General features: G+C 40.0%; 1 protein-coding gene across 2 annotated transcripts; it reads left to right on the forward strand.

Moving 5' to 3' along the window:
- The first annotated feature begins 2,358 nt into the window (after positions 1-2,358).
- Positions 2,359-52,166, forward strand: PLOD2 (procollagen-lysine,2-oxoglutarate 5-dioxygenase 2). Of its 2 annotated transcripts, XM_079314702.1 has the most exons (20): positions 2,359-2,684; positions 17,156-17,247; positions 18,708-18,844; positions 24,335-24,498; positions 25,577-25,689; positions 27,578-27,641; positions 28,403-28,500; positions 30,227-30,328; positions 34,640-34,765; positions 36,294-36,415; positions 42,930-43,034; positions 43,297-43,422; positions 44,591-44,732; positions 45,925-45,987; positions 47,314-47,427; positions 47,823-47,888; positions 48,363-48,467; positions 49,412-49,558; positions 49,790-49,915; positions 50,975-52,166. In XM_079314702.1, exons 1-20 carry the CDS (start codon positions 2,588-2,590, stop codon positions 51,128-51,130), a joined length of 2,265 nt encoding a protein of 754 aa, XP_079170828.1. In that variant the 5' UTR covers positions 2,359-2,587; the 3' UTR covers positions 51,131-52,166. The 2 variants fall into 2 exon arrangements, with proteins under 2 accessions (XP_079170828.1, XP_079170827.1); XM_079314701.1 differs by lacking the exon at positions 45,925-45,987 and having other exon boundaries at positions 2,360-2,684.
- Positions 52,167-71,694: the final 19,528 nt, after the last annotated feature.

The raw sequence follows: 71,694 nt of genomic DNA on the forward strand, positions 1-71,694 counted from the left end.
TCCTTTCACTGTTGCATATTTACAGAGTTCTTTCACCAATTCTTTTCATTCTTCCCTGGTACTGTTTACTTGTACACTTTGATAACAAAATGCCTCTTAGGCATTTGTCCAAGAGTGTTCCTCTTGGACAGTCTCTTTATGCCCATTGGTTTCCACCTGACAGTGCTGTTTCAGGACCTGTTTATTTTCTCTGGTGAAAGCAGCTACTTATGACTGTGATTTCTCAAAGCACTGGGTATGTACGTGACCTTGAGCCACTGATTTTACTCTCAATTCTAGGGGCTGAGTCTTTGTCTGACTCCCATTCCATCTCTGGGAGCCATGACATCATCTCCATGGTATTCTGAAATTATACCCAATGGTCTTGTTTTTTCCTCTCAGACTTTATTGAAGAAATCTGTGATTCCTTCCAGGGCTGATGGTACTAAGTGTGTTCTGCATGTCTTTAGTGATTTATTCTCAATGAGGGTTTGGTGGATTTTTTTTTTCCAGCTTTGCAATTACACTTTCTATCTCAGTACAAGTGTTACTATTAGGCTGTTCTGGATCTGAGGTGAGGTTTGATCTGTTGAGGACCTCTTTTGAAATGCTTGTTTAAACTGTTTTCTACCTTAAAACTACAGCTGTGATATATTGACTATTTTTCCATCTTCATTTTCCATTAGCTTGTTTTCTTGAGCTTGTTTATTGAAAAACCAAACCTGGAGATGGATGTACTTGCAGGATCATCCCAGTCATGGCATTGCACACTTTCAGCTAATGTGGTGAGGTGACAGCAGCAGTGGTCTGTTCTTGTTCTTGGAGGAGGGAGCAGAGGCTGTTCATGGATCTGCAGTAACATGGTCATCCTGTCTGCATTCAAAACATTTTTGTTCTCTGGTGAATGCATGCCTGGGAGAGGTGGGAGGGAAAGCTACATCATGAATAATTGCCCAAGAACTGAAGGATCGTTTTTGTTTCTCCATCAGTTGCATGATTACATTTTTAGTTCCCAGCTGCTGCTTTCATGAGCCCCTACATTGCAGGAGCTCCTCCAGACCAAGGAGGAGCTTTTATTTGGTTTACTCTCCATTCCTATTGTCTGTACAGTCTGATCCAGAAAGAATGAGCTCTCCCAATTAACCATAAAGGTATTTGGGAGAATAATACAGACTCTAATTTCTGCTCTGGCTTCCAAATAACAGCATGCTCTTAGAGCTGTAGTAGCCCAGGTCAAGTTTTCCCATTCTTTCCCCCTTCTTCTTCTGTTCTCTATAGGTCCAAAAAAGAACATCTGTTAAGCCCATAGAGACATTTAGAATAAAAAATGAGGTGTCTATTTGATGGTTATATACATGGAACTCAAATACATGAATCTTACTTTCACCACTAATTTTTGTTTTGGATTGTGCCTTTGGTCTTCAAATAGTATTTCCAAGGTGTAAATCTACACTGATTCCAGTAGGTTGACATCTGCTTTTATAATTTTATGTCACTTTTAAACATTTATGGTAGTTTTTTTTTAATATGCTTTGCAAAGCAAAGAGTATGCTTTGTATGCCATCAGTGTGGTAAGAAAAAGAGTGAAGGTGGGCCAGTACACTTCCTTTATCATCACCGTGCTTGCCTGCAGTGATTTTTTTTTTTGTTGTTATTATTTAATGATAAAAATGTAGCAGTCTCGTGTGTTTTGATCAGACAATGAGCTGAATGCTGAGGGGATGGAGGTTTTGACAGACATGTCCTTCTCAAGCAGAGCGGATGGGCAGTGCGCTCCCGATGCCATCAGGGCACACAGCCGGAGGGGTCGCACCGTGCTCACACTCTCCCGAACAAAATCACATGTTCGGGAACACGTTTATCGGGACATAATGGCCAGTGAAAGCACGGAGCAAGTGTCCGGAGGGGCAGGCGAGTGCAGAGGCTGGCACAGTGCAGGCGGGAGCGCCCGCGGCTCCACCATCCTCCCCGCGGCTCCACCATCCTCCCCGCGGCTCCACCATCCTCCCCGCGGCTCCACCATCCTCCCCGCGGCTCCACCATCCTCCCCGTGGCTCCATCCTCCCCGCGGCTCGGCCACCCCCTAGGCTCCACCCTCCCCGCGGCTCCATCCTCCCCACGGCTCCATCATCCTCCCCGCGGCTCCACCATCCCCGCCGCTTCATCCTCTCCACGGCTCCACCATCCCCGCGGCTCCATCATCACCGCCACTCCATCATCAGCGCGGTTCCACCATCCCCGCCGCTCCATCCTCCCTGCGTCTCCACCATCCCCGCGTCTCCACCACCCCCGCGGCTCCATCCCCGCCCGTGCAGCGCCGCGCCCGCGGCGGCGGGGCCGAGGCGGGGCTTGGCCGCTCGCCCCTCCCCGGCGGCGGCGGCCCCGTGCGCCCACAGCGGCTCCTGTTGCGCCGCCGGTGCCCTCGCTGCCGGCCCTCCCAGCGCCGTATAAAGCCGGGCAAGGGGGGAGCGCCCGTGGCCGCAGCCCGCCGCGGAGCAGGAGCAGGAGCGGGAGCGGTGTGTACCCTCCGGCTCCCCAGCCTCCGCCTGCTCCCCTCTCCTTCCCACGCCCTCCCCTTTCCCCCGTGCCGGCGGTGCGGAGGGCGAAGATGGCGAGGAGCGGCTCCCGGTGGCCGCGGCTCCTGCTGCTGTCGCTGCTGGCCCTGGCGCTGCCGGCGGCGGCGGAGCGGGGACCCGGCCCCGCAGGTGAGCGGGTGCGGGGTTTGGTTGGGATGCGGTGCGGGGGTGGGCTGGGATGCGGTGCGGGGGTTGGGATGCCGTGCGGGGTTTGGGATGCAGTGCCGTGCCCGCGGGAGGTGTGTGCGTTCGGCGGGGTGCGGCTTTGTGCCCGCCGGCTCGGCAACATCCGCCGGGAAGGGAAGGCTGGGACCCGCCGCTCGGGCGGGTTATTTATTCATTTCCCGGCGGCCCGTCGCTGCCCCGCACCGTAACGCGCAGCGCTCGGCTCTGGGGGAAGGGGCCGCGGCAGCGCTCCCCAGGTTGCTGTCGAGACGAACCGCTCGGCTGAAAGTGACTTAACCCGCCCACGAGTTCATAAATGCCTAATTCCACTTAAGGAAAAAAAAAACAAAACAAAAAAAAACAAAAAAAAAAAAACAAACCAAAGAAAGAAAAGAAAAAGAATTCCTTAAGGGGAGTTGAGAATCCTAAACTTTCTCGTTGCCCGCTCCTCCTCCTTTTTCTCCCGTCTCCACGAGACAAGGTGTTGATGAACATATTTTTCCAGTGCTCGGAAAAGCAATAGCATCAGTCACTGCTTCTTTGAACTTGAGCAGCTGCTGAGGTTTCCTACTTCAGCCGGAGACTCCAGAGCCCCTTCCCGTCCTGAAGTCTTCCTTGCCTTTCACTTGTGTAGTGGTTTTTGTTTCAAGGAGCCAGGATGTAGAAAGAAATTTTATATTCAGCATGTTAAATAATGACATATATACAGAAAATTCCCTCAGAGAGAAAAGTGTCCAAACACATGTACGCCCAACAATATGCCAAAACATATTTTTTACTATTTAGAGTCTGTACTTCTGATTTCTGTTCTAGGTGTACAAGCATATTCCATCCCACTACATTATTACCACATGAAATCCAAAATAGTTTCATTTCTTGGCTTGTTTTCTCAAGAGCTATCAAGTTATTTTTAATATCTAGCTTAATTTCTTCTAGGGTGAACAAGGAGGCTTCTTTATTTGGGCAGCAAGTTTAGTCAGCAGGTTCTAACTTTGATATTAAAACCACTGATATGGTTAAGTAGTATAAAAAGTTAAAATAATTTAAAAAACCCAAACAACTGTTGAAGAATACCAGACCACTCAATAAAGTTCTGATTTCCAGTTTTTGTAATTCTTTGCTATTTTTGTTCAGAGTATTTCTAGAAGGCTATGTCTGTTTGCTGTTGAGGGGGGTGTGAGCATTACTCTTCAGCCTTTGCTGCCCCTCGGAATGCACCCCCTGGGGACAGGTTGGAGCAAAAAGCTGAGCTCCTCTCCCTGTTTTCAGGGCAGTGAGGTTGTAAGTTGAACTTCTTTGGAAATAATTTATGGTGAACAGTTATTTTCTCAAACTTATTTATTCAAATAATGTTTTAACTGTGCACTTGAAATGTGGGCTCTCAGGCTGGTGTAAACTAATAGTTGGCATGGTAAGAATTTTTCTTTAATCCTGCTGCTTTTCAAATGTGTGCAAAGCAGAGTCCCTATTCCAGACAGCACTGTATGATTCAGCAACCCAAAAATAGACTGCTTTGTCTATATCAGTAATAAGAATGATTCTACATAAGTTACTGTGCAAGAAAGCACTGATAGGTTTACATATAGGCGTTCATGCAGGAAGACCTTAATTCTTTTTAATTTAGACACGAGTAGCCTGAATTGTAGCAATCTGCTGAACTGAAAACACTCTGAGAGTAGTTTCTTGACCTCAGACACTGCCTGCTGTGTTACTTGTTTTTAATTCCAGTTTTAACCCTTAAATGTTTTCCCTGAGTCTGTGCTATATTACTTGAAGTGCAGATCTTATGGTGCCTCTATTTTTAGAATCTATTCTTTAATTTCTAGTCTCTTGATACTCCACACAATTCAGTGTAAAACAGCGGGCGAAGACACAATTTACGTGTCAGTTTTTACTGCAGTCCATTAGTGTTGCTTGCTTGCAACAGAAGCTCTAACAAGACTGTCTGGAACCAGCTGCCAAGCTGCATCTTTATTTCTTAATAAGACTTAGAAAGGCTTGGAACAGTAATTGCAGGAGAGCTGCCTGTTGCACAGCGCTGGTTACAGGGAGCAATCAGTGCAGCCCTGTGGCAAGCAGCGTTTGCAGAAATCCCTCTGCGCTCCTGCCTTGGCCGCAGGTTTGTGTTTCAGGCAGTCACAGAGAAGAGCACTGTTGAGCTCTGAAACACTGGCTCCTCTGTGCTGAAGATGCAAAAGTTTCTGTGTTAAAACATCAGAGCTGAAGTGTTTCCATTGCACCACGCTTGCTGCTCGCAGATTGCTTTTCGTGACACACAAAGTCAGGAAACAACACTGGTGATTGTGTGAGACAGACACTGTCTTGGCAGCAGATGTAAATGATGTTCTCACCTAGGCTGTTTTATCAATCAGCAGTTTGCATGGAAAATGACTTTCAGCCCTGGGTCTGTTCCCCAGAATGGCTGCAGTGACTCGGCCGGAGCGCGCCGAGCCGAGGGGGCCCAGCTGGGAGTGGTGGCCATAGGTGGGGTGTGAAGGGGGCCCCGTGGTTTGTTGCTGTCTGTGTGCCCTCCCGAAGCTGGAGGGGTGGCCTGGGGTGCTCCAGCAGCGTGGGTGGCTCCCAGAGCAGCTGGGCTGGAGGTGTGGCGGCTCAGCTGGCTCCTGAGGCTCTGAGCCACTGGGCTTTCCTCCACCCCATGTCCCTCCAGCGCTGGGCACGGATGATTCCAGCAGTGATTGCTGCCTGGTCTGGCTCTGCAGGGCTCACTTTGAGATACAGCATGTACTGCTGCCATTTGTGTTAATTTGGGCTCAGCCTGAGTGCTCTGAGTGACAGCAATCAATGGGCCTTTCCTTCTGGGTCATCTGCAGTGCCCAAACTAGAAAATTTAGTCATTCAACCTTCCTGACATGCTTATTAGAAGTCCTGACAGACTCAGCTTGCTGAAGGAGAGGCCATGAGCACAGCACTCTGTGCTTGCCTCTGTCTTTCTGCCCAATTTTCTGTCTCTTGCCTCTTCACTGGTGCTGCTTCTGTCTCCTCTTGTCACCACAGTACCTAAAGCTGCTCCATACACCTGTGCTGTGGAAAAACCTCCTCCAGATCTCTTAAGAATCTTGTGCACTTTTTGTGAGGACTGTATGAAAAAGCTGCTCCTTAGAGGAGAAGGGTGAAAGCAGAGGGAATGAAGCCAGGAGTAACTGCAGTGCTTGGGTTGCCTGTGTCTGGTAATGCAGGTGCCACCACTTAGGTAGGAATTACCTACTCATGGAGATATCTTTATCCTCCAGCTTTGAAATAAACAGTGAATGACAAATGAAACTGTGTGTAATGGGAGGTGTGGGTGTTTGGAAGTTAGTTAAAATAAGCAAACATTGCTGTAGAGGTGAAGAGCAGCAAAGCTGTCCTTTCACACAGTTGTATTTTTCTCTGGAAAATACTCATCCTTGAAGACACCAAGCTTTGTAGTCTGCTGCACTTGGATTAGAGGCTGCACAATGCCAGTCTCTTCAGAAAAAAAAAACAAAACCAAAAAAACCCAAAACAAACAAACAAAAAAACCAAGCAAACAAAAAAACTGTATATTTATTTGGTCAGGCTTTTCTTTCTTTTTTTTTTTTTCTTTTATCTTCTTCATAATGAAGGTAATATTTAAGCTGTGGAAGTACACCACAGGGTTGGATGTGACATTGCTTTGCTCTCTGATATACGGTGGGGTTACTGCAACTTTGACTGTAAAATGCTTTAACTTTGACAGTTAAAGCAAGGAGAAGTAAAACAGTTGTGACCTTTATCATCAACACTGGATGCTGTAAACTGTGCTGAAGGGACACAGTGGAATTACTGCTGTGTTTATCTGAGCCAGGGGTGGTTTGTGTGAAATGTATTTCTGTCAAGGATCTAAACTAACAGTATTTCTCAGGGTTTTCTTTAGGTTGGTGGAGAGTACTGGAGAGTCATCATTTATGGGCAAGATTTTAGCTTTTTTCCTCACTGCTGCTTACTTAAGGTTAAGTGACTTCATCTTTTCATGGGGAAGTGTTTAGTTTGTTGAATTAGCACTATTGCACTGTGCAATCAAAAGCAGTATCTTTCCATTTGTGTAGAGCTGCCAGTTTGAATTACAAATTAATTGACATGCTGCTCAAGTGAATTCCCTTGTCATGGGGAGTAAACATGGTCACAGTAAGGGCATTTTTGTTTTCATTTATAATGTTATTTTTTTATAATTTTTGAGGGACCAGTTGCAAACAGGTTGGAAAGAGAAGAATATTTTTGATGGCTCTTAATTTGAGCAGTAGCAGGTTTCTCTGCAGCACAAAATACAACTTGATCAAACAGATTAGCAGCAGGTATGTGTCTCACATGTGGTAATGTAGCTCTAGAGAATAAATGACACTTAACTCTCAAGGAATACATGCTTGCAAGCACAGCCTGATACTACAGGTAACTTTAAGATTAATAGAACTGCTAGTTTTTTTCCTTAAGGTGAATTTGATTTTAAAAATATGGATGATATTGATGATAAGGAGACTAAATGCATTAAGTTGCAGTTTTATCCCAGATATCTATTTTTGTAAGGAAAGAGCAAGTATGTTTTTAAAGCTGCAGTTATTGTAATTAATGGAAACACTGTAAAGGAAAAAAAGATTAAAAAAAAAATCCTAAACAAAAATAGGCATGTAATTTAAGTGCTGCTCCTTTGAAAATGAATTCTGTACCTGTGTTTCTGTGTTAGTGTGCTGAATGAGCCCATTCTTTATGAAATCAGTTGTGCAGAAATGAATCAACATCTGACAGCATTGCTCTTTTATTTTTTTTAACTTTTTTTCTAAGTAAAAGTAGACTGTTTAATTTTGTAATTCACGAGAAACTTTAATACAATCTTTGTAAGCATTTTACTTAATTCTGCTTTAGCTCACTGTAAAGCCATTGTGTTGGATTAGAACCAGGCCCATAACTTTAATACCTGAAGTTGCTGAGTGAAATGTATGATTTTAAAAACATATTTAAATATATATCACACATGGCATGTCGTGGTGTCTTGGGTCACAAGTAGGACAGAATTTTTTATCTAATGATTTAGAGGATTGTACAGGACAGGGCACATGTGTGGAGTTAAAATTTCTTGTTCCCACAGAAAAGGAAACTTTGAAAAACATGACATTTTTTTTTTCTGGGTTGTGTCACTTGTATGTGAAGAATTTTACATGTCCAGTGTTTGGACACAGGCCCAGATGTGAAGCTGTAGGGCAGCTTTTTCAGTGAACTGACTGATCTGGGTGGTAGCATCTGCTTACAACATGAACCACAGTGCAGGCACGAAGGACAGCTGTGGATCGTCAGGATGGCTCCACTTCCAGCTTCTTCCTTTTTTTTTTTCCTTTTTTTTTAAAGACTAGTGAAAGAAGAAACTATTATTGCAAATCTTATCTCCTGAGTTTCATTGATGGCTTGATTAGCTGTCAAAAGATTAACATCAGCAATGCCTGGTGCTGTGTGTGACCTTCTGTTTAAACAGCTGGGTTTGTTAAACAACAGCCCAAGAAGAAACATGCTCTTCTCCAGATACATATTTATGAGAGAGACAAGAGAGGGCAAGGCTACAAAAAGGCAAAAGCTGAGTAAACTTTCTCACTTAGGCAGCTGATGCTAATTGTGTCCTGCTCTCAGCTGCACAGCCCTGATGACAGTTCCTAGCAGGGCTGTCCAACCGGGCACAGCCAGTGCCACGATTCCCTATGCTCTGCTCTCAAGATTTTTGTGGTTTGATTTCTGTTTGGGCACCCATAAACAGCTGTGTCCTGATCTGTTCCCCATTTGTCAGGAAGTTAGGCAGTAACCAGGTCCTTCATGCATGGCAATGATGTCATTCACAAACAGGCAATTTTAATTTTTTTCTTAGTTTGGGAGCTAAGGAGCATGTCTTATCTTTGCTTTACTACAGAATAGCTGACTCAGTACATAGGGTCTCATCCAAGTCCTCCGAAGCTGATGGAAAAACACTTTACTGCTGCTTGTATTTGGCTTTGTTCAACGATCAAAACAAGGAAATCTTGCATTAGAGTGAGTGCAGGCCTGAGCCAGTGCTGCACTCAGGGCTGGCGTGCGTGATTGATGAGTGCACATACAGTTCTTAATGAGCTCTTGTTGACTATATATTCAATATTATTGAATTGGAAGAAAGTAAGTTAAGAGCTGAGACATAATCAGCTTTCAAATGCTTCCTAAAATCACTTGTGTATTGGGAGTTCCTGCTAGTCTTTGAAAATGTGTGTAGGTATGGATATATACAGAAAGAGCCATGATTTGTGTATCAAAAATTTTATTTAATTGGTTTGGAACTGGCTCTGTTCAACATTTGATCATTTTAATGTCACTGTTTTAGCTGCTGTGATATCAAAAACAATGTGATAGAAGACAGCAGTGAGCAGGAGCTCTGTTCACTTGTCATTTGAGTCAGTCTGCATGGAAGAGGAAAATGCCTGTTCACACCACTGCTGCCGGGAATTAAAGCCAGAGGAAAATTCAGTTTGTAGAAAAGAAAAAAATAAAAAAGAATTTAATGTCCTGTCCAGGGGCTGTGTATTAGCAAGTGCTAATCCAGCATAGATTCTCTACTGTGAGAAAATTCAGAGCAGCTCTTGCTTAGTGTAAGGATGTGTTTTTGCTAACTCAGCTTCTCTGTTCCTTTGGAACACCAGAGGAGAGGCAGAGCTCTGTAGCAGGCAGCTTGTCCTGTGGCTGAGGAAATTGCAACAGTACCAACTATTTGAAAGTAATTGACAGTGGGTAGTGATACTTTCTTTCCCCAGAGAGCTCCTGAAAGCTTCTGGCCTTTGTTATATGTATTCTCTGTCTTGGGACAGTGTCGGCAGCTTTGATAGCAGTAGCTATTGATTGCTCTGCAGCTTCAGCAAGGTTTAGAGATAACGTGAAGAGCACAGGAAGGATTATCCACAGACAGCCCATGCCTTGAGTGATCCTGATAACCATAATTGCCAATTCTTGTTATAAACTGTTTGCAACAGCTTAAAGACAAAAGTTTTGGTGGTGGTTTTTTTTTTTTTTTTTTTTTTTTTTTTTTTTTTTTTTTTTTTTTTTTTTTTTTTTTTTTCCTGCAGGTTAAACCCGTCTAAAGATCAGGTGGTGGGAGAGTTGGTACCTACCTCCATTAGTCCTGCAATAACTTTGGAAATTACAAAAGTAATGTTTGTGTTACTGTCTGTGTTTTGCAGTAAGATGTGGATGCATAGAAATGCAGAGATTAAATGGAGGTTTGTCATAGAGAGGAAAACAGATCAAACTGAGGTCTGTACAGTAAGGTCTGTTTCTTCAAATTCTGGCCTTTAAAAACACTGGTTCTTAGAAAACTTCCCTCACACAAGGATTGTATTGGTATAGAAAGTCAGTATGTACAATGTGTTTGGCAATCCATGACTGGTCTTAACTTGCTATATGCTAATTGTAATTTTATCTTCTATTTTAACTTGTACTGCTTTCTGATCTTTCATGAGCTTTTCAAGTGTATTTTCTCTCCCATCCAAGCACAGTTTTTAGCATCAATCCAGCCACACTACTGAGCTGCAGAGAATCCAGTATTATGTGTTCATGGCTCTGTTTAGTGGGACTTTAGAGCCAGTCTGGCTCTCAGGGAAGCAGTGAAGTGTGGGATGAGTGGAGGCATGCAGCAGGGTCTGTGCACAGTGGAAGACAACTGTACAGAACAAAGATCACCTTAAAAAAACTTCAGGACTCCCAAGTATGAAGTAGTATTGTTTTATGCCCCAGTCATCCTTCTCCCTCCTGCAGTGTAATGCACATTTATTTCCTGAGAAAAGAAGATGACCATGTTTGCTATTTCAGCACATTGTTGTGTTTCTAAAGAATCCTAGGGGGAAAATAAACAGCTGTCGGGTGGCTCTGTCTTTTCTCTCTTTATGCCAAAAATTTTATTTGACCAGAAACTCTTCTTTTGGCTGACTACTTCATGTGAGCATATGTATGTCATAAGCTCCACTGGATGTGTATGTACATATATACATATACATATAGTTTGTGTTTTTCTCATTGTGTACTTAAGTTCTTTGTTTGCTGCTGGATTACAGTAACCAAACATATGTCTGTAGGTATAACTTATAATCATGGTCACATTGCATATGATGGATTTTCCCCATCTCCAGCTGTCTGACATCTTTTCAGAGTATATGGCTTTTCAAATATTTTATTTAACACAGAATCTAAAGTTTAGGCAACAACTCCTGCTCACAGTGGAAAATTCAAATTCCTTTTTGAAAAGTCTAATATTGCCTTTGTGGATGATAAGTGTAAGAGTGTGTTGTGCAAAAATATCTGGATTTTGAAAGTGCTGTTTGGTATTTTAGTTATCTTAATGGTTCTTGGTATTTTGAACATACAGTCAGTCCATATAAATAGGGAAGTTGCTGCTGGCACCACTGGCAATTCTCTAGTTACCTGCAGAGCTTCAGCTTGTCTTGAAAGCATGTGGAAAGATTGGGTTTTGTGCTCTTTCAGTTTGACAAGAGGAATCCATGCTGAAAACAGTTTTTCAGTAGTGTAGAGCTTTAGTTCATTTCTCCAGTGACAGAGAAGCATTCTTCTGTGGGTGTCAAGGCATGCTGAATCAAGTCTGTGCTTTGCTTGGAGCTTGTTTAGGTTTTTTTTCTTTTTCTTTGTTTGTGGGAAACTGTATCCTGTTGGTTTCCTACATTACTAGAGATTCAGGAGACATAGTAGGTAATTATATAGCTTTATCAATGAACTTGGATGCATCCATGTGCTTCTTCCAGGTATCTGTCCAGCCTGTGCTTTAGTACCACCAGACCTTTCTTTTCCATTTTATGTGTTTTTTTTTCCTCCCTTAAATCCACAAAGGTATTCCAGTTTCAAAGCTTTTTTGGTGACATCTAACTGGTTTATTATCTTGCTGTTGATTTATTTTGCACATTGTTATAACTAACTTTGTGTATCAATCTTTCCATTAAATGACCAGTAATTCCTGTGTTGAACACCTCAGGATGGGATATAATCTGCAAACAGGAAAGTAGTCTGTTTTATGTAGACACTAGAATATGAATAAAAATGTATTACAAGTACCAAATATAATTTGTTTACCATTATAAGCCATTAGTTTTAAAGATATAGATTTTAATGTGGTACCATGAACAGATGTCCTTTGATCTTCCAGCTCACTTCTGCTCCAGAGAAGTCTGTAGTACTTGAATCCAAGTCAGCTTCTGTGTGGCTGTGAGCAATATGCTCAGTTTTGGCTGCTCTGAAGCTACTATACTAGTGCCCACAACCCCTGGTAGAAATTATGTAGTAATCTCTGAGAGTGTTCATTCAAGATAAATAAGAACCATGTGGGCGTGTGAGGAATGACTGTAGTTCTTTGCATGCTTCTTTGCCAGGATACAAGGAGAAAGGTCACTGCTGCTTAAAGCCATCCTACCACAGCAATTCCTGGCTTTTAGACCTTGCCAGGCAACTAATTCACTGAAGGCAAAGGCTCTGGTTTGTTGGTCTTCTTTCTGGAAATAAATATTTATGATGCAGAAGGTAGCAGAAAAAAAAGACTGATTTGTTTTGATAAACTTTCACTGGGTTTCCTAATGCGCTGCATGTGCTCCATGTGCAGTGTTGTCTTTCACAACTTGTGTGCTAGAGGGTTTCTAATTTGCATGTAAAAATGAATTCTGTTAGTCACTGGATATACTTTTCTTGGCTAAATGCGTGCCCTCTCGGGCTTGTTTTCAAAACAGAACAGCTGTGTTGTGGGCGTAACTGTCGGAAATCTGTCTGACACTATTTCATCCCAGTAACTCAGCACATACCTGGCATGGAGCTCTTGGGAGATTTTTTTCATGCCTTCCTGTTGAACTTCAGCATAGGGTTTACATTTCCTTTTTACACAAACTGACTTGTGGGAATAAATGCCAAGCTGAGCAATCCCCTTGGTGAGTGCCAGGGTGCCCCTGGCAGGCTGTGAGTGGGAGCCAGCAGCCCGAACCCCTGTGGCATCTCAGCACCTGCACGAGAGTGGGGAGCAGTGGGAGCCAAGCAGTGGCTTGGTCTCATGGAAGTTTGCACTTTGAGCACGCTGTTCCTGTTGAAGACACTCCCAAGATGGTATTTGTCCCTGTGTGGGGTGGACAGTCAGGCTGAGCTGCAGAGCTCAAGCTGATGTGTAAGATCACACAGCAGAGCTCCTTAGGGTGGACACCTCCATGCAGGGCAGGGGTTTGTGGAGGGGATGGTGAAGCAGGAATAGTGTCTAGCTGGAATTCCTTGTGGGGGTTTTGCAGTGCTCTGACTGGGGATACCAGGCCACAGTGGCAGATTGGGGTCTGGGTCTCTTGCTGTGCCTGTGCCTTCGTTGCACAGCTGGAGACAGGGATGCTGCTGGGGGCTCTGGACACTCTCAGCTCTGCAAGGAGAGCTGTGGTGCAGCCCTGAACCTCTGCACCCACAGGGTATCCTGGAGCCAAACCTACTCTCTGGACACTGTGGGTGGCAGCAGCTGAAATAGCATAGCTCATCCCAAAATGGAAATGACACTTGGATAAACTTACTGCCTTGGGAGGGCTGTGCTTCACACTGACACTCCTGTGAGATGATGAAAGTCACTTTGCATCCATGTTGCTGCTCAGAAGTGGAACAAGTGTTCCAAGAAGTTGTTGTACCTCAATGTAGTGAGCAAGGAATAGATTTTTCAGAGCGAATGAAGTTTAAAAGTTTAAAAAGGAATTAGCTGAAGTAGTTAGTAGTCAAAAGCTTGTTCTTCTCACTTCCACTGGAAGAAACAAACATCTCCCATGTTTAGTGGAAATCTGCCAGTGAAACTGTGCAAGTTATCACATCTAAATATAGTCACAGCAACGTACAGGAACTAGGTTAATATTTTTTATTAGCTGGAGAAGAATGGTTCTGCTTTCCTCATTTGGTCAGTAATACCCTCTATAATGTGCCAAGGTAACTATCATTTACTGCAGTTTGCATTCTCTCCATATATACTATATATAGAATAAAAGCATGTTTCTCTGCTCTTTGGTCAGACACAGCTTAAAAAAAAAAAAAAAAAAAAAGAAACCACCCTACAAACCAAACAAACCAAAACAAAAAAACGCCAAAAAACAGAGGCCCCAGTGAAGACTAAGTAATCTATAAGAAACTCTAATTCTAAAGGTCTAAAGGGACTTCAAATGCTATAATTACACTTCTGCTGCACTTAAAAGTTATTTAAGTACCACCTGCACTTAAAAGTCAGTGGTGCAACAAAGACATGAAATAAAGCCTTTTAAACTTCTTCAGCTCTAATTAAAAAAAAAGACAATGGGTAAGTATGTTAAAAAGAAAACATTTCCAATGTAAATAGTACCTTTAAAATAGCTTTCTTTTGTTCTGTTTGCAAATCCCACTCAGCCTATTTAGATTGCTTCATTGTCTGTTGGTGCAGTACAGGCTCTTTTGCTATTTCATATCAGTATAAACTGTATTATTTGCCTGCTCAACTTTCTTTCTTTTGTATAGCTCAGGTTGAGATCCCATATGATTTGGCACATTGTTCTCTTTCCTCCTGTTCCACAAGGGTCGAGTAACATACCAGACTCCAGAGTGAATCTTGAAATACATGAATAATGTGTATTCCATTAAGAGAGAGTAACAATATCCCATAAAGAACAGTAGATTATTTTTTGCTTGCCAAACTGTACTTGTATGTTAGTTTAAACTTTTTTTGACTTAGTAACTGTGGAAGGAATCTGTTGCAGCCCACATTTTGTCATTTACATCATGTTGTCAAGTACAGATTTTTGAGCTCTTTGCTGTTAGCATTTCTCAGCAATGTGTAGGTGTGAAATATGCCTACTTCAAACCAAATTCCATGGTTATAGTCAGTGATCTGGTCACCTAGGAAACTTTTAATAATGGATCCACTTGGGTTGATTATGCAATTCTGGTATGATCAGATTTTTCCAGTTCCCTGTAATTTGAAAATGTAGTGCTTGACCAAAAAAGTAGTCATAATTTCCTTCATAGAGGAAAACCTTCATCAGTCATCAGTTCTGTTTTAGTCACAGTCTAACATACAATGTTCTTTATTCATTTTGTGGTGATTTCAGTAGAACTACTTGAAATTGCATGATCTTTATAATAAACTGTTTGGAAGGTATTGAGCCATTATTGCTCTGTTTCTGTCTCATTGTGAGTCCATGTGAACTCAGTGCACTGAGCTCCTCCTGTCCTTTTGAGATGTACTTGGGGGATTTTCTTTTGATTCTCTGCTACAATAGTCTGCTGGCACTTAATGGGGGGGGGGGGGGAGGGGAGGGGGGGAGAGGGGAAGGTGGAGCAATTAATTTTCCAAATCTGACTTCCCCAGATTTTTGGATGTTCAAGTTGAGCTGATGGAAGAATTTACAATGTTTCCAGTTTCTTCTTTTTTGCATATTGTATTGCAGGAGTGTGAGTCTTGTTCTGTAAAACCAGCAGTGAAAATTGTCTCTAGGACCTTTGAGGAAAAGGATTGTGCATTGTCCCCCTGTTCCCCCATGCCTCCCAGACACCCTCAGTCAAAGGAAAAAAAAACAAACAAAACAATAGCAGGATTGAGAGAAATCCACAAAATTGTCTGTAGTGGGGAAGGCAGGTAGAAATGTTGTCTGTAGCTGAGGAACTTGGGCAGTGCCAGATAAAATTGCAGGAGCCCTGCTCAAGGCACAGATTGTTTTGGTGGTGTAGGTACTGGGCACAGGATGCTGTCACTGCTTAAAGGTTACATCTGTTCAGGGAGTGACTCAGGAAGAGCCAGGTCACAAAGCAGATCAAGTGTTCTGCAATTTGCAGAAACACCACCTGAGTCACCCTTAAACTGAGACCAGTAGAAAAGCAGAGAAAGTCTCAATGTTCTTGTCTTACCCCTGCTGTACCCCCTGTACACCAGTAGAGCTGCTGGTGAGGATGGAGCAGCCAGAGCACTGTCAGACCTGGCAGGATGCTCTGGAGGTGACCTGGTGAACATGAGCCATATTTCAGTGGAAACAGTGTGAGTGCCACCTGAGACTGCTCTGCAGAGCTTGTCTGCTGTGGCTGCTTCAGGCAGATTTGAATTTCATTAGAACAGGGGTTTTATGTTTCTTTACAAACTCTGTCTGTATTCTGACAGGTATTTCTGCCTGAGTTAATACACTTGAAGTATTGGCTGCAGAGTATTGCATGAGTAAGTTGCAAGGTGCAATTCTTCTACAGCGTGGGAACTGGGTCATCCTGTTTTGTGTTAACTCTTGCTGGTGTCACATAAAGCAAAATGGGAAGTGGTGAGTGGTTTGAACACACTCAGGGTGATGAATTGGGTGTCTGGGGGCTGCTAAGCCTGTGGTGGTGGACACAGCTGAAGAGTTAATAGGAATGTTTTCCACAGCAGACACTTCTGCACATGTTGCTGGATTGAGAAAGGTAAATCCAGAGGATGTTTCTTTGGCAAGTAATGCAGTAACAGGCACTCTGTCTGGAATATTCATTACAGGTGATTAATTTCATTTTATTGTAAGGATTGATCTCATTGGCAGCTGTTGCTTGAATTGGGGAAACTGCAATGTACTATGGCATCCAGGCTGGTCTGATTAAAAACTTGATTTCAGAGAGGGATAAAGCTTCAAATTATAGCTTCAAATTATTTGGTTTCATTATGCAGCATATTGCATAGGGTTCTAAATGTTGTTCAGTAGTTTAATTGGGAAGCTATTTAGTGGAAATTCATGACCCCATTCGAACTGTGTTAAAAGCTCTGGAATGTGAAGAGGAAATTTGATTGCATGGTCACTTGCCTGTGTGCAGGAAGAGGGCAAAATTAGCAGTGCTGTAATGTACATACACTCTGAATAAAAAAAAAAAAAAACAACCAAGGAAACTCCTTGCTTTTTTGTGTCTGCCCAAGGACTTAAAAGCACTAAATGCTGTTTGTTGGGGGATTGATTTCACTGTTCGTTTTGTTTTGTTTTGTTTTAATTAATTTTATTATGAAGAGTATGCACCATTAGCTTTCAGGGCAGCTACTGAGGTTGGATGAAATTCTCTTACCACCACTCAGTCCTGTGGTAAGAGGTAGCATGATTACCTCAGACTGAAAAGTAGAAGGTTATTTTTGTCTTGAAGATTTCTTCCTGTCCAGTAGTCATGCTGGCTTTGTTTTTTGTGTCTTAAACTAGTTGTTTACAGAGTAAATAGAGTCACTTTGTCATCCAGAGGATAATTTTAAATACAGCACCTTGCCCTTAGCAGTTGTTGTTTGGAAATGTCTCACACCTATACTGTGGCAGTCTATTTGCCTCCTCTCTTTGAATGAGATACAGAAAGTCATGAAGCCCCCTGAGCTAGTGCTGCTGTTCATTGCATTTTATGTTACAAACTGTGCCCTGAAAGCATATTAATACATGTTCTTTTCTTTTCTTCCTCAGATAAACTTCTGGTCTTTACTGTAGCAACTAAAGAAACGGATGGCTTTCACCGCTTCATGCGAACTGCAAAGCATTTCAACTACACAGTAAAGGTACTGTGGGGTTTGTACCAAATATTTGTGCTTTCCATGCTGTGAAACAGAACCAGTAAATGGTAGGTGGCCTTGCCTTAGCTTCACTGTGTGCTGGGACAGGGAAGCAGCAGCAGAGCAGGAGGGGCACTTGCTGCTCTCCCTGTTGCTTACCTGCTGATGCCTCTCTGAACAATTGTGGAAGTGCTTCCACTGCCTCAGGAGCTGATTTAGGGGTTTGTAGCTATCATGGTCAGCATCCTCATTCACAGGTTCTGTCACATTTTACCACAGAGCCTGTTTATTCAGTGTGGCTGATTTTGTTTGTGTGAACACTTCTGGGAGCTGTACTGCACTCAAAGACTTTGGGTCTCCTTCCTTGAGCAAGGCTGGAACACTGCTACAAGGAAAGAGGGAGGATCACAACTGGAAATTTCTCTGTTTCCCAGGAACCTGTAATTTCTGAGAGGACAATACATTTCTATCATTCTTGCCAGCCTTTTCTGCCTTGCTCCATGCCTTTGTATGTCACGTACTTAGGGTGGCCTCTACATGACCTTGGGAAAATGGGAGGGTGCTAAACTTCTAAACTTTCCCCACAAATTGGTTCTGCCAAGAAAAAATCCAGGAATTCAGATGCTATTATGAAATTTTTCTGCTTACTTACCACAGTGCCTGCACTATAAATAAGAAATTTTTTGGATCTTTGACTTCTACAACTGAATTTAGAGGACTGAGAGAACCTTTCTTAATATGATAAAGCTGTATTAGAGCACCTGAACAGAGCAGGCTGAGCTCTGGATACATCTTTTAGCCTTGCAGATCTGTCCAAAACATCATGCAATGTAATTTTTCCAGGCTTTATATGTTCCAAAAACATTATGTTCAAAACACATCAAGAGCTTTTTTTGGTGTTGGTTTTTTTTTTCTTTGTTTTTTTTTTTCCTTTTTGGCATGTAATCTGCTATAGTGCTTGACTGGGGAGGAGTTTTATGTTTAACCAAGTTTTAGTAGTGAGCTGTGTACTGGGAAACCATCCTTCCCTATTTGTAAAAAAAGCTTGCAATTTGAATTAGTTATACCCTGATCCATCAAGGTCTTTTGTGCCTCCTGTTCCTAAAGGGATGTTATTGAATTTCAAAGGTCTCATTCAGAATGTTTTTCTAATACAAATTTTGAAGCAATCCTTAGCTTTTCTATTTTTTTTTTCTGAAGGAGACACATTTGAGTAAATGGCAGTAGCAGGCAATTGCTTGAATCTTATTTGGTTAAAAAATGTCTCTCTCATGTTTTTGCAGTGATGTCATTGTGCTGAATGTTGCTTCAGACATGAAAAACTTATGATGCTGGAAATGCTGGCTTGCTATGCTTTAATGTGTTGCTTCTGCTTTAGCATCTGTTTTCAATAAGGGTCTGCTTAAAAAAGCCTCATGGGTTTGGGTACTAGCAAAAAGTGCTTTTTTTTTCCCCTCTTATTCCAGGTTCTTGGCAAAGGTGAAGAATGGAAAGGTGGTGAGCTGCCCAACTCAATTGGAGGAGGGCAGAAAGTTCGACTGCTGAAAGAAGGCATTGAAAGCTATGCTGACCAAGAGGACTTGGTTGTGCTGTTTGTTGAATGGTGAGCAAACCTGACTTCTTGTCTTTGTTTTAGTTTGGGTAGACATGCAAAAGCAGCTGCTGTGACATGCTGAAAGTTGCATGATGCTTTTGTTCTTCGCTGTGTTGAGAGAGTTTGTGTCTTTTTTTATTCATTCATAAAAATAGTAGATTACTTTTTAACAGATTTACAGATGTAAGACTTGTTCATAGTTCTGCTGCCTCAAGGGGGTAAAAAAATGTTGCTGGGAGCTGACAGGCTTTTAGGCAAGCATTTGTCCTCTCTGTTCACTGCAGTGAGAGCAGGATGTGGCTGCAGGCTGGGAGTGTGGATGGGAGGGGGAGCAAAAGCAGCTCCAGAAATAAAGTGTCCAGGAGGGACCAGAGGCATAATCTTGTTCCATGAAGTAACAGTGATATGGAGGAAGCTGGAAAATGGCTCCCTGAGGAAAGCATTTAGCAGGAGAAGTTCTCAGTGTAAGAGAGCTGAAATGAGAGTCTTGGTGTCAGATGTGGGCTGGTGCCTGTGCTATCTGTGGGATGGAGAGAGTGCTGCTGCAGGTGCCAGATTATAGCTCATAGCACAGCTATGCTTGAACATCCTCCTGGAGGCCAGATAGGCTGCTCCCTGTCACAGGAAGCACAGAGCTCAAGCATGTTCCAAACACACTTTCTCTCTTGCTTCCCTCTGCTTTTTCTCTTCCTCTTGTTTTTCTCCTGTGACTACAGCATGATCAGAGTGGCTCAGAATCCAGCTTGCAGCAGCCACCAGGCTGTTCCACGCTACTGTTACCCAGAGCAGGGTCACAGCTCTGAGATAATCACTGCAGGAAGGTGTGGGACCAGCTGTTGGATGAGGGACAGGATGCTGCAGTGCTGACAGGCAGCCTTGGAGAGAGGCAGCTGAGCTTGGAGACAGCCACCTATGAGTTCACCCATGCTGCTGCTGCCACGTCATGTTGGAGTGTCTGCTCCAGAATTCTCTTTCAGCTCCTAGCCTGCTTTATTTATTTAAAATTTGTCAGTTAAGAAATTTAGGGACACTTCTTCAAGGCAGGAGCTTGGCAGGATTTGCACAGCAGACATCATCACATCACAAAGTGGCTGGGCATTGACATTTTATGGAAAGTTAATTTGTTGTTTTGTATAAGTTAACACTTTGAGACAGTTGGAGTAGCCTATTAAACTGGTAGCAAATTCAATTTTCTGTTCCAATTTTACCTCTTGTGATAAGCGAAAGAAATACCTAGAAAGCAAAAAAGTCTAGATAATTTTCATTAATTTATCATTATAAGAGATACTTATTATGGGGATCATAATAAGAGATCATTAAGCATTATAAGAGATGCTTATTATGCTGAATTTTTTTTGTATGCTTAAGTCTGTAGAGGTTACCTAGTTTGGAGGTACATATCCAGTTTTTGAATTTCTTTTCTTATTGATTTGTTCAATTTTGCATTTGCTAAGTGGAAAAAGAATCTTTCTAAAAGTAAATACATTATATGTTTGTTCATAGTGTTGACCTACTAATCATAAAAAACTGAAACTTTTAAGAGTTAATTTCAAAGATTTTGTCTGTGCTAAAGCTCAGCTAAATCAAACATCCCCCCATGTTTTCTACTTGCATTGAATTTCTTTGTTTCTGAATTTATTATCCTAATTTATAATCATTTCTTCCTATGTGGTATAATATACAAATTGATTATCACGTCGGTACAAAGGTCTAGTTCAAACTTTCTCCATCATAGTTTACTCTCTGGAGGGATAGGCTGTCTGCTGGCATGGGTGAGAGTACAGAGGACCATGTGTGTCGAAGTGCAACAGCCATAATCTTTCTTCCCATGAAAAATCACAGGATTTAAGGCCTCCCAAGTTCCTGAAGTCTGAAATCCCAAGTACATATTTATTTAAAGCTGGTGGAACTGATCCCAGACAGGAGAGAAAAGACCAGTTTGCTGATTCTAGCATTATATTTTAATTCTAATGAGCTTTTTCATTTCCAGAAATCCTGGTTTGCAATTTAATGGCTGATCAATGTAGCAGTAAGTTGGGAAAAGACAAATGTCATGAACTTCCTTTCTTCTTCAAGTGTTTTTTATTGTATTCATTGTGAAGCATTTGGAATATTAATCTTGGGGGTGGGGAAAGGAAATGTCTGGTTTGCTTACTGTAACTAGGCAAGTAATTTCTAGGGAACTGTTTACTTAACAAACTTAGTTTCTTGGTTTGTTTTTTTTTCCAGCAGTTTGTTATATGGCTCAGAATTCTGGAAATAGTTTGAGCTTCTTCTGTGGACAGCTTGTGCCTATGTGTAGATAGCAAAATGCCTTCAGATGGAACACTATTTAAATTAGGCTTGCTTTTGCTTGAGCTAACTTCTGGTTTATTTTGGACCATTTCAGATTGAGCTGGCTAATGGGCAGTGTAGACTGGATAAATTGGTTGGTGTTGTGACTGTCCATCCAGAACTCCCACAAACATCTCTTTGTATCATGGGAGAATTTTGATGCCTCTCAGTTTGTTGTTGTTTTGTTGTATATTTTTTAACATTTTTCAGAAACTAAGGGATAATTATATTTCTATGTATCTCAAAATGGTTCAGGTGTGGTCCTGGTGGGGACACAGTCTAAGTGACAGAGTAGTTTTGTGTCTGTTGTGACATTGCTAGTCACTAGCAGGCACTATCTCTTGTATTTTGAGTCTTACCCTGCAGCTCCAATGGCAGCCAATTCTACTGTTAGTTGTGGATGTAAGAATTGCATGGTCAGTTCTGGAACACCTGAGTCCCTGCTGCTGTTTCCCTGTGTTGCTGGGAGTGCAGGGGGCATAGCAGGATGCTTTGCTGCTGCAAGAGAGGGAGGGAGGGGTGGATTCCAGTCCCAAGCATCTGCCATCTGGGAGCTTCAGGAAATGGGATTAGGTTGTGGAAACTTTCTGGGTTTTTTGTTTTTTTTTTTTTTTTTTTTTTTTTTTCTTTTCTTTTTTTTTTTCTTTTCTTTTTTTTCTTTCTTGCGTTCTACTTAATTGGAAGGATTTATGAAGAATAAATAAAAGAGTATCTGAGCTGTTTCAGGTTGCCAAGGAAGCCAGCTTTTTCCTGGATTTTCCCTGTCAGATTTTGAAGTCCTGTTTGAAGCAAGTCATTGTGTCATCCCTAATAACAGTTTGAACTATCAAGGATAGTCTTGGGACCTGTTTTGTGATGGTCCAAGTGGTGTACACTTGGACCCTTACAGCAGGAGGTGAGGTCTGAATAGGCTGAATGCAATCTGACAAAGCAGGTGAATAAAACAGATGATGCATTTACAGGTGTTAAAGAGTTTTCATTTTTTCATGGAGAGAAAAGTGGGAGCCTCACAGAGCAGCTGGTGAGGATCCTGTCAGCAAGGGTGGAAGGCTGGTGAAGGTCCTGCCCAGGAAGAGGTGTGGTGACAGGAAATCACCTCTTGATAAAACACAGCAACTTGGCCATTAATGGCCAGTGTAGGTTCCTGCTGGATTAATAGAGCTGCATGATATCCATTGCAGTTTAGCAGCTCAGCCCTGGGTTTAGGATTATAAACTGTGCTGTATTAAGTAGCATATCTCTTTCACAGGCAGAGCCTGTGGCTGGCCCAGCATGTTGCTCAACTTTGGCTTTCTTTCACAGAATGACAGTCCTTGGGAACAGAGTTCCAGGGTGCTTGGTTCCTTCCTGCAGCTGTAAGTCCTAGCAGCAGCAGCAGCACTACCCTGGCCACAGAGCAGAAGCACAGCCTGCCATGAGCTATTAAGCTAAAGCCTCAGACAAATCTCTTTCTGTCTGTCTTCGACGTGTCTCCTGTTTCTTGTGTGTTCTACAGGCTTGGTCTGGCATTGAGTCAGGCTACAGAAACTAAATGGAAAAGAGAGTGAAGTGTATTCCTGTACATTTGGGCAGAAACAGGCATTTTTTGTGAAACTGGGGAAGGTCCAAAATGTGCAACTTCTTTCATGAGTTCTTCTGCCAAAGTTGCAGAAAAACAGAGTTTTCAGAAAACCACTTACTTATATAGACTACATAACACACTTCCTCTCCAGGGTTCATACTTTGCTTTGTGGTGAAAATCTTTTTTTACATTTGTAAACCAGCTGTTGTTCAGTTCTCTTAGACCAATTTCATGAAATCCTCTTTGAAGAAAAGACATCTTGAATAATTTCAGAACTGTAATAAAGGGGTACCACAAGTCAGTAATGGTTGATCTGTTGGCACTATTGCTGGGTAATCCATTGCAGTGCAAAATGTTCTGTGTACTGCAGGTGGGGGTATTGTTGTCCTAGTTAGCCCAGCTAAAAGGCTTTGCAAGAAAAGTCTTGGTCAAGGTTAGACCTTGCTCTTTGCCTGTTATCAGGGCTGGTGATTTTTAATTTCTAAGGTACATGTGTAGAGTAAGAATATTGCTGCATTCAGATGAGGAAACTGCAAGGCTGAGATGCTGCCACTAAAATATTTTGCTGCTTCAACCAGAGATTCTGATGTGATTCCAATTTCATTGTGACATTCTTCATGCTGTGTAAACCTTGAAGTGGGAGGCATTGGCACAGGTCACCCAGAGTAGCTGTGGGTGCCCAATCCTTGGCAAATTCTGAGTTCCAGGCCAGGTTGGGTGGACTTTGGGCAGACTGGTCCAGTGTGTGGCATCCCTGCCCATGATGGGGGGAATTGGTTTGCTTGCTTGGCTTGCTTGGTTGTGTTCCCAACCTCCTGTGCCTGCCAGGCATTGATTTAGATTTGGTTCAGCCCAAGAAACCACCAGGCTTGGGATGACCATTTTTACAGGACCTTGGCCAAACCCAGGCAGGTTTTGTTCTGGTTTGGCACACTGCTGACCTTTGGCTGTGTGTAGCCAAAGAGGAGCCCTCCACCTTTAGGCCTTTATTCTCAACAGGAATTGCAGCTCAAAGACAGGTACATTTTTCATAAAAATATTATGTGATGCTTTGGGCCTTTTAAGTCTTCAGCACATTAAAGAGATTGAAGGAAAAATCTATGCCTTGTCAGGATACAATACACTTTTTATGGGCAACTAGACTTGATTGACATCTAAGTGCATTCCTGATAAGACTTTTTAGAAGAGTCAGTGCTGCTGTGTTTAGGGACAAGATCATCTAGATTTTACCAGTGAAAGTCATCTTTCTGTCCTACTTTTCATCTGTAAAAGTTTGATATTTTAAATTGTTGTTTTTAAAAACTTAAGCAAAATACCTGAAAAAGGGAAAATCAATTTCAGATAAACAAAATGTGAAGAAAAAAGAATGTCCAAAATGTGGAAGACTAAAAAGCAGAAAGGTAAGCTACTTTGGATAAGTGGTAATGATTGAAGTTTCTCTCCTAGAAGGGTATTGAATTTTTACATGGTTAAAGATGATTTGAGAAATTTTTGAGAATGAAGGGCTGTTTGATTTTTAAATTTGAGTAGTCCAATGACTTGTTCTGAACACAGAAACATTAAAATGAAGCTAACCTAACAGATGTATTTTCTTTCCTTTTAAGCTATGATGTTATCTTTGCTGGAGGTCCTGAAGAACTGCTAAAGAAATTTCAGGAAACTAATCACAGAGTGGTGTTTGCAGCAGATGGGCTGATTTGGCCAGATAAAAGGTTGGCTGACAAGTATCCCGTGGTCCGGAGTGGAAAGCGATTCCTGAACTCAGGAGGCAAGTGTGGTCCTCAAACACTTGAACTTGAACATGACCCATCTGTTACCTGCTCTATGTACTTGTGTGTGGAGATGCTCCTGAAATACCCAAGTGTAAAACTGATGACTGGACATGCTGTCATCTTCCTCCCCTCCCCACTTGAATAGCTCCTCTGCTGTGCTCGGTTTTCATTCAAATTTGCAGTGTGAGTTTGGCAATAACTTGTAAAAAGCAGGTAAATGTAGTCAGGGTGTAGCAAGCAGCTGTGCAAGGATGGCCCCCTGATTCAGAAACAAGGCAGAGCACAGGCCCAGGCAAAGCAGCACGAGCTGTTTGTAGGCACAGTTCATAGAATTCAGCTCACAGAATTCCTGAGCTCGGCTGCCTGCTCCTGGAGATCTCTGCACACAGGGTGGATGTGCTGCCAGCCCTGCCTGGCCTGTCAGCATGGCTTACACAGCTCCTTCTAAAAGAGTGGGAGCTACTCCCTGTAACCTCAATGATGGATGATTTCTGGAATCCTCCTTTAAATGCCAGCGTTGCTAATAATTTTGCACTTGATTAATGCATGCACTGATACAAATACTGTGCTGTGTAGAAGCTGTTGAGTGTGTCATTTCTGGGGCACCCTTCTTCAGTGTCCCTGTTTCTTTCCCTCACCTATCTGTCCTATCTTTTTTTTTTTTTTTTGGTGTGTATTTGTTTTGAGTTGAATTGTCATTGTATTTCTGGCAGTATTAGATTGAGGCATTTCTGCCAGTAAGAAGTGATTGATGAAAATCAAACCTTTTCCACAGATGGGCTTCTTGGGAAAGTGATAGTCTGATATCATGCTTTGGCATTCTCAGAACTATCTTGGGAAGGTCTGATTTATTTTTTAACTTAAAATACCATTAGTATAAAAATAGCCATTAATTATTAACTTTTTTGAAACAGACCTGTTACATCTTCTCAGGAAGATTAGATTTTGAGCCAAGTTTAATAAATTTCATACTTTTTCTTTACTGGCACCAGTCAGAGTGAAGTCCCTGGTTGGTGGACAGTGTTGGCAGGGTAGTGCTTTTGATGGAAATAACCTGTGTGTGTGCTGTTGCAGGATTTATTGGTTATGCTCCATACATAAATCGTATTGTGCAGCAATGGAATCTGCAGGATAATGATGATGACCAGCTGTTTTACACCAAAATCTATGTTGACCCATTGGCAAGGGTAGGTAGTAACTTGCTTTCTCTTTTCTTCCCGCTTGAAATAACATGCTGCTCCTCATAAAACACTGGGAGATGAAAAGACAAGAATGCTGTCTCTATACTGGAGTGCCATGTTGACAGTTGTTTGTTCTCCTGAGGTTCCTACTGCTGGAATGATGAACAGCTTCCCAAATGCTCATGACTTGATATATTATTTCAGGCTGTCTTCAGACCCAGGCAGGTTCTGCTTCACTGTTAGAAATAACAGCTCTGAGGTATATGATCAGACACATTTATCTCAATGAGGGTCCCATGTACTTGGCAGTTTGACAGCCAGAGAATGTGGCATTTTTCCAGGATGTCACTGAACTACTTGCTGATCCAGTCTTTTATATTTTGGCTTGCTGCCATTTCAGATCCTGCCTTCAGCTTTCTGTGCAAATATGTTCAATAAAGCTGCATTGTAAATTTTTGGTGAAGACCTCTCTGTGTCCTCACTTGAAGTTTTCTGCTGAGTTGCAGAGTTAAAGCAGGATAAATGTTAGAGGCATGTCCATGATGCTGGAAAAAGAGGGATAAGGGAAGTTAACAATCTATTGATGCAAAAAGACTTTAGAGTCTGATTTAGCAGAAGTTTGAGAAAGATTTTGGTAACTTGTATGTTTAAGGCAGATGCAAAGTTTTTGAAATACATGCTGTTTCTGGCATAATTTAAAGGCAAATCAGCTCTGATTGGATACAGGTTCATAAAGAGAATAGAATATTTCTGTTGGAAGGGACCTACAGTGATTATCTAGTCTGACTGGCTGACCAATATGGGCCTGACTTAATGACTAAGGTCATTGCCCAAATGCTTTTTAAGCATATGACAGGCTGGAGGTATTGACAACCTCTCTAGGGGCTGATCCAGGATTTGATCACCCTGTTCATAAAGAAATGGTTCCTAATGTCCAGTCTGAACCTGCCTGGTGCAGCTTTGAACCATTCCCAGCAGCTCAGCACCTCCCTCTGCCCTTCCCCTCCTCAGGCAGCTGTAGGGAGCAGGAGTGGCCCCCCTGCTCCTCTGAACCAGACAAACCTCAGCTGCTCCTCACAGGAAATTCCTTCCAGCCTTTATTGTTTCAATTGCTTGTATGCAAGTTAAGTCAGAAGCCAGGTATGCAAGTGAAGAGACAGGGTGTAGAGATATTAAAGCTGATTCTGCGTCCAATAAGAAGTAACATAATTAGTTTTCCAAATGGATTGTCTACTAGACCAAAACTGTATCTGTGCAGAGCACTGCTGTACCACGATCCAAAACACTTCTGTGGTGTTTACTGTACATCAGCACTGATTCCTTGTGCAGTAATGATACACCCAGTGCTCTAGAATGTGTAGGAAAGTCTTGGAAGACCAAAACAAAGGATGTCATCTGTATAGGAGTTTTTAAGTGTGTTTTAAATGTTAAATACTTGAATCAGCACTTCAAAGATGTGTAAAACATGGCATTTAAAATAAGCTAAGATTAGTAATGCAACATGAACAGGAACATGTTATAAAACCACCAGTGTTTTCTATTCTGACATGATACTTAAATTTGGCTTTTATATTTTTGTGACTCTGAAACACAGCATGTTTTGTTTCTTGGCCAAGACTTTTTAATTCTTTTTTTTTTTAAGACACAAATTTTCCTTGGCTTATGCTGCTAAATTGCAGTTCTTGGGGAGAGTTATGACCTTTATCCTTCAAGTTTAAAGTTTCTGTGTATGCTGTAGAACTGCACAACTTGGGAATACAGAAAAATGCAGCAATGTAAAGAACACATAGAGTCATTTCCCTGATTCCTTGCTGCCACTGTGGAATAATTGCAATGTTACTGTAAAAACATTGGTTTTTAGAATGCCTCAACAGCTTTGGTGCTTTGATTTCAGGAGCGCATTAACATTACTTTGGACCACAAATGTACAATTTTCCAGACCCTAAATGGAGCTGTTGGTGAGTGCATGATTTGCACATTGTGTGTTTCATTAACTGTTATTAATATTTATTTTTTGGCTTAACTATGAATGTAGGTCTTTACATGTGCTTATTTTAAGGAAGTGTTTGGATGGGTAAACCTGATCCTCAGATTAGTTACAGGTATTTTGGGTTGATTATTGATTGAATTCTCTCATGGATAAATTATTTTATTTAAAATAGAAAAAATAGTTTTAAATTAATTAAGTTGGCAGCAAATACAGAGTTAAGGATATTTTTTCCATCTGCCTTTCCAAAACTTAATTACAGGAATAAAATTAGTAATTAAAATTGCATTTTAGATATTCTCAAGCCAATAACTATGCATAATGAAGTGGAATGTAGAATAATGTGGAATTTCCTTTATTTAACAGTCATGAATTTTAATGGAAACTTTCTTTCTTGCATCTGCCCTCCAATTTTGGAACAACATTTTGTACTCAGATCATATCTGAAATAACTGATTTCTCTATAAATAGTATTTGCATTACATTAGAATTATTTTAAAGCAGACTTTATCTCAATGCGTAAGCTGCTGATGAGAAAATATGAAATTTGATGTTGCCTTATTTATGATAAGGAGCTTAGAATTCAAAGTCTAGTTAAAAAAATGAACAAAAGCTTCTAAACAAATAATACCAGCAATGATAGCAACAGCAAGATATATTAGATTAGCAAGGACTTAAAAACTCTGAAATTTTAGCCTTTATTGATGAACTTACTGCTTTGTTGATTTGCAGATGAAGTCCTTTTGAAATTTGAAGAAGGAAAAGTAAGAGCAAGGAATTCAGTGTATGACACCCTGCCAGTCACCATTCATGGAAATGGTCCAACTAAAGTGAGTGACAGTTTGGTTTGATTTTCATGTAAAACCAAAACATAAATGAAAGCAAAAAATACAATGGTAGAAGAGTGTAAGACACTCATAGCACACCACCAGTGCACATTTCCATTTACTGTTATTAGGAATTGAGAGGATAAAAAACCCCTTTGAATTAATGTTGCTCTGCTGTCACTGTAAATTGATATTGTTGCTGAAACAACTCATTCTGCTCCCAAATTCATTGTAGCATGGGATATTAGAAGCAAGTAAGCCTTTGTTAATTTCTTGACTAGCAGAGAGCTGTTCTTGGAGCTACTGAAGAATGTCCATCTGGTTATTAAATGGCAATCAGAATAGTGGGGGGCAGGATAATCTAGCCAAGAGTGATGAGCTGGGATACAAAACAACACATCTGTTCCTGCCCTGGACTCAGGAGTGTGCATACACAGATATAAAAAATACATTTCATTTAGGCCAGAGAAGAAGCCCCAGTGTAAGTGTGGTACACGTGTGGCTGGCTTTGCCATGGCTGTCACTGTCACTGCTGTCACTGTGCCCATGGCTTGTCAGCTTTGGGCACGTGGTGGAGCACTGGCTGCCCTGTGAAATAGCTGTTTTGACAGGTTCTGTTCATGTGTAAGGCTTCAGGGGTTCAGAGGCCCCTGCACAGTTTCTCTGAGAGGAATGGCTGTGTTTTGGTCATGTGGCAGCTGCATCTCTTTGTTCTGTGCCAAAGAAGTGTAAAGGTGTTATTTACAGTAGTGTCTGTTGGATGAAGGATTGGGCATGGTTACTTTCTGATTTCTTCTGAATAAGTGCTCCTTACTGTAGCTCCTTATTTTCAGAAAAATGCCTTTCAGGAGAATGAAGTAAAGTTTGGAACTCACTAATATGTCAGGAACTGCTGCTTCTTTGTGCACTTGTGTTTTTTTAGAATTAGTGAATATAATGATGCCTTTATCTGTTTGACTTATAACTACTCAGTAGGGGTGAAATATATATATTCCAATTCCTTCAATTTTTGCCTGAATTACAACCTAAGATTCTGTCATCACTAGCTTTGTTGACATGCTGTCCATGAAAGAAAAGGTTCTGTATTTTACACTTGGGCAAACAGTTTAGAATGGAACTTCTTATACTAATCCAAGAGCTATGCTACATTAAAAAAAACCAGCTCCACCTCTGCCTGTAGTGATGTTTTAAAAACAAAGAGGAAACTCTAACTATGCATCACTTTGTCAGTGTGGTTAAATTCTTCTGTTTTATACCCAGGATAATAATATATTAGGCAAAAAGTTTTGTCTAATTAGTAAATAAACTAGCATAAAAATAATTCCCAGAATCAACTCCCAATAGCTAAATTTTTTTATTCATAAAATGATTCTGCTTTGTACTTAATATCTCCAATCTGCAGTTTAGTAAATTGCATTGGTTAGCTACACTTCTCGAAATAAATACCAAATAATTTTTATGTTCTGATGTGTAATACTTTTATTTTTCATCCCAAGTGCATGCCATTTTTATGAAATACTCATTTTTGTAGACTTTATGGTACATATATAATCTCTGCTTTGTCAATGAAAAGAATAAGATAGTTTTCACCTGCTATTTTTTATGTTTGTTTCTTGTCAGTTGCCTTTAGTTACAAGTGATTAAATGAGTAAACCTGAATTGTTTGAAGGGTACAGATCATCCTTTGTGCATGTCTTTCATTAATTTGAATTGTTCATTTATGTACCAGATTCACCTGAATTATTTGGGAAATTATATTCCTAATGCTTGGACACGGGAAACTGGTTGCACTGTTTGTGATTTGGACTTGCTGGACCTGTCAGCAGTAAAGGTAAGAATACTCTGCACTGGAACAAGGCCCATTTGGGGACAGTTAAGGGAGTGTTTAGGGATTTCTCAGGCCAAGTGGCTTCTTCATGCAATATTATATTTTACTGCTTTCAGAAATATTTTTATCTACCTATTTTAATATAGGTTTGCACATAGATGATGCCATCCCCAAAAGCCCTCCAGATCTTCACCTCTGTTCAGTGAGGGTGAATGAACAATTTTTGGAATTGTGCAAGATCCTAGAGAATAATTAGAATTTTGGAAGAGGTAGAAAGACTCCAGATATTTCAGATTTCTTTACCTACAAAACAGTCAATAGGCATCATTTGAACAACTTCTGTTGCAAATAGAGTTTAATAGTTATCTAATTATTATTTTCTGAGATTAAACAATCCAAAACTGCTTTGCCTTGTAGAAGAACATTTGCATTGTTTAAGCAAATATGTTTCTGTAGAAAAAGATCTGATTAATTGAGACTGGATTTCAGTGCAGTTTTCAGAACTCTTGTAGGACAAATACACACACACACACATGGTATGTGTGTATATCCAGTACTTGGCAGCTTTGGCTCTTCCACCCCAAGCATGATGTCTTTTATGTCTCTGTAAATATTTCAGCTTGTACACAGTCAATTTGAGGCAGAGTAAATACTAAGCTCCACCATGTGGAATTGTAAGTCTTGGATGAAAAAGTAAATTCTGATTATTCCTAACAGGCTATTTTCCAGCAGATGTTTCATTTCTGTTCTGTAGTGAAGGTTTGAATGAGAACAGGTCTTAGAAGATCATGTTGAGGATAGCATGAAAGAACTAGTGGCTTGTTATCTTTGTAATGAAAGGAAAAAGTGAGACAATTTATGAACAATAAGTAGCTAATGGACTGGAATATAAACAAAAAAAAGTTATTGCTGGAATTTTAATAACTTTCAGATTCTTTCTATGTTTTTAAATTTTAGTTTTGCTTTTAAGAGAAACATTCTGATGGTGTTCTAATTAGATAGTGTTTGCACTCCCATCATAAGGTTTACCTGAGGAAAAGATGTTGTCAAAGATTTTTTCCCAATGGTGTTGGTAATTAAGACATGGTTTTGGAGCAGTTAAATCTTAGAGCCAGTAAAGGGGATGCAATGATTTACTGGATAGCTTCCTATAGTTTATGTACATCTATTTGGAATGTGTCTTCTTCACTGTAATGCATTCTTTGGACTTCATGCCTCACTCACTCTGCCTGGAGAAATAACAATGTTTTTCCTTGGCCTCAGTGGAAGTGTTTGCTCCAGGCATTTCTAAGTACCAGCAGTATTTCATTTTCTGAACGTGCTCTCTGTTCAGGCCAGTCTGGTTGCTACTTAAAAAGAAATTTTCAGTGGAAAGAGCATTTCCTGTTCTGTGCCTCTCATAATTTTCTCCATATTGTTTTATTTAACTGCCTTCATTTATACATTCATATCTTATTTTAGTTGTTTTTTGGCATTGCTCTAGAAGGAGCTCAGAGGTACATGTGCAAGTTCTTTTGCTCAGTCCTTGACCTTTTGACAGAAACAGGATCTCCTGGGCTGCAGTCATGGCTGGGGTGTGGGAAAACTCAGGAGCTGCTCTCTTCTGCTAATGTCAGCAGCCCTAAATTAGCCACCTGTTCAGGTAGAAGCTGCATAATGGGGCATAAATTAAAGAGGGCACATGGACTCAATAAATACACATTTTTGCTACTTTCTTAAGAGTTCTTTGTTTTGTTTTTTTTCTGAAACCTAATTTAAGTTTGTTGCCCAATTTAACCTCCCTAGAAATGCTTTTAAATTCTAAAGCTTCTTACTGGTGTGGAGATTTTCCAGTGTGGCTGAAAAGGATGACCTCAGTCCTCTTCTCAGTTCACTGGCAACTCTTGTGGCAAGAGATCTTGGACTTTGCTCTGTGCAATTGTACTGAGAAATTGTCCTGTACTTCTTCCAAAAATTGTTTTACACTCAACTACTGTTTATTAAAAAGTAAAGTTTAAAACTCAAATACATGACTTCACTGAAGATGAGAAAATCTGCCAGAGAAAATGTAACATCTGGGTGCAGACTGGGTATTCCCAAAGTGGTTTTGTTGAGAGGCAACTTCTGATTTCATATACTCAAAATGCTCATGGTGACCTAGATTCAGATTATGCAGTGACAACTCTTTGTGGTAAACCAAAGTCTGAATTGATGAACTCTGTGCTTTGAGGAGATGCAGTTTACCAGAACTTTTATTCCTAATTTTTTAAACACCATTTTGCTTTGGTCATGTTGAGATTTCAGTGTAGAGCCAAGTGGTTCATGTTTCAGTGTAATGAAGGAGTGTCAGTAATTCCTCATCGTCCCCATAGCCTTTGCACATCCAGCCTGCACCTCTTTCTCTTCCCTCTGGAGAATAAGGGGAGAATGACTCTGAATTAGAAAAATGTACAAAGTACAATCACTGCAGCAGTTGTAGCACATATGTGTGGTCCCAGCTTAGCCTGGGCAGCTTTCCTTGTCCCTGGCACCAGTGGGACCAGTTCCTGTGGCAGTCTCAGCAGTGGATGCCAGAGAAGGGCAGGTGATTGCCTGGAGAATCAGTGCATTCCCCATCAGCTGTTCTGGAGTTGGTGGGGTCTCTGTGTGGCTGTGTGTAATGGTTTTGAAAGCAGTGAGAGACTCCAAGTCAGAAATACAATTTAATAGGAAAAAAGAGAAAAATAAAATACATGCAATAGTACAAAAGAAAAAAAACACTGACAGAGTCAGAATACAACCTGACATCCCACTAGTGAGGGTGGTGGTAGCATCCAGCTGAAGTGGTCTTGTTGAAGCAGTGATCCTGTGGAAAGGTCTGATAGCTCTTGTTCTCTGGAAACCAGTGGATAAGGGCTGCTTTGGTGTTCCAAATCTCAGTTTTTATCTAGGTAGGAAAGGCTTGGCTCCTCCCCTGTCTGGAGCATCTCCCAGTGGGATGATGTAATTTTATCAGTCATGCACTGGGACTCAATGGCCCATTAACAGGAGATATCTCTTGGTGGGAGGATGGGCTGTGGGAAGATAAAGATCAGTGCCCCATCTGGTTTTAACAGCTGGCCCATTAGCAGAGGATATCTCCCACAGAGATAAGGATCACGGCCCCACCTGGTTTCAGCAGATGGGGATAGAATACACACCTTGGGCACATCTTTACCCTGTAACCTGGGACACTGTGCTTTCACAGCAGCACTTATGAGGTTTGCAGATGCAGCTGTGGATGGATGGGAGGGGCTCAGGGCCAGCTCTGGATGTTTCCTTGCTGGGGCACTGGCCAGGATGTTCCTGGGTTCCGATGTAGACAGTGACACTGTGAAACCTCAGCATGTGTTGATGGTTTATCCAGACACTTCTCAAGTGGGTGTTGGCCTGCTTAAAAAACTAGCTGGCAGCCTTCTGTGCTCATATAAGGTTTCTCTCTGAGCCTTGTAATGGATTAGATTTTTATGGTAATTGTCTGGTTTAGAGATGGAAATAAATTTTAGTCAGTGTATTTCTTTGTGTAGGAGTTGAGGCCTTTGAAGGTTAATTTTTTTTTTTTTTGTCTTGTGTAGTGCAGTAATACTCTTCAGGACTACAGAAAATGCTGTCTGTGTTTCCTTTAGTGATCATGATCTCTATCAAGCACATACAAAGCAGCCAAATACCATCAAAAGATGTGAATTCACTTTAAAATAAGGTCCATGAAAGTTCATTATTCTTGGATGTAAGGAGAGAAGCTGTTAGTTTATTAAAGATATGTCTAAAATCAGTGAGTAGGGAAGGAATGCAGACCCCAGTCAAAATGAATGGGGAGAAATAGTGCATGTACATTTACAGAGGGGTACTGCAGTCTTTGGTTTAAAGTACAGTTGAATAGAGTATTTTGTGGTATTTATTCTTTAACTATTTTTAAAAAACTGGTCTTCCCTATATTTTCTTGTAAATGTAATCTGTGTCTTGTACCTTGTTAAAAAAAATTGCCATTCTGTTCTAGGTGTATTTCTTTAAATGATTCTTTTGTTGTTTTAGTGGGTTTTTCTAAAGCAAGAATTTTCAAAACCATATTACATTATTTTCTATTTCTAGTGTGTGTTATTAAATTCAAATAGTTTCATATCAATATTGAATCCATTATCTTTGCTTATTTTGTGAAGCTGGTAAAAATAAATGGGGTGCATAGCACTTTTGAGCACACTGATTGTTTGAAAGCTGTGTGGACTGAGTTTACTACATGACATTAGTTGCTCTTTACTATAAGTAATCTTAGAAAAGAGGCAAGTCTTATTGGTTGTGTCAAAATATCATTTTTTTTAGGAATATCCAAGAGTAAAAATTGGTGTTTTCATTGAACAACCCACTCCTTTCCTAACTAAATTTTTAGACAGACTGTTGACTCTGGACTATCCACGGGAGGCACTCAGTATCTTCATTCATAATAATGTAAGTATGACTTTATCATTGCACAAAGCTTCAATTTTGGAAATTATGTGATGAATCAAAGTGTGGAGTATGTGGATTTGATATAAGAACACAGTTAAAATGCACAGGAAGAGATAATCCTTCAGAGTTTAGTATTCAGAGCTGGAAAAATTAAATTAATTGTGTCAGGACTTACTGAAGTCTATTTAAAGAAACTCCTTAGATTCTTTTACTAATGAAAAAATGTATTTTGAAGTGTGTGCTTCTGGAGGAAGTACTGACTGGCATAAAACAACAGAGTAGAATAAGAACAGAGCAGTTCCAGTTGGAAGGAGCCTACAGTGGCCGTCTGGGCCAGCTGCTGACCAGCAGTGACAGCAATAATTAACAGCCTGAGAGCTGACAGGGCATTTTCTTTTCTTCTTGCTGATACCCCAGTGCATTTTTGTTTCTCTTGCTGGGTCCATGGAAAGATTGGTGTGTTCAGATATATTTTGACTGGCACTACAGATAAGTTACTTTTGAATGCTCTCTGCTAATTAGCTAATGACTTGACATGACTGGTGCTTCCCCAGTGACTTCAGTAAGTATTGCTATTTTAGGCAGCTTGGTCTAATGGAAACTGTCCCTGCTCATGGCAGGGAGGGTTGGAAGGAGATGATCTTTAAAGTCCCTTCCAGCCCAAATCATTCTGTGATTCTGTGATTTCAGTGAGTGAGGTGTCAAATGTGTGTAATAATTATTTTGGAAAAAAAAATTGAGGCTGGAAGAGAAATAGGAGTAAAATTTCTTTTTACCCCTTTTCAGTGTGCATGCATTGCTGTTGATTTGATAGCAAAAAAGGGATCAGTAATAGATGTAGAGATTATCTCTAAAGTATTAATTTTGGTTTTGTAAGGGGATTTTGAAGGTATAAATGTGATGTGCACATGGGAATTGTGGGCTGTGGGTGTTTTGTAGCTTCAGCCAAAAGATTTATGGTATTTGAAATGGAATGTAAAAACTGAACAGCTTTTTATTACAGAGGGGGAAAGCCCCTACCCAGTATTTCAATTATTCTAATGTCAGCCATAACAGGGAAAAGCTACAGTGAGGGCACTGGTTTGGAAGTATTGTGTGCAGTTGAGACCTCTTAAGTAGAGAGGAAAGGAAAGTAAGGAGGAGGACAAATAGAGATTAAAGGAACAGTCAATGGGACTACATTTTTAAGAAACAAGTGATTCTGGAAAGAAAGAAAAAACTGCATAGCACTGAGGCTCTAGGATGAGTTTAAGGACTGTAACATAAATATCCTGAAAAATACTGCATAGATTGTGAATCTTCAATTCTTGTACAGCTCTGATCAATATTGCTGAAGTGTTGCATAATTTTCCTAAAGTTTTGGACAGAGGAGGTTCATTTTAATGACAGATATACTGGAATGTCTTAAAACACTGTTTGGCATCTGTTTCTTTAAGACAGAATACAGTGTGTTCTTGGACACTGTGGTTTATGATTCATAGTAATTTGTGCCTTACATTTGCTATAAAAAATGTTTACATGATTACAGGAGGTTTACCATGAAAAGCACATCAAGAAATTCTGGGAAAAAGCCAAGAACATTATCAGAAATATTAAGATTGTTGGACCTGAAGAAAACTTGAGTCAAGCAGAAGCTCGGAACATGGGAATGTAAGTACTAATTTATAAATCTGTTATTTTGATGCATACACTCACATTGTTTCATTTCACATCTGTATTATTTTTCATCGTTAATATTTACAACTTCACCTGTGAAAATGGGAGCTTTTGTGGTAGAAAAGATCTAGACATAAGGTATGAATTGTTGAGTGTTTTATGGTTTCTGTCTATTATAAAAAGCTGTTGGTCATTGTGAAAAAATCTGGTTTGGGCTGCTTCAATAGTCTGTGATGATGGCATAGATAATGCACAGTATTTGTTTTATTTTCCAGCTACCTTACTCCAGAATATTTTTCATTTTTGCATTGGGTGTGCTTTTAACAATTGCACTTTAGCTGTCCTGGTGCTTGCTATTCTTTCTTTTTTCTTAAGTGACATTATATTTAAGTAAACATATGGTTGAAGCTTGACCTGGATGTTCAGGTGACTGAATTATATTTCTTCCTTCCATTCAAAGAGGCAGGAATATACTTTAGAAGTGCTCTAGCAGAAGTTTCTCACAAAGGCAACTGACTTTATCTTACGTTTGGTCTTGCTTTTTGCTTTTGTTTTCTGTACAGTATCCAAAACTTTAGCTTTTAAACCTGGAATTTTCCATGCCTGAAGTTGAGCCTTGGAGTTTTTATTCCCTGTCAGGCCTGCCTGTGTCAGGGTCTCTCTGGTGGCTCCTGCAGAGTGGCCTGTGGCTGCCCCAGAACATCAGTCACTGATGGAGTTTCTCAGCCCAGGATCCCACCAAGGTCCCACCTTGCTGTGGCCCTGGAGCAGGATTCATTCCATCACAATTCTTTGACTCACTCCTCTACCAAATCTTCCCTGGGTATCAGAGCAGAAAAATTAATTTCATAAGGCCATTTTCTGTTCAGAGGTTGAGCATAGGCTCAACTGAAAGAATGAAGGTCTTGAGTCTCTGGGGTGTTCTTGGAAATTTGTTTGAATGGGGCTTTGTTGTGCTGAAGCCACTGGAAAACTGATCTCAGGCTGAGATCCAAACCTCTCCCCTTGCCTTTCTAGGAATGCTGCAGATGTCCAGTGTTAGTCTAAGCACCCATTCACATGTTTATAAGTCATTATTTCTTTATTTCTAATAATCTCTGAAGCAGATGTACCATATTGGCAGACTTTTTTTAGTGTATGTTATGTGTAACTGAGGTGGAGTTTCTGGAGTTGCCTTTCCCTCTTTGTTGTTATATAGACAACAGAAGGCAGAATCCTCAGTGTAATCAGTATCTATAGTCATACTAAATCTCACCCAAAGACCTTGAAACCTGTCATCTCTTGGTAGAACTTACTGACTTATAATGCCACAGAGCTTTTGATATATAGTCCCTGATTGATTAAAAAATAGTAATTTTCATGTATATTTGCACAAAGTCATTTCGAATCCTGTTGCAAAGGCAGGTGATAATCATGTGTGTGAAATGTTATCTGTGTTATGGATGCAATTTGACCCATGTTGTTCCAGTTTTGAAAGGTTCCTTTGGTAAAGATTCTGTCCTAAGAGATGCATAGAGAAAACCTGAAGTACAATGTGCCAGTACCATGTCAAAACACTGAATCATCCAGAAATTATGAACCTTAGTAGGAAGATTTTCCAAGTAAACAGTGTAGCTGTAATTCCATGGCTCCTTTCAGTTTGTTTGAAGCAGATTCAGTTAATCTGCTGCTTGCTTTGCTCACCTGGTGTGCTTGGCTGCCCTTGTGAACATCACTGACTTCACTGCAACAAACAGATTTTACATTCCTTTAAAAAGTCTAGCTTGGAAGTCTGGGATGTTCAAGGTAAAGGCAGTTATTATAAAAACATATTTGCTTTCAGCCCTGCTTCTGGCTTTGATCATCATAACCTCATTTATTTCTCACTAATACTGCAATGGGAATAACTTTAAAAGAGTGTTTCTTCAGACTTGTTTATTGTTCTGATTTAGAGATTGATATTCAGTCTTCTGATTCATCTTCTCCTGCCTATATCTGTGCTATTGACAGATAGAACAAAATTATCTGCCTCAAATACTTGCTTTATTTTCTTTTCCAAATCTGCTCTTAATGTCTCTCTTTTAGTTTCCAGTGGATTTAGAATTAATTTGATCTTCTCACTTGCACATTTCACACAGAGTCTATTTAGTTGAAGAAGCCTAAAAGGGTTCAGTTAATGCAAAGAAGGGGCACTTAAACATTGAAGGTCTAGTTTGTTTTCAGCAGAATACTTTGGAGTATATAATTCAGCTTGATCAATTTTCTCCTCGCCTCTCTTCTTCTTGGCTTTTGGCTCAGTAAAAGTGGTGATAAATCATCATGATATTCTCAGTAAATGACACTCTAATGTCGGTATAAATGTGAGAAAATAACCTTTATTCAGTTTCACCCATAGCCATGCAGCAAACTTTGGTCAGCTTTTCTAGTTCACATAATAAGAAATAATTGAAGCATTTAATTTCTTGCTTCTTCCTGATATGGAAAGCCCTCTCATGAAAGTTGGACAGATGTTGGAAAGGATCCAAAGTTGTGTAGTCTACAAAACAATACTGGGAAACAGGAGTGCACAGCTTTCCTTCTAGTGTGCTGAGTTGAGGTAAAAAGAAAGGAAAACTAAGTAGAAGAAAGAGAAGAAAGCTTTAGCTGCTTGTTGTCTGAATATTCTTCTCTGCATTTTCATCTCTTGAAACGCTTGAGTGGAATTTCCATATCTTTCTTTTCTTTTAGCTTTTGTTTATAAGGTATGAGTTGTAACAGTTCTTTTTTACTTTAAGGAAGAATTATCTTTGATTTTGCCTTGGTTGCAGATGAAATTCCAGACAGCTGTTACAGAATTTGTTATGACAGAAAGCATAAAAAGCAATTAAATATGTTCAAATAATAACAGAAACTTGGGAAATACTCGCTTCTGAGGTTTTATTTATAAAAATCATATTTTCCATAATATTTTTTATCCTGGTACTTACAGCCTTCATGGTTTCTCATTTGGAGGAGCTGGTTCTTTTTTGTTCCTCCCTCAAAAGTATTAGTAACAGAACAGGGTAGGAATTTCCCAAAACATTATAAAAATGTCATTTATTTCAGCTTTTAAGTGGAAATATGCACATTTTAATGACAGTTTACATTGAAAACTTTCAAATGAATCAGGAAAAATAGCAAAGAGAGAAGAGTCAGAGTTCATTGAGGGCTCTGTTGAATTTTGAGCTGTGTTGGGGGTCTGCTATGTGTTTCTTGAAGGAGGATATGAAATCATTGTCTCTGTGTTCTCATTTGGTATTGATAAATGATGGCATGGACACAGGAGGGAGTGGGACACAGCCTCTGAGTAGGGCAAGAATCTTGGCTGTGGGGAAGGAAGAGCAGGTTTAAATCTTTGTCTCCCACATGTCAAGTGCTTTCTTTTAGAGACTTGGATTTTCTGGTGCTGCTTCTCCTGAACCCTTCAGTAGTTTTGGGTTTCAGTCTCAGATGGAGGAGGGACACTGAACTTTGGGTGCTGATGAAAAACCCCTGTAGCTGATTTCAGTAGTTTCCAGGTGTGATAACTGTGGTAGCAATGCTTTAACCTGAGATGCAAAACTGAGCATTAGTGCTCTATCTGTTTGTTTTTAGTGATGGTTGATGTGGATGTGTTTATGTTGTTGTGGCTGTCTGGAGAGAGGCAAAATGTAACCCTAAATGGCAGGAGATGTCACCCAGGCTTTTGGTTGCAGACTTGTATCTGGAACATCTTTCTGAGGTCTGTCAAGTGGTTCAAGTGCTCTGCCTCTGGGCTTGCAGTCCACATTTGGAATTGTATTTCCAAACTGAGAGGTCTAAAAATGATAACTTGATTAATTGAAAGTTCCAACTATGTCTAAAAAGAAAAAAAAAAAAAAAAAAAAAAAAAAGATGTCTCAATGGTAGAGAAATTGGGTAGACAATATGTCTGTGTTACAACCGAGTAGACCCTTGGATATCTCAGTGGAAAGTGTGATGAAGGGAAGAGCTGTGACATTCTTCCATTTTCAGATGAGGTCACTGCTCCAGATGGACTTGTGGTTTGTAAAAGCAGTCAAACATCACTCTGATTGCAAAACCCTTTAAACTGATCTGCTGAGCTTCATGCTGCCAACTAAAAAATCTTGGCATTCTTCTAAATGGTTGTTAATCGCTACACTGAAATTGCTCTAGAGCTTGCTTTTCAATATTTGGTCTTAGTTTAGAGCATGGGGAGTGTAAAGCAAGTAGATTGAAGGTTTTGGCCATTGAATTTAGATAAGGAAGCATTTTACACATGAGCTTTGCCAGCAAGCACTTTCCACATGTTCCTTGGAGTGCCCTGGATATGCATGCAAAGAGTTTCACATATAATCTGAGATTTCTGCATCTGGAGAGGTTAGCATAGAGTGCAAGAATGTAATACTCTAAAGCATGGGAATATAAAGGGTTACATTTATTTCCTTGGGCAAAGCTGCTGGGCAACACTGAAAGCCTAAAGAGAAGATGCATCAGTTTCTTGAGAGTGTGCTTGCTTTTCTAATTTTGACTGAAACTTTTATCACTTTACTACATTTTTATAATTAAAAACATTAATTCTATTCATGTTTTTGTTAGCAGCAGAAGGTTTACTTGCTTTTGGGGCAGTGCTGGCAAGTGTTGTGGCTGGAACCCTGGACTGGGATCAAATCTGGTCTCAGGTTTATTTTCCTCACTAGAATAAGGATAAAGGAGCTGAATGTTTTTGGAAGAAATATAACATCTAATGCCAAGTGCAGTATAAAAGTCAGCTTGCTATTAATAATTGTAATTAAGCCAATGATAAGGCTACATGTGACTTGTGTTCAGTGGTTGTAAAGCTTTGAAGAGAATGGATTAGCAATGGAAAATACCATAAATAGTGAATTGCAGGACTATGTTATGGCCAAAATAAAACCTGCTGGTTTCAGTTTGGGCAATTATGTGAGAAAGTGCTGATTAAGGAATTTCTGTCATAAAAATGTGTCTATAAGATGTCAGTTAAGCCAAGCCCAGAGACTGACCAGAGTTCTAGACTGGGTGTGTGTTCAAACACAGTGGTTTTAGCAGCAGTGGGAGGACCATTTTTGGCATATGAGTATTTAAATTTTTTTTTTTTTTAATTATTGCTAGATCTTTAGTGATGAAGCTTGAAGAGGAAGGAGTGCTTAATGTCATGGAATAACTTCTACTGTGTTTCTAACAAAGTCATATCTCTTTTTATTCCTTTGAGCAGAAGAAATTAGAACACAAAGACCCAAAAGCTGTTGATAAGTAGTAATTCTGATGGAAGATTTAGTGCTAGGTTTGGAGAGATGGAAGAAGAGCAGGCAGGAAGCCATGGCAGCTGTTACCTTGACTTTTATGTAAAATGTCACATCCACCCTTTATCAGATCTTTTGAAGTGACAGAGATCTTTGCCTTTGCAGAAAAACTCACAGTCAATCAAATCAAGTGGAGCTTGAACTAAAGCACTGATTATAGATATTTTGAAGATATTTTGAAACAAGAAAGAAGATAATGTTTCAAGCTGTTACAGTGGAATTAAAATAGGAAAAATAGACAAATTCAGTAATATCACCTGCATGATAGGAAGCTATTGCTGTGGTATTGACTTGAGGAAATTGTTCTACCTTCTCTAAAAGTATATTTGATTTCCTATAATCTATTATTCTGATGGCATAGTAAAGCTGAATTCACTATATGAAGTTTTGGCCTAGAAGTCCATCCTACTAGAAACATACAAACATAGTCTGTGTATCTTTTATTTATTTACTGTAGAATGTGTTTTCTTTGTCTTTCTATTGAAGGTGTGGGAATTTGTGCAAACAGTTAGTTCTTCTGAGGTCAAAATCACAACTGATAGAAATAATGTATGGACACAATTCAGTTACCTTCTCCAGTATAAATTCAAACCTTTGCAATTGGTTTACATTGTTCTTTACCAACTTTGCTGTTCTTGTAGGTCAAAAAGACAAATAAAAGGTCTTTAAATATGTATTTCTTTTAGTTTTTGTCTTGCACTCTCCATAATGTTTCAATTACCATTCAGATTAGCAGATTGCATCTGTAGAATCTTTTACCAAAGACAGCATTACAGCCACATGCAGTTACTTGCTAGAGGAGCTTAGTAAATAAGGTCATACTTCACTATTAAGTTATTGTACTGATGCTCAGCTATACAAGTTAATGTTCCCCCTGCCCCATTTTCCATTAGGACACTGTAGAAGGTATTACTGAACTTGGTAAAGGCTGGAGGCCACTTAATTAACTAAAAGAAAAATACAAGGTGTCTAATCCATGTATTTTAATAATTTAGTTAATCACACTACTGTGATCTAAAGATACTTTTCTTTACAATGCTGTGATGCAGAGGACTTTTAATGCAGTGAATCAGTTCAGTACTTATTTGTGATTTGGGAGTTTTTAAAAATATTTTTGTTTGTTTTGTTGTTTATGAGTTTTTTCTGGACACGTGTCCATGTGGACATTATTATTAACATGAGTTAATAATTCTTTTTTGTCATTTTAGGGACCTTTGTCGCCAGGATAAAACATGTGAATATTATTTAAGCATAGATGCAGATGTGGTGCTGACAAACCCAAAAACTTTAAGAATATTGATAGAACAGAACAGGTATAGTAAATCTCTTATTTTGTAGAATTTCCTCTAAATTGAAAGGATTCCCTGGGGTCTGTCCAGAGAAAATAAGATGCCATTTGTTTTTGCAGAGTTAAATCCTCTTTGTTTACTTGTGGTATTTCATTGCCATAGTTCATAACAGCCTTGGGGGCCAACAATTCACAAAGCATTTTGTTCCTGTCAAGCAGCAATTCCTGATGTGAATTCCAAGTGCTTCAGATTTTCATATTTTCTTATTCAATATGTCACTTCACAGAAAGATAATTGCTCCTCTTGTAACTCGCCATGGGAAGCTTTGGTCCAATTTCTGGGGGGCTCTGAGCCCTGATGGTTATTATGCTCGATCAGAAGATTATGTGGACATTGTCCAAGGGAACAGAGTGTAAGTAACTGCAAAATAATTGTTAAAGTCAGGGTACCACTATGGTTATTAGCAACATTTTGCATGCAAATGCAAGAATATGGTATTATTCCTGGAGAGGTGAAGTTAGGTATATTGCTTTGTGTTTTCTATTTAATAGAAATACATTTTATTTCCACTTACAGCTTGGAAAAAAAAGCCAAGTGTTTAACATGATGAGCTGGTGTTGGAACTGGACACAGTCATTACTGGTGTCTGTCTGATGGTGTCTGGTTGCTCTAGCAGTGCACAGTACAGAAAAAGGCAGGGTAAACAAACAGCAAACCCAAAACTCTGCATCCCTGGAACCTTAGCCAAAAGGAATGGTTGTTGTATTCATCAAATGACTTTGTCATCTCTTTGGGGCAAATGGAACAGCTGCAATGTATTTGTTTCATCCTGTATGTGATGTCAAGTATATCTTAAGGAGCTCTTCAGCAGCTTTTATCAAGGATAAACTTTTGATTTTATCCCTCCCCTAAATTAATGTGATGTAAGTTGTTCTAAGCTTGACTCTTCCATATGGTGATGCCTTTTCTTTGCCCTGGGAGAACAAAAAGGTCTGAATCAGGCTGCTTGATGAATAGGACTGCCTTGCTTTCAGTCCTGCTGTACTAAAAGATGTGCTTGTGATGCTGTGAGGGGGGAAATCTGCAGAGAGTGTTTTGAAAGCAATGCTTTTGTGTTGATATTGGCCCAACTCATAAATACATGGCCTGCTGTGGGTATTTGTGTGAGGAGGTCAGCTCAGCTGTGTGAAGTCTCAGTGAAGTCTTTAAACTCATTTAAAAATCTGATTTGGAGTTACTTCTCCATCTGGTAATGTAGAATACTATTATAAGAGAGTTTAACTGATTGCCTTAGCTATGGAGACATGAGGTACATGTGTAGTTAAAACTCTATAGAAAATTTGACCTGGCTATATTTTTATAGCAGTATTTCATAAAAATTGAATTACTGCCTACGCCTACGTTTGAGATGTCCAGATGTAGTTTTCCAAGTGTCTTGGGAACCTTTCAGCTTCTTCTGCTTGCAACTTGCTTAGTCTTGTCAGCAAATACAGAGATGCTGATTTAACAGAATAGGCAACAAACTAGTTTTCATAGCTTTAAACTATTTTTGGGTTTTTTTATTTTCTGATTTTCAACAGAGGAGTGTGGAATATCCCTTATATGGCTAATATATACTTAATAAAGGGACAAACTCTCAGATCTGAGATGAAAGAAAAGAACTACTTCATGCGTGATAAGCTGGATCCTGATATGGCACTCTGCAGGAATGCCAGGGAGATGGTAAGGTGTCCATGCAACAGCCTGCTTCCAAATACACACATTTCTTTGTGTCCTGCTCTACTCATGGGCTGCTTTAATTGATTGATCCTGGATATTATATTTTACTTCTAATTCAAAGTACTGGCCAATTTTTGTGTGATAAAAGCCTTAAGGTGTATTTCTTTAAATTGTTGAGAACAGTTTTTTTCAAGGCCAGTGCACAGATGCACTGACAGCATGGTGATTTCTAGTTAAATTCCCTGAAAGTTTCTGTGTGGTTAAAATACCTTTCTCCTTGGCACAGCCTCAAGAGATGAAGGAGGGCTCAACTGCTCTGCTGTGTATGAGAAAACTCAAAACTTACCAATGCATTTGGATCACCTCTATAATGCACATTTTTATACAGTGTGAAACTTCCAGCAAACTAAGTTGGAATATTTTGCAATTTTTTATTAAGTAGATATATATTGAAACTAATGATGGGCAGTGTTATATGAAAAGCCTAGGTGGTTTAAGAAATGGTAGAAATCTTAGGAAGCATGAATTACTCATTAATTTTTCTAGATAGATTAAAACTGTATCAGATAAATGTTACTTGCATTAATCTGGAAGTAATGAGAGAACTTATTTGTACTGTAAAGTTATGAATCTGTAAATCCATATTTCTACTGACATTTACACTAGTTTCAGCACAGAGACAAATAAGACCTAAACCAGACCTATTTCCAGACACTATAGCATTGAAAAGTATTTTTGCTGAATTGAACAAGAAAAGTTGGCAAGTATTAATTTTTTTATTCCCTCATAACAAGGCATGATCTCCTCTGTACTGATTCTTCAGAACATCCCTGTCCAGTCCTGTTGTATTCAAACCTCCCCAGCATCAGTTCCTGCAAAACCTGTGCTTTCCATGTGCTCATTGAACTAATCTGACTGGCTCAGGAAATTGCTTCCTCTTTCCCTGTTTCTCAGTCTGGGCTGTAGGAGGGTTTGGTGCTTGTTTTTGTATTGCAGCAGATAAGAAGGGGCTGGTGGAAACAGCTTTGACATGTGTATGAAGAGCTTTGCTTGGAGATGCATGTTGTCTGTAAAGGCATTTCAGCTTTTATCAAAGGCTGCTCTTTCCCTGATGTAACTGTGGAAACCTAAAAGTAGTCGGAAAAAGAGAGAGATTGTGTCAGAAAACTGATGTGATGATTCTCCTTCATTTTAGACTTTACAAAGGGAAAAAGACTCCCCTTCTTCGGAAACATTCCATATGCTCAGAGCCCCAAAGGTGTTGCTTTATTTTTTTTTTATTGGTTAGTTATTATTACATGCAGTATCATTCTACCACAGGAAGATACTTCTCCTCTGTCCACTTCCTCTGATGAAATGCTGCTCTGGCTTTCTCTTCAGTCTTCTAAGGGGCAGGTTTTTCCAGGGACAGGTTTTCCATGCCCAGCTGAAAGCATCTCAGAGAGGCTCTTTGTTTGCTCAGGGGGGTTTCTCAGTGTTGCTGAGGTGTGCTGACACTGCTTCTGGAGCTGATGGATGGAGCAGTGCTGGGCAGGAGTAAAGCTCAGATCACTGCTAGGTCTGCCAGGCCCCCTCAGTGACCACATTGTCACTTTAAGCTGTTTTTCTTGACCCAGGCCCTCCTTATTCTCCCTGCTGCAGATATTTTATGATTTGGTAAGTGCCCAGAACCTGGGCATGCTTAACCTAATCATTATCTTTCTAACAGTTTAACTCTTTTTCAGACAAAAACATAGAGAGAAGTACCAAAGTACTCAAATGGTAATGTCTTCATCTGCTGCAAATTCAAAAGTCACAAACATTTCAGAAATAAAGTTTTAGTCTGAAAAACTTTAAACTAAAAAAAAAAAAAAATCCCATAAAACCTAAGTTTCTTTTTAAAAATACTATTTTCTGCTACTACTTCTAATCAAGAGAGTTCTGTTAATACCTTCTGTTAATAGCCTGATAATAAATCTGTATCTTACCACACTTGAAATCTTGCATATAATTACATGAACAGACTTGAGAGTGCTCAGCTGTTTTGGACGCTGATCTGAATATTCTGTGTGCAATATTTGCCAATATCTTTTTATTTCAGGCCAATTCACCAGATGGATCATGTAGTGAATACTCTGAAATAAGTTTCTTGTTCTGACTTTCATGAACCCTTTGATTGTTAGCATATTCTTTCAGTTTTTAATTTGAAACTAAGCCCTAGATGTTGGTTTTCTTGTGTGTGACCATTTTCAGTTTGAGATCAGTTGCTTTCAGTGTGTCTGCTTAAGTTTTCTGGAAAGTAAATCAACCAATCACTCCTCTGCTTTTTCCTTTCTATAACTCTACATATGTTCTCAACAATATTTGTTTGGTTTAATGTGTTTAGAAAATAAATGCAGGCATGTGCTTGTAAACAAGTTATGAAGAGTAGCTGGTGATTAGAGTCAACCATTTGAAAATTAAAATGCTAAATTAACAGCACCTTTACTATATATATGTACAAATGTGTGATTACATTTTATGAAAGCACAATAATGAACAGACCTATTTAAAACTTTGCTAAGATGGACAGTTTTGCTAATGATGCTTTCTCTGATTGCTATAGGGTGTTTTCATGTACATTACCAACAGACATGAATTTGGAAGACTTCTTTCTACAGCCAATTACAATACCTCCCACTACAACAATGACCTCTGGCAGATATTTGAGAATCCTGTGGTATGCAACTAATTATTGCTAAAATGTTATTTAATTTTTAAAAAGTATAAATTTATATATTATAAAGAACTTTAAATTTAAAGACTTTATGTGGAGAACTTTTTTTTACTGTGTGCTAGATATATATTATGTGCTAAGAGGTGTTCTCACCCATCTAAGCAAATGACAATCTATGATATCAGTAAGCCAGCTGGTGATCAAGCATGAAATTGGAGATATGGTCCTGAGATAACAGGTTTCATGATTTTTGACATGAACCAATTTTTTTATGAGAATAAATTTTTTTTAAATTGTTTTTGGTGCTTTCAGTAGAGCAAATGAAGAGTATAAATTATTTTTTCTCACTTACAAATGTTGTTGTTCTGTTGTAATGTTTTTAAATCATGGTTTTTTAGGACTGGAAGGAAACTTACATAAATCCAAACTACTCAAAGATCTTCACTGATAATATAGTAGAGCAGGTGAGTATAAGCAGTTTTTTAAGAATTTGTGGGACTGACTGATAATAAATATGCATACAGTAAATATTTCTGTGCAAATACTGTTTTGGTCTGTGACTAAACAGTTTCTTGATGTTTTGGATCAGAACTGAATTTTTGCCATTTGAAATAGACTGCTTACTTTTATGCAGCTTATCTGGACAGAGCACTTGTGGTGGATGATCTGCTGTGACAATTAGGGACAGTGATTTAATGAACATTGCCTCTCTAAACAGCTGGGATAAATTGTTTGTGTGTAAAGCAGTGTTAAGTTTAATTTTTTCCATATTAACCCATAAGACCAGGGTTGTTAGAGCCATAAGGCACAGAAGGTGTGGGTGCCCTGACACGTTCTTAGTGCTGGATCAGGGCTTGGAATGTAGCTCATAGTTTTTGCTTGTGTGAGAATGTGCTTGAGAATCAAGTTTTTTTTTTTTTTTTTTTTTTTTTTTGTAGCCATGTCCAGATGTGTTTTGGTTTCCCATATTTTCTGACACTGCCTGTGATGAATTAGTCGAAGAAATGGAACATTTTGGGCAATGGTCTGGTGGAAAACACCAAGTAAGTGTCAGCCTATACAAACATAATCTTAATGAGTGATCTTAACTATTGCAATAAAAAGTCACAGTGTACTGCAACAAACAATTGCCAAGGGTCTGAAACATCTGCTTTGTGGAATGAAGTGCTTAGTTTAGTCTACCATGTAGCTGCTTCTTCAGTGGATTTAGAGCCATTCTTCACTTCATGTTGTGGTGTGCTGACCCTGGCTGGATGCCAGGTACCCACTAAGTCACTCTGTCACTGCCCTCATCTGGACAGGAGAGAGAAAGGAAAATATAAAGTTTGACTTGAAAGATAAGGATATAGTGGTGCAGCTCTGTAGCAGGCACCTGACAGTTACCCAAGGCTGATTTTGGATAGTTGCTAACTGTTCAGACAAGTTTTACTTACTTACCTCTTAAGTACTAATTTGTCAGACTTGTCCCCCTAAGGAGTTACCTGAAAATGTTATGAGCTATTGTGTCAACATTCTCAGAGAATTCAGGGTATGTGGTACAATGAGAAATTATTGTCATAATTGTAGTAGCTAGGTAGCAGGTAGAAGCCTCTGGAAAGAATTTTAACATACTTTTATCTTCAGATTATTTCAACATTTATTACCCTGTCAAGTTGAGGCCTGCAGTCTCTTGATCTGATAGAATTTCTGTTGCATCTGCAGCTCAGTAAATAAATCTTATTATCACAAGAAGCCCTTATATTTACAGGCAACACATCCAAATATTGATTCATCCTTTAAAAACTTCCAATTTTTACTCATTGGTATCTCAGAACACTTTTTCCCTTGACAGCTGGCTGTGGGATTGCTGTAGAGCAAGCTCACTGACACCCACTGAAGCATTGCTTTGTTGCAATTCTGTGATTCTGCAGATTTCACATAAATATTTGTTGAAATGTCAGAAGCACTCCATGTTCCTGTTCCCAAGCTGTTTGTGGTGTTTCACCAGGACAGCCGCATTTCTGGAGGTTATGAAAATGTCCCGACTGATGACATTCATATGAAGCAAATAGGCCTGGATAATGAATGGCTGCATTTCATACGAGAGTTCATTGCCCCAGTAACACTCAAAGTCTTTGCTGGCTATTATACCAAGGTATGGGCTAACAGCTTTGGCAGATAATTACTCCATGGTATGACTAAATTTAAGTATTTTAATGAATATGTGTCTTTGGTTCAGCTGGGGAGTTTCTACATGTCATTATAGTGGTTAAAGATGGATGTTGTTGATTTTTTTATTTTAACTGAGCTTTAAACAATATCCCAAGAATCCTGTGTGTGGCTTGGCAGTTCCCAGCTGGAAGTCTGAGTGTATATTTTGTTGCAGGGCTATGCTCTGCTGAACTTTGTTGTAAAATACAGCCCTGACCGACAGCGCTCGCTCAGACCTCACCACGACTCCTCCACCTTCACCATCAACATCGCCCTCAACAAAGTAGGAGAGGACTTTCAGGTAGGTCATTGACTTAAGAAATGTTGTCCTTTGAGTATCTAATGTTATTTCTAAACTAGAGCCCCACCATATATGTGTAGAGGTCCAGCTGAGAAGGAAAAGATGCACATCACTAATTGAGATACATTATGCCTTGTGGTTTTTAGACAAGTACTGCATTTTCAATTCCAGAACTGTTGGTGCAGTCAGGCTGAATTGATCAAACTGGTTTCAGATGGTGGGAGAGAAAGGTTTTGAAGAAAAACTTAGGATATGTTAGTCATTTAATTTTTAACATTTCTGAAATGCTTCATTTCTGTACAGAGAAAACCAACTTTTCAAGAGAGTTTAAATAGTGTCAAGTTGACTCAAGGGACTTTTTTCAGAGATTTTTTTTTTAATGATTCTTTTTTTGATCAGCCACAGAATGAAGATTTTTAACTCTTGTATCTGTTTAGGTTTTTTCTGAGCCAATTTTTTTCTAGTCTGATATTGATTCTAATAAAGCAGTCCCCAGAGTGTGGAGCTAGGCAGGATAGTGACAATAATATCCAACTTTTACTTACAGAGAAATTTAATCTGTTGTGTTTATAAGCCTGTATCATTCACAGTCCTTAACAGCAATAAATGTGCTTGCCACACTTGCTATTTTAGAAAGCACCCCTTCAGTTTGCAATCAGCAGCCAGATTAATTCATTTAAGATTTGTTCAAATGCTGTCCTGGATAGGGGTGCAGTCCTGAAACAAGGCCTGTGAACATGGCTTGCTTCTCTCTGGTAGAATCTATAGTGAAGTTATTGAAGAATAATTGAAGTTATTGTCAGATTTATTGCTTGAATGAGTTGTTATCCAGGTAATGCTAAAGCAAGACCAGGAGAAATTTGACTGCAAATGCTTGTATGTTAATTAATGCTCTAAAGATGATGTCATGTAAACAACCTTCCTAGAGGGATGATAAAAGAAGAAAACTCAGTGTATTAATAATAGCAAATTATTTGAAGTAATGGATATATAAAAAGGAATTTCTTAAAACACAAGATAAATGTCTGGGGTTTTATTGTGTTTGTGTTTTTGCCACAGGGAGGTGGATGTAAATTTCTTAGGTACAACTGCTCCATTGAGTCTCCCAGGAAAGGATGGAGCTTCATGCACCCAGGAAGACTTACACATTTACACGAAGGACTTCCTATCCTGAATGGCACAAGATACATTGCAGTATCATTTATTGATCCTTAATTTTATTTTTTTGTCCTCTTCAACAGCAGTGTTCTTTACATAAACGTTTATTTATAGATTTCTTCTGGAAGATGGTGATAAAAGAAACTTTAAGTTACTGTTACTACACAGCAGAGGTACTTTGGGCTAAAAGGAGGAAAACAGAAAATGTTCTAATATTGTTGAAGATTTCTTGATATCTGCTCTGAGCCTTGAATCCCAAAGTAAACATGTCCTCCTTGTCTTTCCATTCTGCTGTCCTAAAGAGTGGGTAAGGAGAGAAAATGGAAAAGCACAGTGAACCCATTTCTTCCTTGAAAAAAACCCCAAGCAATGCTAAATACAAAATCATCAGAAAATATTATTGTGATTTTCATTCAGCAAAGTGACACAGCTAAAGTTTGGTGTAGATTTGGTACCAACCAATGAAAGAAAAATCACAGCATAAAAACAAAATCAAATGAATCTTGTTTACAGTTGTTTCTGGTAAGCAATAATTCCATATGCTGGTTTATACTGAAGGGAGAAGGTCTCTGTAGCCTGGTCTCTTAATTCATTGTCAATATTGAAATGTACACCCTTAGAAGGAAAAAAATAAATTAATTGCAGAGATGGTACAAGGATTAAATCCTTTATCTAAGCAGAAAATGTTTTATCATTTGTTCTGAAAACTTATCCTGTTGAAAGCTTTTCTTCAGCAAGTGACCTTTGTTTAAAGTGTTATTTTTCTAAATGTGTAGTTGCACCCAATGGATACTGGAAATTTGATGCTTATTTTCAGAATGCTGGTAAATTTTAATAGCATGTTTTATAGGGACAGTTTTCTACTCTTAAAATTACTTGAATTTTGTATCAGGAAAATGAAATGGTGGCAGTCTCTTTTAAAGCTAAGGGTCTTAACTTGACATTTATTTTAAAGAAATTGGTTTAAAATATTCCTATGTATCTACTGTTTGTAATTTAAAGAAACTTGAAGCTAACTGTCTCAAAGTCTGCCGTGCCAAATGCACGACATGTTGGAAAACCTTGTGAAAAATAAAGGGTAATTTTAAATTAATAGAGCAGCTGTCATTTGACTGTATCAAGTAGTTCCTTTGCATTTGTGACTGTTCTTAAAGAAACTGATTTACTGAAAAATATTTTCTAATGATCTGTGGGTGGGAGATGGGCATGTCAGATTTTGGGTTGTTGCTATTGAAATAATTTCAGTGAGTGCCTGTGTACCAAGCCTTGAATTACATTTTCAGAATGACCCCAGCAGGATGATGGTTCCTGGGTTTGTTTTTATATGGAGGCTATTTGATGATCTAAACAATACTTCACTTTTTAACTTTGTATCTTTGAAGAGGCTTTGCATCACATTTTGTAAACAGAAACTTTATTTGCAGCTGACAGGATTAGGAGAGAGTTTCAAAGATTTTTCTTTTACTGAAAATAACCACATCTGCTCATTTCCCTGTTCTGCAGTTTTGAGGAATGAGTTGTAGCCCTATTTAAAGTTATGCTGAAGCAAATACATCAAAGTGAGTTAACTTCAGTAGTGTATTAAAATGGGCTGGCTTGAAAAGCAATGGCTTTTGACAGGAAATTTTTTGCTTTCTTTTAATTGCTCTTTACACTGTCAACTTTTCTTCTTTTCAGGCTAATTTTTGGGGGTTGCTATCCCTCATCTTTGTTTCCTGGTGTGGAACAGCTGTCTCAGTGTCTCTACTGCCTGTGCTTAGACAAACCTTACAGATAAGAAAATCTTCAGGCCTTCCAAATTAAAACAGCCTTTGTTTATCTTTTTTTTCTGAGCATTTTTCTGTGGTCTCTTAGGCTAACATAGAACAGAATAATATTTTTTACCATTGGATCAGTCAACAGACAGTTTATTGTTTTGAGGAGATTTCTTGGAGAAAAAAATCACAAGAATACAATCCTATAACACAGGGGAGTTTCTGCAGAATATTTTCTCCCCCATAACTTGTGTGTGAGCAAAGTTTCTTTTTTTCTTAGTGTATCTTTTGCCTCAAGAAAACCCTGAGGGCTTTATTTACTGGTAAATTTTTGTGTTTGCAATTCAGTTCACTCTGTCACTTGGTGACACATAACTGCATTTACTGTGCTGCACATTTGTTGGAAGGGAAAATATTTTTGCCATGCTTGGGTTACTAATGTTCTCTCTTATTTCTTCTTTCAATAAAGTATTTGCAAAGGGTGGCAGGTGCCTTCCCGGTGGACAGAAACAGGTATGGAAATGTTCTCATTAACTTCTTGGGAGCTCATACACATCAGGAAAGAGATTTTTGTCTGAGCAGTTCACCTGCATTAGTTCTGAAAGCTTTGCTGTGCTGTTGGAATGTGGGGTGTGAACTCACACAGACTGAACAGAAGTGCCACTATTAGAAGATTCTTTCTATATTTCATTACTTTTGAAGGCACTTAGACTCTCATGTCTCCTTAGCAAAGTTTGTTTTGGGGCATAGAAGACACAGCAGCAACCTGAATTCCAGCAGTGTATGAGAAACCTTGGGAGTACAGGGACATAAGGGTGCTCTGCAACAGCTGAGGCATTTGTAAAGTATTTTGTTTGCTCTGTCTTCATCTAGCTTTATTTTCACTGTTAAGTGCTTGTAGAGACTGTGGTTTGGTTAAGTGAACAGTATATTAGCAATAGATTTCTGAAGTATTTTGCTTAAAAACACTGAATATAGCTTGGTTTTATTTCATATTGGTGAACTATTCCAGCTCTACTCCTAAGAAATGTTCAGTGCTTTTGATTGTATTTTACACATTTAATCTTCTTTAACAGCACTGTTCAACAAGTAATTCCAATATCTATTTGTCAGTTCATTTTTTGTTCCCAAAGGATTCCTGTTCATGCTTACTGTGAGTGGGTAGGAATAAGAATATAGATTTTTTTTTTTTCAGTGAGGCAATAATAATGAAATTTATTTGATTGTGTCTGTTTCTTTATAATGACTTTCCCCCCACATCTGCTGTATTCATGGACTAAATGCTAATTCAACCCAGGGCTTCCACAGCAGCTTCTCTTTTGCAGCAAATAGAGATATTAAAGAGACAGAAAACCCAGAGAGGATCCTTGTACTTCTTTCCTCCCATGTAACCAGTTTTGCTTTTGTTTTTCTGCTTGAAAGAACTGGTTTAGGTTTTACTCTTCAGCTACTGCACTGAGCTTTTTGAAGAACTTCAGTTTTATTTGATTTATTTCTGATATGGTCTTCAGTGGATTCAGTTCTGCAATGACTAAATATTTTTTTGAATCTTTGCCTCCCTGAATTCTCACTTTCTTGCATGGCAGAGTAAGCTGCTCTGCTCTTTTTGTGAGTGGAAGGGAAGACAATACCTGTCTCAGCAGCCTCTGAGACTGAGGTGTCAAATAAATTACTTGACTATTACTTTTTTTTAATTATAAGATTTTTTGATTCCACAGCAGACTATGAATTGGAGGGCAGAGCTTTCACAAAATACATTTGTAGAATTGATATGGGGGTTCTTAGAGATGAGGTTTGCATCAGTAGTGTTAACTGTGGAGTTGTAAGAATAAGTAATTAATTTATGACTGTCAGGATTTTGTTGTACCTAGATGGTGGATGTACCACTTAAATGCCTTTCCAACATGGTGTCCCAAATATTTTCTGTATCTTAATGTAGGAAGTTACTTGGGATCTGATAAATCAGATAGTCTTGCTCAACAGGTTGCTGAAGAACCTTGGTCTAAATTTTAAATGCAAATGGAAAGAGAAGCTTTTATTTCCTCCAGTGAAATATTTAGCACTTTGTCACCTTTTTTTTTTTTTTTTTCCCCCTCTTCTTCTATGTATAATTAACTTCCAATTTGACATATGGATGCAATCTGTATAAGTGCATCCCACTGACAGGGTGGTGGCTGTCTTTTATTGTATTTCAGGGCTGGGGGAGGCAAGAATAAGGAAGGGATGGGTGAAAGTTCAGAATTCACCCCACACAATTGCTTCCTTCTGCAGCTGTTTGCACAGAGCTGTGTGCTAGAGCACCTCCATCCTAAACCAACAGGAGGAGGTCTGAGAAGCAGTTGATATCCTGGCATGATGCTAAGGCTGTTAAGTGCAGGATCATCTCTCTCTCTTGGGAATTTATTGCTTCTGCAAAGTGAGTTTTTTGGATTAAGCTTCACTTTGCAAGAGCTGTTTTGGCTGTGTTCAAGCAATGCCCCTCAGGATTATTTTGCACAAGGATCAAATGTTAAGATCAGCTCTGTGATAAAATCATATTACTCTTCAGTTATTTAATGGAGTATGGCAACAGTTTAAAAGCAGGATTTCAGTGAGCATGATTCCAGCCTGTGTTGGCACCAGTGCAGCTGCAGGAGTAGCAAAGCTGAGCCTGGCCAGCAGGAGAGCCTTGACCTGGGTGATTCTGGGCTGCTCAGGCACTAGGAGGACTCTGCTTTCTTCAAAAATCCTGCTTGTGTTTTGGGTCCTGAATACTGACCCTTTGCACTTGCCTGCTCCACTTCTGCTTTATGTTGTTGAATGTCTGAGTGCCTGAGGTTGGCAAGGGAGGTGTGTAGTCATATAGCAACAGACTTGTCAGGAACTGGTCTGCTGGCCTCAAACCAGAGTTCTCCTATTTCCCAGAATTTTGCTCAGTTGTGAAAGGAGTTGCTCAACTACCAGTGACTCTACACCATTTTGTTTCTGCAGTCTGTTGAGAGAGGGAAGCAGAATAAATTTATCATAAGCTACTTCCTTGCTGCAATATCTGCAATGAAAGCTTTGCATTTTCAGATTTGGAATGACAATCAGTGTGAGCAGTAATGTAAGCCCATGAGATAGTTTGCCATATTTAATACCTTAAAACACCAGGACCTGCCCTTCAGAGTGGGCTTTGCTAACACTTCAGGGTTTATCCTTTCTCAGACATGGGTTGCTGGTCTCTCACAATATACAGTCTCCACTGTCACTGTGCAGGGCAGGTTTGCAGCCTTGCTCTTTTCCACTTCTCCATGTCTTTAGCAGCAGGACTAGCAGAATAACTGCTCAGGACTTTGTTCCTTAAAACAAACTGCTGACTGATAACCATTATCACTCTTCTGTGAAGGGAAGGTGTGTTTGACTTGTGGTGTTAATATTTGAATAGGTTTCTTCACCTCTTGTGGTAGCAGTCAGGATGGGGAGATGGAATTGGTGGGGTACCAGAGAGAGCAAGCTGCATCCTGCTCTGGTCCCACAGAAAGCACACTGGCTACAGAGAAATCTAGGGTTTGCTGCTGGAGTTTGATCCAACTTAGTTGCCTCCAGGATGTGTATAAAGAGCTTAGAGAAAATGGAGTGTGCTTTATAAGGATTAACTCCTCTGATATTTTAGCTCCTAAATTCTATCAAGTCTCTGAACTTAGGAGATATGAAGATTTGGGGAGGTTAACTTGCTTTTTCCTCAGAGACTTCTAATACAGACATGGTGATTAAGGCATTTCTGTAAGAAGTTCCTTCTAAAGGAAGGTACTGCAGCATGAAGCAAATAGACTGGATGAGAAGTTGGGCAGAAAGTATTAAGTATAAGCTACTGGAAACTGGTTTTATCTTTGCAGTGCTGGGAGAATGTATGAGGTGGGCAGGTACAGATGCAGCAATTAACTTCTGGCACAGCCAAATTTAGAGACTCATCATCTCTGACTCACTTTTGTACACTGTGATTCTCCCAGGGAGCTGCTTCAAGCTTTTGGACATTGTTTAAAACACGTACCACGTAAAGTAGGATAGGTACTGATAAATAAAAAGTGTTTTGCCATAGAATTTCTAGATCCAGCTGTCACAGACTTGTTTTTGCTGAGCTATCAGGAATTGTAAACTGGAGATTTTGATAGAGTTACTTGAAAATAGAGGAAATTCTCAGTTCTTATACTTCAATCACATGTACTAATCTGCATGAGAGTATTTTGGCCACATGTGCTATGAATATTTAGCTCTCTTAGGCTCCTTGCCTGTGTTCCCATCACTCAGGCACACAGTGCACGTCTCTCCATCCAAACCTTGCCCCCTTCACATCTCACATGTTTGCCAGATGTCAGCTTTCCAGGGACAAAAAAAAAGCATGGGTGGCCAGTGGCTTTTGCATGAATGGAGGCAGGAGCAAGGGAGACAGAGACAAGGGATCTTTATTCTCAAGTGTTCTTGAAGTGTAAATTTTTAAACTGCTTCTTCAGAGCACTACAGAGCTATGCTCTGTAAAAAAAGCACAGATGAGGTTTCCTGGTTTCCTTCTGTGTGTGTTCAGCCAGTGGGGTGAGATGGGCACAGAGGCTGCAGGCAGGAGCAGCTCAGATCCCACAGGCCATCCCTCCCTGCTGAGCTTGTGGCTGTTGGAGCAGGTGAGCAGTGCCCTGTTCCACTGCTGAGGTCTGTCTTTGCTGAGGGCTTTTTACTCTTCCTCTCATTATCCATCAATGCATGTGTACAAACACAAACCCATGCTTCATTTTTTCTATAGCCTGGCTGTAGCTTGGTCTTGTTCTGCAAACAGGGTTTTTTAATTGTGCAGCTCATACTGAAAAAGAAATTATCCCTAACAAAGAAAAGTACACAGGCATAGCTTCATTTTTCTCTAAATAGTGCTGACAAAAAGGATATATGAATATGAACTTCACATGATCCATGTTAGTTGTTCAAATAGCAAAAGTAGGAAAAATGAGGTGTTCTTTAGCTTGAACATAGTAGTATGGGAAATGTTCTGTTTTCCACCATTAGGTAGATACAATCTACCTGAAATTACACAAACGGGAAAGGCTGAATGGACATCCCAGTATGTTTCCAAAATAGCTGTGCAGGTGTTCTTGAATGTTTTTTGTTGAGCAAATAAAAGGATCTATTATTGACATTCTCATTTTTTATTTACTTTCAGTATCAAGGGAACAAAAGTACATTCATGTACTGCTATAGCAGCATTGAAATGCTGGGAATCAAAAGCTAAAAAAAAAAAAATAGAGATTATATTGCAGAGCAGAGAAAAACTTTGCAGTCATTAAGACAACAAAAATATTCCCTACATGGAATATTTTATGACCACAACCCTGAGATGGCACTTGAGGAATGTAATGAAAATACCACAGCCCTATGACCCCTTTTTTTTTTTTTTTTTTCTGGCACAATTTTATCTTTCTTTAAACAGAGCTTCTAGTTGCAGACTTTATTCCTGAAGGGTCTTTTCCTTGTGTGCAACCAAAATGAGAGATTTCATTAAAATGTGTGTATTCAGAAATAAAGCCAAATTACCAACCTAGTCAAGGTTCCTTAGCTGAGGTGCCCCCACATGCAATGCTCCAAGCAGCTCTAACACCTGCCCAGTCTCATGCTTGGCATTAAAATTCCATGGCAATAGTCCAGGATAGGGACAGGTGTGTTTTACAGAGTTCATGCAGTACTGACACTAATTGCATTTGTGAGTGCAGGTTGCTAATGTAAGGATTAATTTCAGCTAGAGCAGGTTTTGCTCATGGTCTCAATGAGCTCGTGGGTACATAAGGACTGGTAAGAAGTTTGCAAAATACTTGGGCCTAAAGTGCTAATTTATCTGTGTCCTGCAAAGCAGGAGGTGTAATTTGATAGTGAAGCCACAGAGGCCAAGGGTTGAGGTTGCATAGTTTCACAATTCTGGTGTCTTGGACAAGCTTCACATTTAGGATAAATAAAACAATTGTTGAATGAAAGGATGCTCATCTCTGAGGATGCTGAAATCTCACCTGGCTCTTACTGCTGGGAATTAAAGACACAAAGTAAAACTGCAGCTCCTTGCTAATGCAAAAGGAATTGGTCTCATAAGGCTGAAGGTTTGTTTTGTTTTTTTTGCTTCACAAAGGAACTTTAGAGAAGGGTACTTATGTATTTATTGTGACTCAAATATAAATTCTGCTTCTGTATAGTTCTTTTATAAATACTCCCATCTGCTTTTGCCCTTTTGTTTTGGATGTGCTTATCTCCAAGCTGAAGATTTTATGTACAGCTTGCTGTATTGCAGTGCTGCTTCTTTACTTCAAAGGCAAGCCAAGGAAACTCTTTTGGACTGAATATCTTCCACAGAAAATCTGCTCATGATAAAAACTTACAGCAAACTTTACTAGATTTTTATCCTTTCTCTTTTAAATGTCTAAGAAGTGATGAGTGTTTGTTTCTAATGATAAGAATGTTTTCCTTTCACTACTGAAGCTTGCAGATTTTTTTTAAAAAACCTACTAAACAAAACTGATTAGGGATTCAGTTTCATTTTTGAAAGGAAAGAAATAAGTTTGTGGGTTTGGTTTTTTGGGTTTGCTTTTGTTTGTTGGAATTTTTTTTCCTTAATAATGGAACCAAGTAGATGTATACGAAGTAAAGTTATAAATCTTAATCCATAGGAAATGAGTTTAGAAAATTGCAAGGCAGTGGAATTGAGTGAGCAAGTGACAACATTGCATATCATGGTCTATCCTTCATGCAAAAAATAGCATTAAATGTCTTATTTCAATCTATTTGCCAAGCTGTAATGGAGACTGAAATACATTGATCATGTCAGAAGTTAACAGATCCTCTGTTGTCTTTAATTTTCTGTTCTAAGGGGCTGAATTCCCAGTAAGCATCTCTGCTGTCATTTCTCACATTTGGCCAGCTGAAACATGAATTACTTATAAGGCCACTAATTGGAACCCCTACATTCTCCCACCCCAACTTAAGTTTACTCTTTGTTTCCCTGCTGACAGTTAGATAAATATAATTCTTTATTTTTTGCCTTTACTGTGTGTTGCCTGGTGCAATGTCTCATGGTGCAAGCACAGCACTGCTAACACATGGCACTTCTCCATCCCTTGTGCCAGCTCCTTTCTTCAATCCAGTATTTTCTTGAATGCCTGTGGTCCACTGGTAAAGTGATTACAGAGATGCCTGCAGCCCTTCCTCACCATTTTATGAAACATTTCACTGCTTCTCTTGGATTCCTGGAAGTTGGTTGTAGATACAGAGCTTCTTTCTGTGTTCCCACCTGGTTTGAGTTCAGCTCTCTGTATAAAGTGAACCTTGATAAAGAGAATATTCTTCTTTTTCATCTAGCTTTCCAACTGCCTAAGTTTTGAATTATGAATGTTTTTCTGTGTAGTAGAGTGCTGTGGGAAAGGAGCAAACAGTCCAACAACACAGCCAATACCACTGGCAATAAAAATGCTACTTAAATGTGAAGCATGGATTCTTCATGGTATGCTTCTCCAGGCTCCAGTTCCTCTCTCTTCATCCCTCTTTCAGTTCAGAAATAAATATATTCAAACCAAATGCCAAAATAGAATTTTCCTTTTTAGACTAGCAGTAAGTTCAGGACTGTCTAAAGTCTTGCACAGATAGTGGACTAACAGCTTTGCACAGTGCCAATTCTGTATTTATTTATCATTCAGGAAATTATTTGAAGGTGTGTTGAAACACTTTGAACTGAACTGCTGCCCTCTGCAAGCTGGACAGCATTATGTTTTGGTTAAATGATAACACATGAAGCTCAAAGAAGGCCCTCTGAATATGGAATGGTGCTTTTTATGCTCATTTTCATGAGAACTTGGGGCAGAAGGCTACTAGAATTCTCAAATTCACTAAACTGAAACCAAGAATAATAACAGCATGAAAAAATGCTTATAATTTAGGAGTGATTTTTGGATAGTCCTACAATAGCCTCCTGTCTGCTAAGCTTCTGGTCATTTATTCTGCTATCTTGGGTATGTATTGCATAAATATACCACAAGAACATTATTTAATTTATTTGGTGGTTACTTAAGGCTGCTCACAAGAATGATCTTTAAAACTCTGTTAAATAGAGGCTAAATAACCATAATATTGAAACAATTAAAATGTATGAACAATGAAATGGTGAGATCTGTTTTGGGGCCATGCCTGCAAAATGCTGAATTTCTGCACGTTTGACTTAAGCTTCTTCTTGGAAATGACCCTTCTTAATTTCATCTCATGATCTGTGTTCTGTAAACTCTCTTCTGTAATTTGCTGGGGAGGTCAAAGTATTTAACTTAGTTAATAAAAGTATGAGGAAACAGAGACAGTGGAAAGGAAAGGCTTTGTCTTATCTATGTCCTTTTTCTCTGGTGAGTAGAAACTGTAGATAGAGTAGTGCCTTTATCCTCTTGTCTGCCATCCTGCAGCTAAAATTGAATTGTACAGATGCATGTTAAAACCAGGATGGGGTCTGGATAATAGAAATTAGGACAGAAATAAAGCTGCAAAAATACTTCAACATAACACTTTAGGTACAGTTCTAAGAGTCAAGTCAAGCAAAATGATCATATTTGTACAGTGCACCTAAAAATGCCATGAATAATACTTGCACACCCACATTTTGAGGTGGAAGTTTCAATTTACAACCTGGGAGAGGTTGAAATAGCATCTGGTAACAGAGCAGCGCTCGCACAGCCTTTCATCTAAGTGCGTCAGAGTGTTTGATGGGAAACTTGTGGCTCAGGGCTGCTTTGTTCCTTCCATTTGGCAGCCAGTCTGGGAAGAGGCTGCAGTCCCAGTCTCCAGTCCTGGCCGTGGCCCCTGGCTGATGGCTCAGGTGCCGGGCGAGCGCTTCCCGGCAGCGCGCTGGGGCTCTGAGCAGGGACAGCACACACAGCCTCTGCCAGCACTGCACTGCAAGGGGGGAAACACTGAACCTTCCCAACAAGATGATGCTTGGTGCAGGATCTCTTCCCTGGTCCTATTCTGTTACTTTCTAAAAATGTCTTCTGGTACGAGCCCAGCATCGGCCGGAGCGGGAGCCAAGAGCAGCACCAGGATGCCGTGGGAGCATCCTGCATCCTGCTTCCCTCCCTGCTCCTGCTCAGGCTCTCCTCACCTGTTTTACCTTTCAAGGAAATGCTACCTCTCACTCTGGTGCTCTTGCAAATTTGGATGTTAATATATGGAGGTTTTGTTAATTATTTGGTTAATGTGTTCCTAGATGGTGTTTGAGTGTGCCATTTCCGTGGTGTGTGGTGGTGAGTATGAAGTTACTTGGAGAGGTGTGACCCCTTTCCAAGCCTTTCTGCTAATTATTTGTCTAAGGAAAAATAACTGTTACCTCCCAGAAGTAAAATGTCATCATGTTTCTTTGAAATTATTTACTGCTCCAAATACTGAAACCCTAATTTATTATTATTATTTTTTTTAATATCTTCATTCCTTGCCAAAACACTCATATATTTCAAGTGACCTCTGACATATATGTTTAGTTGCACATTTTCAAAGCCAGGTCAGAAAAATAATATAGAACTTTATCTATATATATAAAAAAAAATGGCACAGACCCACGTCCTGAAGTTTCTTAATATGCAGGTGAATAGAGCAATTTTCATCAGCTCTGATTTGTCTACTCAGGTCAGAAAAAATTAAATAGAAACTTTGTATACTTCAGTGGTTGCATTAATTAATTATGTGGTTTGTAGCCTTCAGGGAAAAATACAAAAAGGAAAACTTATGTACATTTTACACCTTAAACCTGTAAAATTCTTGGGCTATTATGTTTTATAAATATTCATTGTTAATTTATTTTCTTTACCTGGTCTGGAGGTAAAGATCTTGAGCTGCTGAGTAACAGAATGTGAAATTTTTGTGTTGCCCTGCAAGTTCTCTGTTGGCAAAGTTTAGTTGTTTCAATGTAATTTAATTGTCAAAGGAAGTCATTATCAGAAAAGGCAATTTCTTTGTGAGTAGAGCTATTTTGAATTTTTTGGATTGACTTTTGATTTTATGAGTGTGGCAGATCAGAGAATACAACTGTAATTTTTTTCTTACTTGAGATTGTTGATGTCATCTTCTATGTGGGCTGAAAAGTTACTGTTTTGAACCACATGGAGCCTTTCCATGAAGTGGGATTTCTTTTATAGTGAATGGGAAGAGCATTTAAAAAAAACCCAAAACCCTGGAAAATAAGGGAATTACTAAACTAGCCTTAAAGACTAATTCAGAAAAAAAAAATCCCTATCTTTTTTTGTGATTAATTAATGTTTTGCTCCTTCTAAGTGCACTAAAGGAGCATACAAAGAGTTAATAACCTTTTTTCTTATAAGAATGGAAAATGTAGCAAGTATCTATACTTACCATGGGACTTCTGTGGTTGGTAGCAATGAGCCAGGTTAAAGCAGACTGATGGGGCAAGGGGGAAAGGACAATTTTCTTTTCAAAGAAATCAGTGTTGGAAATGGGAAGGAGCTTCGAGTGGCCTGTGTGCCACGTGTTAGCCTGTTTCACAAACACCACAGTGCTGCTCCTCAGCCCTGCTGGGCACCCTGGTTATCCTACAGCACTCTGCAGGCACAGCTGGGCTGCCAGCTGGGCAAGCCATGCTGTGTTTATCCTGAGAGGTCATTCCTGGCCAGGCATCCAGGCAGATCTGGCAGTCCCAGATAGCTGTGAGGGAGCCAGGCGGTGCTGGGGAGCGAGGCTTTCGTCACATCAGTGGAAAGTTTGGAGATGTGGAGAAGGTTCAGCCTGTGCTTTGGGCTGGGGGTGCAGGGAGAGCTGTTTGTTTTCATGCTGTGCTTTCCCTCGACAGCATCCTCGCTGCAGGAACACAGGAGGAGGTGTGGATGCAAGACAGGCTGCTGTGCCACTGCCAGGGCATCTGCTTCCTCCATCACCCCTCCAGCTTCCCTGGGCTCAGGTGACAGGGCTGGGAAGCAACAGCAGCAATGTCCTGTTGCCATTTTTAGTCCTGACTGACATTTATAGCATCAGGCACAGAAGAGGTTCCTCGGCTCTGAGTGAATGAAGCCTCTAAATCAAGAGCTGTATGGCTGCTAATAAAGCAGCTGCTTACTCATCAGATCTTGCATGCTCAGGAATTCTTCACATCTCTGGGCAGTTTTCATTTTATAGATATATGGAAACTATATATCCATCAAGGAAGGTGCTAGTAAGGACAAATGAATGTGTGTAGTATATTTTATTTGAATTGCCATTTGGATGGAGGTGCTTTCAGAAATGGCTTTTTAACTGGAAGACTCTTTCAGAGCTGAAGTGATTCAGAGGAAAAATAAAGCCTGTGAAACTCACTTCAAGCAGGGGTGGGAAGAGGCAGTAACTTGTCTCCTGCTCCATTATATAATTCAGCAGTAGGTTAGGAGTGCTTTCAGCTGCAGAACCAGGTCTTCTGAAAGCAGCTTGTACAGACAGTTTTTTCCATGTCCTGACTCTCAGGGGTGTTGGCTCCTGTGTTTGCAGCCATGAGGAGGAAGCTCAGCTTGAAGGTTTGTGCCAGAGCTTATTGCTGAGGACAGAGACCATGAGCCCTGGCTCTGCCAGGCTGTGGGCTCTCCCCACACCACTGGGAGCCTCAGCCTCTTGCAGAGAGGCATTGGGAGCTGGGAAATGGAAACCAGACCAAGGATGCTATTGGCAACATCCATCTCTCTCTCTTTTATGACAGCATACCTGAGTTTTGCTGTGCTTCACTTCCTCCCCCCCAGAATAAAGTAAATATTTGTCCTGAATCTCTGTCTGTCTCCTAGTATTTGGAAATCTGCCCTGAAGGTATGTGGGTATAGGAACTGGACAGGGAATAAGGAGGAATGTTTCTGCTAAAGCTGCTGTAGGAGAGAAAAGTAGCTATTTAATTTTTTTTCGTCCTTCCTCTTCCTGCTCAGAAACAAAATCCAGCAAAATTACCATTTCAGGAAATGCACAGATTTGCTTTAAAAATTTCCTTCTGCTTCAATGTATCTTCTTTGCTGGCTCATCTCTGGAATTCATCTGCATTCATTGTGTCAGCAGTCACTATAGCCTAAGCACTGCTGTAAAAGTTTCCAGGGGATTTTATTAATTTGACTCCTTGTGTTATGCTGATGCCTACTCAATGAATAGATTGTGGCAAGAAAGATTTCAGAAATTTGACTTTGTTTGCCAGCACATGGTGATTTCTGATATAAACTTGGCGATTGTTAAGGGGAGATGGTGGCTCCTGCAGGCTGTATTGGACAGATGTATATGAATGCTGATTATGCTATTTACTGTGTAGATCTCAACTGACTGCATGCTAACCAGCTTCTTTTTCCTTAGCTAGCCTGGAGTTGCTTTTCTAGCAGTTTCTACTTTGCTCAATGCCTCGCCACGTATGTACTTTCTCTCCTAGTCTTTTACTCTGCACAGATGCTCTGTTGATGATCTTTGAACACAGGCAGGGAAAGCCCCTTGTCATAAATATTTTCTTTTTTTTTAAATTTTTTTTTTCCACCCCTCTTTGGCAGTGAAGCATTTGGCCACGTCTTCGTGTTCCCTTCCTACCAGTATTGCTTCCAGATGTTGTTGTGGTGCTTTTTTCTTGTTTGCCTTTGGATTGTTGCTTGGTCATTAGCACTCTGTTTTTAAGAGGGAAGCCTTTGACTTGGTAGCAAGCAGACATGAACCCAAGCCACAACTGTCTGACCTCAGCTTCCTCTCTCTGAGGCTGTTTGGATTTAAGATGTTGGTTTGGCCCATGGAAACAGTCAGAGCCAGCCACAAAGTGCATTTCTGGATTCAGAGGTGGATTTTGCCAATGATCCAAGACTGCAGAGCTTATTGCTTCATGTTGACTACGTGTAGATTCAAATCCTGTTGCTAAAGATTTAACCCCTTTCCTTTTGTTTGGAACACTGCTATGGACAGCTTGCATCATCAAAGGAACTAAATAATCTGGAACTCTGTGCCTGCTGTGATTTTGTTCTCAAGGGCCATAAATATCATGAGGGAATGGAGGATGATCTCACTCCAGACTGGAAGTGAGACCATCTTTCCCAATGACCCTGAGCTGTGCTGCTCTGATAGGGGGAATTGGAGCTCAGGTTCTTGCAGCTGCCTCAAACACCTTTTCCTTCCCCTTGCTCCTAGAGGAGACTCAGGGGAGTCACCCTTGTTGGAGTGACAGATGTGACAGTGCTAGAGCTTTGCAGAGAGAATTATTAATTACCAATATAAGTACCAAAACAAGTTATATTAACCTATGTTCCTCACAGCTCTCACTACTCATGAATCAAGCACAAGAAAAGGAGAATGCTCTTTTTTCACATAGAACAGGTAATCCCATCCTGTCTCCTGGCTGTTGCTTCTGGCATGAAGAAATCAAGCTTCCCAGTCTTTAAGTGGTGTGTGTGTTCTGTGAATCACTGAATTTGGAGTGTTTCCTACCTCCTACTGATGGGGAATTTGCTCCTTTACCCCATCCTTAGGAAATGGAAGATTAGCTGGAGACCTTAACTGTAAGCCATCCCCAAATCAATGCAGCCACAGTTCAGAATTCAGACAGGCCCCAAATTCAGTCTGGTACAGAAATGGGAGCTGCAGTCCCCAAGTGACAAAACATGAGAAGAGTCACACAAGTGACAGTCTAAACTCTGTTATAACGAGACTGTTTCAGACAAATTTATCCCAGCCTATGCAAGAGAAAGGCCTTAATCAAATTTCAACAAAAATGATTTTTGTCTGGCGTTCCTCAAGACTGAAGTCCCAAGGCAAAGGATGCAAAAAAAAATTCACTCTACCATTAAAAACTGCTGAAGAAATTGAAGAGTTGCTTTTGTTCCAGCAAACTTCTTGTCTCTCTTCCCTTCCCTTGGCTGGAAGAAAGTCAGCATAAATATCATATTGTAAACTGTGGTTGATTTGGCAAGATGCAGATGTTTATTCCTATGGAATAATTTCCTATGCAGCAGACTTGTTCCAAAATTAGTCCAGAAGTGATTAAATCTGGAGAACAATGTTACATTTACATGATCCACAGGAATTCATCTCACCTCTGCTTACTCCTTCTCAGCTGGAAAGGAGCAAATAAAGCCCAGATTTCTCTTGCTGTGGTGAAGGTGTGAAGGAGCTCAAGGGCTCTCCCTTTTTTTGGCCCACAGGAGGGCAACATCGAGCTGCAGCTGAAACAGCATTGCCAGAGCAGGTGTTCAGTTTGCTAATACAAGAATCAATTGAAATGAATTAGCTAATTTAGAAGTGTTATAGACTATGGCTATTTAGTGGTATGTCAGTCTGCATCCTCTCTGGATTTGGTTGTATTTGTGGTTAATCTGTAATTGCTCTAAATTCCTTTTGTTATCTGTAGCAAACAACATATGATATGAAGAATATGACAAAGTTGTTTATTAGGGTGTAGTCCTGTTTTTTGTTTTTTTTGTCTTCTCGCTTCTCTTTCCAAACTGTGTTGCACAGTTTAATGTTGCATTGAGGAAAATGGGCTTCTAGGGTTATGATTTTGAGCTGTGGCATTATCTAAGAGCACCTGTGTGTGAAAGGCTGTGCTGCACAGACTGCAGGCTGACAGCTGCACTGTACTGATGGCATGAAGTTCAGTTATTTCAGCAGCATACCAGCTTTGGTGTTTAATGCAGGTGGCTTGCAGTAGCAGTGTAGCAAAGGTAGCAGCACAAAGGGTTTGTTTTGCAGTAACCTGCAGTCTCTATAAATACTGATCACACTCTGGAGTGAGGTGCTGTGGGGGGCTGACTCTAGAGGAGCTGAAATATGGAGCAGATCATGCAGATCCTAAGAGACTGGGAAACCAGATCAGACAGAGCTTAGCACTCAGGCTTTCTGAGCCTCTGGATACATGATGCTTTCAGGTTCATAGAACTGCAGAGTATGCTGTGCTGGAAGAGACACATCAGGATCATTGACTGACAGGTGAGTGAAAGGAGAGGGGGCTTGTGACTGCAACCAAGACTCCACAAACCTTTCTCCTGGGTATTGCATTGGCTGGCAAAGCTGGTTTTGCCAGGGGAATTACCTGAACTCTCAGGGCCTTTTCTCCAAGGGGGGATGGAGACCCAGATGGAGGTTGTGGTATAGAAAGCAAGAATAAAAATTTTGTTTCTAACCAAAATTATCTGAGGGATAAGCAAGATAAAGTGATTTAGTGAAGGTGGTGTCTTCTACTAGAGCAACTAATCCACAGTCAGGTTGAGGGAGGATTCAGGTTTTACATGGATGTTAGTGGTATGGTTAAGAGATCTTCATTCAAGTGCTTTGGGGTTTCATAGAGGCAGTATCTTGCCAATTAAAACAAAATTTATAGTTTGAAAACTCCCCCTTCCCCAGCAATTTAAGCTAAAAGCATTATTGAAACTGAAAACTAGGAGTCTGTAACAAGGCATGGATTTTTGTGCCAAATTCCATAGTTGTGCATGGGGATAATACTTGAATTTCCTTTTTAATGTTCAAATCAGGAAAGAATGACCTAGGCTTCCCCCCAGCCCCCATTTTTCCTTTTTTTTTTTTTTTTTTTTTTTACCCCAGGAACTCCCAAAGTATATTGGCATATACTAAAACAACATTGATAGGACATTATAGATGATGGAGTGGTGTGTAAAGGATACATCCTAGTATTTTATTACAAAAGCAATTGTTTTGGATGTGTATCACTTCTAGTTTAGCCAGAGGCAGTTATATAGTTTCATATAGCCAGTAAGATTAACTCTCTGTGAATTGACATTTTGGGAAGCTATCAATCTTGCAAGGACTCAAAAGTAGAAGAATAGGCTTTTGTCTATTTTGCTCTTTATCAGAAAATGCCATTTTTGGGTCCTTGGGAACTAGACTTGCTCCAAATCATTACTCTTTAATGAAGGAAAAAAGAAATCAATCTGGAAATTATTTGGCCTTCAAACTTACTCTGTTGGCCTTCTGTTGTTGGATTCTCAACTGCTTTGTTTGTGTGTGCAGTCCTGGCCTTGCCAGTAAGAAGTGTAGGTCTTTGGATGTGTTAGATAAACTTGCTATCAGCAAAAGGTGCAAGTACTAAGGGATACTAAGGGATCAATCAGCATGATCTGTTAAGGGTGAGTAATCAAAAAGCTTAGAGTTATGTAAAGTTCAATTATGATAATGAAAATTTAAAAGATGAGTTTTAAGTCTCTTAAGAGTTACTTCTTAAAAGTAACTCCAGTTTCTACAAGTGCATTTGACTTTGAGGTTTATGTGGGATCTGGGAGGTTTGTCCCACTTACATTCTGCTTCCTCCTACTGGTTTGTTGAAATGTGTTGGGGGAGGATGCTCCATGCATGGTTACAGGGAGGGCTGCCCTATGAAGAGCAGTCAGGAATATTGAATCCAGGGGAAAAAAGAGGCCAAAATCAGCACCTGAAGGTGGGCACATGTAAATATGTGGCATGGCCATGCTGTGGAGGGGCAGGAGGAGGGCTCAGGGCTGTGTCCAGCACCTTCTCTGGCCATGGGAGTCCCCAGAGCAGAGCAGCCCCAGGGCTCTGTCAGCCACACCTGCAATGGCAGAGAATTGCTCCACAACAGCAAAGCAACGCCAGGCTCCCTTCCAGACCTGGTGTACAGGGTGTAGAACCCCAAGGGCAGCATAGCAGGAGCAGGTAAGACACTATTTCAGATGAGCTCAATCTACCCTGGCTTGCCTCAAACAGAGGTGCCACGATTTGCTCAATTTTTCTCTCCATCTACAAATTCCCTTCTCATGCCACCTCTAATCCCTGTTCTCCAGCCCCCTTTTTTCCCCCTGGAGCACTCTACAAACCCCTTCTAATAATTAGTAATTTCACAAGTTTTCTCTTGTGCCTGTGCCTCCCCCAGTGCTGCTCTGCTGCATTGGATTGTGGCAGCCCCAGGTGAGCCTTTGCTGTTGAGGAATTCTACAAATTGATCATGGTATTGGATAAGAAACATCCCAAAGTCATCCCTGCTGCTGTGAAGCTGGAATGTTAGATTCTCATTGACAGCGGATTTACAGTAAGTGGGATGATGTGGTATGGAAATATAATGTTCATAAAAACACAGCCCATCAAAATACTCCCCCCTTTTTTTCACCTCCACCTCCAAAAAGCATAAAGTATTTGGGCTGGATCCATTTGTAGCACAGGTTTCTACATTAAACAGTGTCAAATGGCAAAACTTAGACAAAAATCTGAAACTGGGGAAGGAGACAGGATATAGGGTGGTTACAGGGGTTAATAGTGTTTCAACATAAATGTAAAAGACTGCTATTCTCTACTCCATAGCCTTGCTAAATCAAGCTTCAGATTACATAAATCATTGAACAATGATGACAACCTCTTGGACAGAGCTGCACCCACCCCACCACTTAGGATGGTGTGCAAGTTTTCTGCTACCAAGTACTGGTGTGGGCTTTCTGACTTGGTTTGACATTTTCAATTGAAAAATATGATTTCAAAGTGGAGCATGTGTTTTTGTATGCATGTAGGTGTGCTTTCTATAAACTCACTGATTTCAATTAGCTCCCTGGGCCCTTGGTGTGGATGGAGGATGGGCTGTGACTCGCTCCTGGTGAGGCAGGAATCCACTCAGCTGCAATGATGCCTTGGGCTGTGCACAGCTGGGTTTGGGCACTGCAGTAAATAAAAGGAGTAAAGATCACCTGGTGTTTCCAAATTCTGTCACTGAAAAATTTGTTTGACACACCTACACTTGCATTCACACACACAAATTCTTCTTCTGAAAAGGAAGTTCTCTGTGTGCACTCTGTCCTCTGTATGTAATCCCTTAAGCACCCAGCTGCTGAACACCCATAAATGATTTGAAATTTATTCCCCAGCAGTGACTTCCTACTGTGGAGGAGAAGTCAGGGACTTTACAAAGTGCTCTGGGATTTGTACTGAGTGGCTGTAGGCATAGCCTGGGAAGGGTTGGGGGGATTTGGAGCCTTTAGAGCAGAGCTCCTGAGCAGAGGAATCAGCAGAGAACCGTGTGGCAGCCAGTGAGGGTAGGAAGCAGAGATTTGCAGATGAAAAGTACAGCCCCAACTACAGGCACAGGCAGTTTCCATAATTCCTGACCAGCAGAGACTGGCCCTGTTCCACTGTGTCTTATAAACCTTTCTATGCTGCAGCTGTGTCACAAAGCAGAGTCTCTCTGAGGGGAATGGGGACATGGACAGGAACAAGCCCACCCTGGTGATGCTCTGAGCTTGCTGCCAGCTCTGTCACTGTACTAGCATGGCACTTCTGAGTTAGTAAGTCCTGCAGAGCAGCAAGAACATTTGTGTGGGCTCTGTGCTGCACTCATGGAGTCAGGGACTTTTGGATCAGCTCGTGTGGTCTGTGTCCTCCTGGGCATGGGCACAGTGAACACAAGTTGGTTCCAAGAGTCACAGGTGGGTGAAAGACAATTTGTTTATTGAAGTGTAAAAAAAAGGAATGGGGAGCTCTCAGGTGGGTATAAAACACCTTAATTCTCCTGATGTGCATGGTGATATGTCACCTCAAAATCTCTTACTGTAGTTTGGGACTTAGCATGTCATGATGAATGAAATTCTAAGTTCCAGGAATTCTAAACACCTTAACAGTACTAAGGAATTAAAATCTAAAGGTCTGGATCATCAGAATGAAGAAAGACTGCACATCTTGACTTCACAGAGTTCAGAGTCACTTTCCACTTCTGCAGTAGTAAAAATTTCTTTAAGCACAGGTGCCCATTTTAGGTTGTTTAAATAACGTGTCAGAAGAGCAGAAGAGTGTGCATGGATAAGGGCATGATTGATGAGTGGGTGGAGAATGACTATTACTTTGATGTTTAATATTACAGGCTAGCAGAAACCAGAGATGGATGTTTTCATTACATTTTCTGTCTTCAAAAGGATGGTA

Source organism: Erithacus rubecula (assembly GCF_903797595.1).
Source record: "Erithacus rubecula genome assembly, chromosome: 11".
Taxonomy (NCBI): Eukaryota; Metazoa; Chordata; class Aves; order Passeriformes; family Muscicapidae; genus Erithacus; species Erithacus rubecula.

What these genes read in the sequence shown, in the direction of transcription:
- PLOD2 (XM_079314702.1), top strand. Translation starts at nt 2,588, where the DNA reads ATGGCGAGGAGCGGCTCCCGGTGGCCGCGGCTCCTGCTGCTGTCGCTG. An exon ending in GCGGGGACCCGGCCCCGCAG is followed by an intron (nt 2,685 to 17,155) that starts GTGAGCGGGTGC and finishes TTTCTTCCTCAG; the next exon opens with ATAAACTTCTGGTCTTTACT. An exon ending in GTATCTTCATTCATAATAAT is followed by an intron (nt 34,766 to 36,293) that starts GTAAGTATGACT and finishes ACATGATTACAG; the next exon opens with GAGGTTTACCATGAAAAGCA.